Here is a 72,089-nt window from a genome sequence, read left to right on the forward strand (position 1 = left end):
GTAGAAACACAAAAAAGTATGAATAATACAATATGAACTTCGGTTACTTTTGTAGAAATGACCTTGTTTTCTGTATGCCCACATTTCTTATATTTTCTTAATAAAGAAAAGTTCTGAATTTTGTTCTTAGAACCTAGGCTAGGAATTATTTTTTTGATCTGCTCCATTTGCACGCTCTCCCATATTTGACAGTCCACTATAAACAACTGAGAAACTTCTGCATAAATTAAAGTTAGCCTTATAGTAATTATTGCTATCTTTACTGATCCATGCAAAATCATTTCTCCTCTCATCCTAGTAAGTACAAAGCATATCCTTTTTAGGGGGTTGTTGACCATATTTACAGTTTTTAGCAATACAGCAGTGCAAGCAGAAGTAAACCAGGCTCCTGAGAGGCTTAGTAAATTAGAAGTTTTGGTACTTAGCGTAAGCAAATGAATTATGGGTAAGATGACACATGTACATGTTTACCCAGAAACGGTAATTTTACTTTGCATTAATTGGGGAATGGACTATAAAGATATGGTTATCTGTTAGATTGGAATGTGTGCAAGCTAAGTCCCAGGGTTGTTTTGGTACTGGACATTTTGTTAAGGTACCCGCAAGGTTAGGTTATTATAATAATAAGAATATTAAATCATGTAATGAGGTTAATATAGAAGTAAAGCAAACAAATAAGTTATGGTTCACCGGCAGAACGTGAGGCACATGTGCAAGTTTAGCAAAAAGAATATGTAACAGAACGAATGTATATGATGGCATGTTTTAAAGATAATCTTTTTCATCTGCTTTCTGAAGACGGCATCTTTGGTTCCTGTTATTCCTCTTGTCCTCCCAAGCTGAGGATTTTATGATATCAGCCTGTTAAGAGGCTTTCCTTGCTCATGTGTTTCTTTTGATTTTAGCAATGAAAAAGTTAACTTAGGTCTTGTTTGGCTTCAGCTGTGCAGATCTACAAAAAGGGAGTAGTAACGTTTTTACAATAATGTCTTCAGAGGCATGACATGAATAAAGGAGCAAGTAGCCCTATCTTTATGAGACAGTTAGCAGGTTGTATCTTGATTTGTTGAACGAATGTTCCTTCACAATTGCTATCATGATCATAAACTGTGTTGGGCTGTAACGCAGCCAATTAGAAACATGTAAATAACGTTTAAATGCTACCTAAGACCGTGTTCACTGTCTGCTTTGTACCTATAATGGAGCAGGCCAGTAGACCCTTGATACCCATATAGTCCGTATTTAACCTATGATAAAAATGTGATAAAGTCATGTTTAGATACCAAATAGTTGACTGTCCAGGCTGCTAGCTGCAGTTCTGCAAAAATGTCTCCAAACCATCTTCTTGTATCTCTGGCAGATGACATCATATCTGTACAGTGTCTGTAAATACACCTTTTAGGATCTTCTGCATTTAAAAGTATTGGGTAGCTGTTGTTGCTTAAACTCACACAGAAAATCTGAAGCCTCTCATGCCTCATGCCTCTCATACGTGCCTCAGCTTCCCAGAACATCACCATCACACTACAGCTAAGGCTCTTCAAGGGATGGCTCACGGTCTAAAACTGTAAGACGTATAAGCCAGTGGCCTAATGAATGAATTGATAGGAGGTCTCTGTGGACACTTCTGAACCTTGTACCTGCTCCCTGCAGGTAGACTTTTGCTGACATGAGGAAGAAATTAGCAAGAACTGTAGACTAAGATCTGTGCTTTGTATTTCGGTTATTTAATTCCTCAGGACAGCTCAGAAAGGGAATTTTTGTTCTTGTTATGTTTTGATTTATTTTGTCAAAAATAAATCAAATAAAGGTTTTTTCATGTTTAATTATTTCACTGAAAGTAAGCAACTTCTGCAAAGTTTTGATTAACTTATTCAGCCTTTGTTTAATCCCTACCACAAATGAATGAATTAAGGAATATCTATTAAAATAAGTGATAGGTAACAACCAAGAGATAAATTACAGTGGCAAGGGATACTTGCTTAAAATAAGAGATAGATGATCATCCTAATTTCTCTTGTTCGTCATCCAAAAGTGATGAGCCTTTATGCTTGTCGTTCACCCAAGATTGATGTAGTTAGCCTTGAAAACCTGACCACTTAGTTCTGAATGCCTGCTTTTGCATTTCTGAGTGATGTATGTTATGAACCAAAGGAAACAATTGTGATGAGACTTCTAGGCATTGTTTTCAGTCTCTTTCGATTTCTATCCAATGGAAGAAAAGAGGGTATATTCACATTTCAGTGATGAGGGAACAATCACTATTATAATTTATTTATAAGGTAGTAATGTGTGCGTTAGTATAGTATGGACATAGTGAATATATTATGCACCTATGCAGTCAGGCTGTATGTAATCTACTAATTAAGGCTCTGATCCAAAGCTTACTTTTACTTGATGAGCGTGTTTATGTCCTGTTGAAGTCAATGGGTTATAAGCACTTTTTAAGCATAAGCATGTGCTTCACTGCTTTTGTAAGCAGGACTACAGGAGACAAATGGATTCAGACTTGAAGATTTCTTTCGTCAGGCCTGCATTTTTGACTATCCAACTTGAAAACCCTATTGTCTGATTTTCAAAGGGACCGAGCAACTTCACGCCAAAAAAGAATCTTGCAGTCCTAAAGGGTGCCTTGTTTTACAGCTTTACAAGTATGACACACCCTTGCCACTGAGGCATAAAAAGAATTAATTGTGCAATGTTTGTAATAAACTTCGGGGTACAAATATAAAAGGAACGTCATAAGAATGACGACTATTTTTACTGATGACAACTTGGAACTGAAATTTTGTGCATCCTTTATCTGCAAACCAGAAGCAATTTACAAAAGAATAGAAAACATATTCAAAGAGTAGTCAATCTGCTTAATAAGGAAAATTTTAGGGATATATATGGCCAAGCTATGAGAAATAGTTGAGTGTTTCATCTATTAGCATTTATAAAGGATAGAAAGAAATTGTTTAGTAAAATGCAAGAAGGTACAACTAAGTGTAATAGAGTGAGGATGAGCAGAGGAAAGTTTAAGCTGGACTTCAGAACAAGTGTGCTAATGATATTCATTAAATTGTTGGAAGGTTTCCCAAGGAAAATATTGGAAGTCTTGTTACAGACTATACAGAAGAATGCTCTGTATGAAATGTGGCAAAGGGTTATTTAGGTAACATAATGTTTTTTTCTAGTCCTATTTGTAGTTTCTTGCATGGAGAAAATATTAGTAAAAACCTTCGATTTGTCTGAGTTATATCTGCATAACAATGATGATGCTAAGAAGAGAATAAGGCGGGTATTGCATGTAGTTTTTGAAACTAATCTATTCAGCTCAGCTCACAGTTTGGGGCACTCTGTTTATCAGCTGTCCCAATCTTTGAATGCATTGCTCCAGCAAAAAGGATCATCTGGCACTTGGAGCGTTTCAGCCACATTTCTAATGGTGAAAGTGATGGAGATGACTGGGCCCAAAACATGTTAATGTCATTAAATCAGGATGAAGGATTAGATCTAACCTTGAAAATGCAGGTCCTTAAAATATTGGCATTAATTAGGAATTTATGAATTCTTACATCAGTGAAATAACCTGGATACATAAAGGACAGTTATCAGCCTGATATATGTGCAGCCTTCTGCTCATCTTGAAGTTAGGGAGATCTGGTTTGCAACAACTCTGAGAATCAAAGATCAGAAGAAAACTAGGCCATGTTCAACTTCCATTCAAGGCAGTGACTGCACTTGGACCGGAACCATATATTTTTTTCTTTTACTTTTCTGGGAACGTGTCACTAGACAAGGCCTTAAATCCCTCTGGCATCAATTACAGAATTTAAATAAATAATTGGCAACTAACTCCATGTATACTAGACAAAATCTACCTCTTCCCCCAAGAGTACAATAAATAGGAGTATGATGTAATTCCCATTATATGCAGCTCTGCATACACTCATTTCCCTCTCCCAATTTTGAAGAGCAGAGGTAACATAGGCAGCACACACTAAGAAGAGCTTGTGCTAAAAGTTCTAGCAGGTCCCTAAGGGAGCTGGTAAAATACTAGCATCAATTGTACTATACATCATCTAGGAAAACACTTAACTAATCTTGGGAATCCTACTTTAAAAAGTTACAAGGTCCAAAGAATATGCATTTTTCAAATATATAAATATCACAAGTACATCAACATTATTCCAGTGACAACATCAAAATTTACTGACGGCTAAATGGACCCCAAATAATTTTGTTTCACTTGCTGTGGAAGTGCTTAGCAACTGTCAAGATGCTTCCTGGCCAGAACCTAATTCATCTTGTAAAGTGAATTAAAAAATGTATTTAAAAGCTAAAAGTATAATATAAAGTGAAGCTTGTGCTCAAATATATATATATCTTTAAAAAAAAAAGAACCCTGGTTTGGTTGATCTCTCAAGTTTCAACAACCCAAGTCATTTAGTTTAGTTCTACCTAAACCCTTGGGACAGAATCAAGAATGTAAATGGACTATTTTACAAATATGAATAAAGCGGTAAAATATAGAGCTCTTAAGTAATACAATAATTAGATATGCAGCTATATACAACATACAACTAAGAAATGATTAATAATACATTTTCATTTATGTAGAATCTTCTATAGAAATTTGTTCTAAAACTCTATGCAGCTGTAATAATTTTGTTAAAGCTTTGTGTAGCACAGTTGTATCATTAATTAGCATGTGAACTTCCACCTTCAGCAACAAGAAAAATGCCAGTTAGATTAGTAGCACGTGCCCGTGTGTGATATATGTGATGCCGTCAGAGAATTTGGCAAGCAATACTTAGGAAACTGCATAATGGATTAATATACTTTAGCCTAAGTCTTCAAATACTGTAAACTGACCTTCCCTGTACAGAGCTTGGAGGATGAGACACCGCAGAGATTGACAGCTGCCAGGGCTCCCAGCACAAAGACGCCTTCAGTCAGCACATTCATTACACAGCTGGCTGGAGTAAGCTAATGGGAAATACTGAAAAAGGACAGCATGTCTCACCGAGGTGGCGCAGAGGCACCCTCATTCCTCCCTGAGGATTACTTTCCCTGTCCTTTCTTTGGAAGGAGGGGACTCAACCTCCATTCATGGTTGTACCCATCTCAGTGGATAGCCTGACTGCTCTCCTCAGGCTTTGAGAGATCCGTGGTCTCTTCCCTTTGCCTTCCTAAGAAGATTGCCACAATCACCATATGAAAGGCCTTTGGTGTACTCTCTTCTCAGCTCCTTTTACCAAATCTGTACTGCTCTGTAAAAAAACAAATGCTTCAGAATTGACTGGGGTAAGGAAGGCATTTGTGCAGAATAACATCCTCAGTTCCAGTCGCCCATCTTCAGCCTTTCAAAGACAACTCTTGCTGTGTGTACGCAGCCGTTTGCGTTCTCTCTGTGGTCATCAGAGAAAGGCAGGCGTAAGAGTGGTGGAGTCTGTCCAAGAACCGGTACAAACAGTTCCCTGGGGCGTCTGGCACCTCCGTATAGGGAACTGAGGCAACGAGGGTAGACCAACATATACCCTGGCAGTTAGTTGAAATGCTTTCTGCAATCAGCAACAGGGGCACTGAAATGGATTTTAGTTTCTATTCCTAGGATTACTGAAAGAAAATGCACCTCTTTTCTGGGCACTGACAGAAAGCACATATCCTTTTATTCACAGTAATAGCTAGTGTGACCTGGACATCATTCTCTGGCAAAAAGAACAGAACCTCACAGCTGAGCTACTAACTCATTCCCTCAGTAAAATCTTTAATTGTGACATATTAATTTCCTGAAATGCAACACTGCAGACATTTAAACAAATGTTTTTGCGTTTTGTTGCAGCACCTGGATGTGTGTATATAATGATCCGTTGCATGTGGTATTTGGTTATTTGCCATCTAATACCAAAACTATTGAAAGTGTCCCATTTTTGCACTCGTATGAGCACATAAGCTTTTCTCCACTAGTCTATGAGGTCTCCTTGCATTTTTGCACACATTCTAACATGGAGGAGAGATTTGATGCTATCTCCCCATTTTTCCTTTCCCCTTCTCTTTTCCTACTCACAGTGTGGTCAATAACCCACAGCAATATAAAGGAAATGAAGTAATTGAAGAAGAAGAATTTTCTACCTCTCATTCATTATGTTCATGTAGAGAGTATGCAACTGTAATACAGGAAGTTCAGGATGGCCAGTCCAAATTGTTCCAAAAATATAAGGCAACCCCAAACTTCATGAAATAGATGAAAAATAATAGACTTCAACCAAAACATATTTGTATACATACCTACATTTACTTTTTGGAAATAATTCTCTGTTTATATCTGTATACATATGAATATGTGTATTCAGGATTCCTTATATTTGTCTTTCAATTCTTGAATCTTTAGGTCACATTTACTGCTACTACACTATCTAAGACTTGTAGATCTAAAAATATGCTGTTGTGAACCATCAACAAAGTGTGGCGGCAGAACAATAGCTGCATAACGATGGAGGAAAGAGTCCTTTATGTGGAAGCAACTAGACTCCACAGATTTTCATGCTTTGGAGAGTTTAAGGTTTTTTTTTTTTTTCCCTATGTACAAAAAAATCACAGACAGAAAAGTTAGAAAATAACCCCTAAACTCAAGAAATACCTACTTTATTACTATTATTTGTTCAGCTCTGTTTGGTACTATGTTAGAATGAAAAAATATTTCTTTTCCTGAGAGAAAACCCACTAATATTTGTGAAAAGCTTGGATATTGTAATGAGAGGGATCCTGTTAGTAGTTAGACAGATGTATCTGGAACATCTGGCAGTAGATTTCACAGCCCAGTCAGAGGTCTGGCCTTGATGACTCTGTTTAATTATCTCTTGGCTAAGGAAGTTGTATGTGTTCCCCCCCTTACCTCTCATAAACCTACTGAGATCCTGTCTGGGATAAATATTGGGTAAGTGAAAACTTAGCTTAGGGATTTGATGAGGTGAGTCAAATCTCAAGCTGCCATATTCATGAATACTCAGAGTTTTAGCACATTTTTACAGGCTTTGGCAGGAGGGCATCATTAATGTTTCAGAAGTTCTCCTGGTCTCTCCTTATTGCTTTTTGGCCAGCGTCCCTGTAGTTTTCCAGTGTAAGATTCTTTTATTACTGGGAGGAAGACAATACTTCTTGCTAGTAGGACACTCTTTCTTCTGTAACGAGTTGCAAAATAAAGCAGAAAATAACTGTGTAAGTAGCCTTAAACTTGGACATCAAAGTAGCACAACAATCAATCCTAGCAGTCGTTCAACTCTCTTGAGCATTATCTTTATCATATTTCTAAATGTTCTGCTTTGCTAATAGAGCATTTGTTACTATTAACTGTAGGTAGAATATTATACCTTAGCTAAATTTATCAAAGAGTAACATTTAGGTTCTGACACATGAGAGTCCTGTAGAAAGTAAATTTCCATGACTCACTTCTTCCCAATTTCTACTGGTTTGATAATTCTCTTACAATGTTATTTTTTACAATTGAGCAAATATCTCTCAAGGAACTCTCACCTAATTCTACTAAAGTATTTGATTCCACTGAGAAGCAGCCAAACTATAGAAAGATATTCTACAAAATATAGTTATATTAGATAGAATATATTTTTAAAATATAGTTATATCAGATAGAATATATTTTTTAACCAAAGGGGATGTAAATCTTGACACTTAAGGTATATACTTGATCTAAGCAGTGTTTTATATAAAGATTTTTCTAGAGTGGGCACATTTGTCTTCTGGTGTCCTTTCTGATTTCTTGCAGTTTCCTTTGAGCATCTGCTATTAGTTTCCAGTCATGCAAAATTTCAAGGGGAAAGTGTTATTTTTTGCTGAAAACTGAACATTAAAATCAATCATTACTTTTGGCACATTCATGAGAAATGATCTGATCCAATGCGATTGGGTTGATCTTTGTTCTAAAGGTACTGGCTTGATGCATTTTTTGTAATACAATGCTGATGGCACAAAAATAATAATCCTTGCCTAATTTTATTGTTTTCCCGTGCAGCATTTAAATACATTCATCTGAAAAATTAGAGAAAGTCCTTTTGTCAAATATATTGTCTTTTAAACAAATAGGCTCAAATTTCCATAGCTAAACAAGGGATAGTCTGCTTTTGGTTTAATGAAGCAAGATGCAACCACCGTATATCATAACACCGATTATTCCTGAAGCAGACTGCATTTCTTTAAAGGAAAATAATGTCATGTCTATTCCTAAATGAGGACATGACCATTCCCTTGTATCTGAGGGCTAAAATACAAAGTTGCAAAAAATTAGTGTTAGTATTACTAAGAGACTGATCTGATTAAATCTGAATTTTGTAGATGTTTGAGACCAGTCACGCTATCCTTACCATTTAGAGTCCTCTCCTGGTTTTCAGTGGGCCATTGGCAGAAGATTTACCCACAAGTAAACTTCATTGAGAATTCAAGAAGAAGTTGAAAGCTACCTTCTTGTCTGGTATAAACCAAAACTCAGTCATTTTACATCCATTTACACCTGACAGCATTTTTAAAAATGTGTAGTGTTTTCAGAAACTGGTGAATGTTTAATTCAGGAAATAAAACCAGGTTTCTATTTATATAGATAAGATATCATCTTAACTCAAGATGGGCTGCTGTTTATGGTTTCATGCTGTACATACTGCACTGTATCAAAGGGCTTCTCCCTGTGCAGAGGATGCAGGCAGAACACTAGAAAAAATCAAGCCCTTAAACCTAATGCCTTTAGAGTGAAAGACTTGTAAATGATCTGCTAGATCAATGACCAGAGAAATGACATAATGGCTCTTTTACTATATGGATTCAGTGAAGGCACAGAAGATCATATACCATAGTAAATCAAGTCAGGAAATATTTAAATACTGTTTAGTTCATAGATCAATGATCTGGTAAACTGTAATGGAGTTTTTTGAGCCATTATGATCTAATGGAAAAAATGCAAGTAAGTTCTGTTCATCTATTAGAAAGCAAGAACCATAGGGGAGCTGCAATAGTCTACTGTGTCAAAGCCTGTGTGGAGCATTTTTAATTAACTATTCATCTGCTCATTAGTCAGGATTAATGCAGAAGGATCTATTAAGATCTACTGTGTCAAAGAGTATGTCATGCCAGAAGTCTGCAAAGCCTGAAGATTTATTACCTAGTCACAGTACCACATTATAGACTGACAGAAAAATTGAATCCTTAAAAATAAAACTGGCTCTGAGTAATGCTCGTGCAAGAAAATATCTTAAATATTTTTAAAATTGCTATTTTTTTCCAGTGCTGTAATTAATCAAAGAGCATAATCTAACATTTTTCCCCAAATATCCTAACGCAACCATGTTTATCAGTTTCAGCAACATCATTTAAAAAATCCCAGTTATACCATCCTGAAATAATACTTCATCGTATTTTGTCCTCCTAACCCTGAAAAGAAGAATTCTAAAATTCATTTATTAAGGGAGTGGAATTTCTTGTATGAATTTCTTGATACAGACACTAGGAACTTGGTATGTTCAGCCTTAAGAAGAGAAGGTGAAGGGGAGACCTTACCACTGTCTTGAGCTGCTTAAGGGATGCGGGACAGTGTAGAGTGGATGGAGCCAGACTCTTCTTGGACACACTCAGTGGCACAAGAGGCAACACATACAAGCTGCAAGAAGGGAAACCGCAATTAGATATGAAGCTTTTTTTCTTGCCATGAGGGTGGTCAAATACTGCAACAAATTGCCTAGAGAGCTTGAGGAATCTCCATCCCTGTAGGTGTTCAACACTCAGCTGGACATGGCTTTGAGCGAACCTATCTAGCTGGACTTGCTTTGAGCAGGGGTTGGGCTATGTGACCTCTGGAGGCCTCTTCCAACCACCATTATTCCATGATTCCATGATTCTATAATAACAAATCCAGAAAATCTCTGCACTGAAGTTTTCAAATTTCATACTCATGTAAAAAATGCCTAAAATCTTAAACAGACAATATAAAAATGTGGAAGTTAAAAATGCCATTTCTCTTCCTACATCTTAAAAGCTCTCTTTTGCAACTGACATTTCATTTTTGAAAATATTTCTTCCCTCAACTGCTGCCAAGATCCTATTTCTGTTTACCTCAACACTTTGCATATGAAGAGAGGCTGTAGGAACTGCCCTTAATTTGTGCACACGTTAGGCAGTGAACCTGCTTCAGGATTACTTATTGTATGCTTAACCTGTACAATAATCTTCAAAGAAACAGGGATCAGTTGCCACATATGAATGTATAAGTACTTTTATAAGTGTACCTCCCCCCCATGCCTCTCCAGAGACCTTAGACCCATTCTACTTTGTTTTATGGTCTTTGATATGTTCTATAAAATGTACACATAATAATTTTCTTCAGAGGAAGCCTATTCATGTGTTCAATCGGATGATCTTTCAAGGAAAAGGTGTGCCATGGAAAAAAAGGTGCTAGTGTGCTCTCTGCAATAATCTATGATGTACCTAAATACAGACTCTCTGAGAAGAAATTGAATATTTCATTCCGTATTTTCATGTATTTGTATTTTGGGACAAATTTTGAGAAGAAATTTATTTAGAGTTCTCCAAAGAAGGTTTGCATTCTAAGTCAGTAAGTGCTGGATGCACATTAGTGTGGCAAAGAAGCATAGCTGAGATTTTATCATTTTTACCAAAGGTAGAAAATTCATTTATTTATTACAGTAAGTAGGAGGAGAGAGAGAGAATCCATATTCAAAGGTGGAATTTCACTGCCTACAGTGCATTTTCAGTCAATTAATGATCAGGAGTAATTAGAGAACTTGATCTAAAACTGCTGGAGTGTTTTGGCTGATCGCAATAGACTTTGGATCAAGTCATTCTTTACTAGACTCATAATCAGGAAACATTTATTTATTCACTGTTCTTGAAGAAGGAAGAATTCTGAAATAGTACGTGTAGGCAGCAAGGAGAGAAAGTCTCTTCATTTCAGTATAACACCTGTGCAGATTTAACAACCTTTACTGATGGAGCTGCAAACTTTGTATACACTGCTCAACTTTTTGCTGAATCATGGAAAAGAATACCTATTGCATTAAAGGTATGTCCTTACATATTTACAAATGTTCTGGCTATATTTGGAAGTGATAGCTAGGTAAATAGCACTGGAAAGCATGTGATGAATTAAAGATGTGATAAGTTATCTTGCACCTTTGAACATAATAAACCATATTCTACTTTTCTCACAGTGCTAAATGCTCTGGCTTGCCATATTAGGAAGTAGAAAGTGCTTCTGTTTCCTTTTTTCCCCCAAAGGACACACAGCTTTCTCTTTCAGATCTGACTTTATAATTCTTCTTAATTCTAACATTTTCTCACATTTAAATAAGAAACCCCAAATCTGATATCTGATACTAGTTCAAAGTGAAGCAATCAGCTAAGAATAACTGAAAATAATTACTCAAAGAGCAAGAAACAAAATCAATAACATTAAAAATCAGATTGAAATTTCTTCTGAAAAGAGCAACTGATCAAACCTTGCAATCAATATTTTGATTTTTTTTTGCTTACGCTGCAAAAGTTTTTATAAAGCTTATGCTATAAGCGTGATACACCTGCAGTCTCAGACTCACTGAGGATCTCTGAGTACACATTGGTTCACATTTCTGTAGTACCACTGAAATAAATAGTTTTTCAGGAGGACAGCTAATAGATTGTGATGTAAGAAGTTTGTCTAACGCTTCCTATTTCTGTTGTCCCCTGAAGTGTATGACAAAAAGGAGGTCTTCAGACTTTTCCAAGGTTCAGAGTGGGTGCAAAAGCCAAATCCAACAAGATGTTCCCAGTGAGATGAGGCACGCTTTTTTCCTGCTGTGATTAATATCTACTGAGGTGGGTGGGAGAAAGCTGTAATCAGCATTTCAGAGGACATGCGTGTGCTTTTTCAAAGGCATTAACTACGCTAATCAAGATTTCACAGGACAAAAAGGTCCTTTTTTTAGCTAAACCTGTAGCATCTGGTAATTCATGTTAACTGAAGTATAGTATAATTTAGCATAGATCAGGTGAACTATAGTTGTAAGATCTTTTTAGCAAACAAGAAAAGCTCTAGCAATTGTAATACGGCAATGTGGTTGTGATCCCATCTTTGATCTTTAACCTTGTTTTTTTCTCAGATTTGCTGCCTGACCTTTGGTAAGTTTGTTTGTCCCACTGAGCCTCTCTCCTCTACCTTTAAACAGGAATGCTAGTAGTTCATTTTTCCAATTTATCTGTTTCATTTTCTTTTAAATCATACTCAAGCTGCCAGGAACTGCCTTTTGCCATGTGTTTATGTGACACTTAGCTTGCCAGCGTGTCTAGGACTTTCTGAAATGTTAATAAGATACAACTTCAGAAGCCTGTGCTGCAGTGTAAGAGCAGTTGACAGTGTGGAGACTAGATGGACTTGGACACCAAAACACTGTAATGACAGATACATGCAATTTATGAATTGCACGACTATCCTGCCCTGTGAAGGAGATGATGTGGTCTAGGAGAAATGTCGGGGCAGTCAGCATAGGGATTGCAGCCCCTCAGTGCATGGTCCTGGGGCCGGGCTAGGGTTCCCTTGCATGGAGGGACCCATGTGGCATCACCCTGAGCAACCCTGGAGACCGTGGGGTGCAGGACTGGGTAGAGCATACCTGATTTTTCATTGGCTTGTTCAAATTCCCATGGCACCAAATAGCTGGCTATCACCACAGCAGGCGCTCACCATCTGCCCCTCTTAGCAGCTCTTGACGGGGTCGCAGCTTTTGCAGTGCCTGACAGGCTGTTTGCACCTACGGTGCAACCTTGCTGCTCCCCTATCCTGTAGGGCTTACTGGACTTCCTATGCCAACACTAGGTTCAAATAGGCTGGCCTTAGGCTAACTGCTACAGACTGCTTCAAGATTAGTTCCATGATCTCATGGCATACTTTATGTACACCAGTTACAGAATTTGACCATCTTACCTATATCCTGCAGGAGCAGAGGGTAAATCTGGCTGCCTGGTATGAGGGCCTGAGGCAAGGGCAGGGAGTATTGGCCTCCGAGGCAAAGCGAACACTCAACGTCAGAGCAAACAGAAGGAAATAGAAATTTTCATTTTCTCTGATAAAAGATTGTAAAGCACTTATACAGCCTGGAGCTCAGTGAACATGAGCCAATATTCCAAAAGACAGGCAGGATGTTTCATACATAAAACAGTCTCACTACTAAGGAAATAAGAGGCGAGAGAATATTTTTGAAAGGAGAGGAGAAATCTAGACGTTTATTCTATTCATCAAAGGGAAGGAAGAAGCAAATGAATCAGAAATCAAAGATTGAATATCATTGGTCTTGCTGACAAAGCAATCAGCAATCCTCTCACAGCAAGTACAGGGGTTTGTTGGACAAAGCAAAGGAATTTAAAAGTCTTGAACAAAATAGGGTCTTTCCATTTATAAAATTAGACATAATTTTAGAATAGCGTTTTAGGAGCTGTAAAGAATTTCTGTATTAAAAATATATATATCCCAATTTTGTGATGTACAATTAATAATGACTTTGTCAAAACCCTCTCCAGCCTCCTTTCTAATTCTCTTAAGAAAGCATTAAATGAGGACATTTTCACTTTAGTTGAAAATCAATGACACTTCAATGAAGCATGCATTTCCAAAATATTATGTAACTGAGAGGCATGCAGTTCTGCAGCTAAGTGAAGGGGCTAGGACTTCCTAAGTAACACTGCTGACTTAATAGCAGAAATCTTGCAAAAAAAAAAAATCACAATCAACAGCTTCAAAATTATAGTTGCCATTGTTACTGCCCTGAAAGTCTCAGGGTAAACCCCTGGGGTTCCTTAAGTGGTAACTTCAAACTGAATAATGCAGTGTTCAGTCAATATGAAGTAAAATAGAATGGTATTTAAACTGTCTTTTTCTGGGATGCTTTGTGAAAATATAAATTCTTTTTCTCCAGTTGTTTTGTATGAATAGGAAGAATCACAGCAAGAGAAATGCAGAGAAGAAGCAAGAAACTAGACTTTTATTTCTGACTATGCCATTAGTGACTGTAGAACTACTGACTGGCACTTCCATCTATCACTAACATCCTGTCCCTATTTCTGTTTAGTCTATACAAACTGGAACCTCTCTGCCTCTCCAGGGCATTTCCGTACAGTCCTTAAGGCTAGCCGAAATCACTTTCAAGTGAGTTGTTACAAATGATCAGTAAGGGTGTACCTGCAGTGGGCAAAAAGAGGTCTGGAAGGTGAAGAAAAGGTAATACAAGTATCTGAGTTAGCAGTTGAGGAATACCTCACTTCCACCATAGGGCAGGAAATGAACAAAAACAGAAACTGTGAAAATAGAAACCAGAAAATCGTGTCCCATAACACCACAAAGTTGCTACTCAAATCAGTTGCTAACCAGTCCTTCCCTCTTACAGCTCTTCCTTGCTGCTCACCAACTCTGTATTATCAAAACATAAAAACTAATGTGGGTCTTCTATTCTTTGAATTTTGACTGTAGCTGTGAAAAGAAGAAAAAGTAGTCAGCTGAGATTGCTTCCACGGAGTGGCAAATTATCTAGTGGATAAAGCCAAGCTTCAGTTAAAACATCTCATGTTGTCTTAGGTACCAGTTATATAATCCATTATCAACAAAACTTTTTTTTGTGTGTACATGTATTTGTGTGTGTATGTATGTAACCATAAGGAACTAAAATAAGGCCTGAAAAGGCCGAAAAGGAATTTCTAATGAGAAAGGATGTGCCTGCTTTTGGAGAAATTAACTGCTCCAGTGAATTGAAAAGATAAAGTAGAAGAAATTATGCAATAATTTGTCTGTTGTAATTAGAGATGGGCCTGAGCTCCTACGTTCTCAGTCAGATCCAAATGATGGGGGCATCTGGAGCTGGGGTTATAGTTTTGGCTCACAGACTTCCAGTTAGGCTAATGTGAAGAGCAGATAAAAGCTAAGGGGTCTGGTCCCCTGCCACAACATACAAACAACTGCCACAGACTTTAATAGCAGTCACTCAAATCCTATGGCAGAAGATTAGAAGCCAATTACAGTAAGTTACTGCATCCTATTCAAGATATTTTCCCTTTGGTCATAACACTGAAAACTATCCTATGACATTGACACAGTGGTAATTAATTACTTGCCTACTGCAGTGGGAGAGTTGTGAGACTCACAGGTTTTCAAAACTAAATTTTAACACAGATGCCTGCAAAGCACCCATTTTTCAGTAAAATGAAGCTTTTGCTCCAAACCTTAAAACCTTAAAACTTTTCTTTACCTGTTGCTAATGGGGGGATGTATAGAGGAAGAGAGATAAGAGGTATTGTAACCACAGGCTGCCAGGACTCAAAGCTTTTGAGGAACCTTTCTAAACAGCCAGGCACAAATTTAGCAATCAAAGAACCAGACTTTAGGAAATTGCCGAAGACAAAGTAGAGCATGTAAGCATACCGATACCTTGCACAATGGAGACTGAATAGAAAGCTTTACTGGCTGTGCCTGTCATGGAGGTCCCAGTACAGAACATGCAGACCAACAGACATATGGGAACACACCACGCCTCCTCTTCTGGCTCACATGCTCCATTTCAGACGAAAGCAGCGCTCACAGAAATTTGCACCCAGGTTGAGGATGTAGCCAGGGGTAAACTACATTGTTGGCACAGCTGTGATTGAACTTGATCTTCTGTCTAACAGACTATAGAAGTTCATCAGTAGGTTCTGCTCAGTCACACCTGTGACTAGAGGAGACCAGATACAGCAGCCCAAATAACCTCCTCTTGGTGTTTGTCTTTAAAATTAAGGCAATAGGTGAAAGGTGCAAAAAACAAGAAGATTCTGCATACAGATAATCTCTTATGCAAGCAAAAAGTAGCAGCAGTAGAAATGATGGCTGAGATGAGTGCATGTGTGTTTGAGGAGGAGCCCAGGAAGCAGAAATCATCATCAGCATTTGGGCAGTGATTCAAAGGATGGGCTCAGGGAAACAGAGCCATTTGGATGAGAGGTTCCCCATTGCTCCAGCAGCAAAGAAAAAGTGATATTGAGAAAGATGCTGTGCAAGGGAGACAGTTATCAACAGGTGAGAAATTCCAGTCCAGCAGCGCCAACAAATTGATACTGACCTTCCACGAAAGCTGCTGCCATCATCAGAGCATCTGGTCTGTGCCGGTCCCACACAAACAACAGAAGGTATCGCTGATTCTGGTTACCACAAGTTCAGAAAGAGTGAATAAAGCACACTATAAACACGAACATATTCCTGCTAATTAAGTAAAAACCAAAACAAAAAACAAAACAATTATCAAGCAAATGAAGGAAGCTAAAATCAGCCCAAACCCTATAAAATCTGCAAAAAAAAGCAGCTGAAAACATGACTAAAGCAGACCTCAAAGCACAGCAGCCATCTGTGCCAGCTAGGATCTAGTAATAATGCAACTCCTAATAGCAACATGAATAATAAAAGTAAAACTCTCGTGAGCTGCTACAGTTTTTTGCAGCAACAATAACGAATTTTTCTCCGTGGTCTCTGATCTTTATGTATGGATCATTATAACTGTGCTTAAGGTTTACAGGGAGGCTCTTCCTTTTCAGAAGTAACTTAACTTAAGGGTATATTCGCATTCACTGGGATGCTATGGGAACACAACACTGTGCTCCAAGGATTTCCAGGAAGAATTCCTCTCCCAGCAGCTGTGCAGCCAAAACTCCCATTGTTGTGCCTTTTCTGTCAGGGATTCAGATCGCGGTTGTTTCTAAGCAGATATTAAGCTAAGAGACAACATGGGTATACATGGCTTCTCCACTCCTTCAAAGGAAGAACAGTTTTGCTTCCCTTTCTTTGCATTTCCAAATGCTTCAGATATCCTCTTGTTCTTCTTCACAGAAGTGAAAGTTCATGAAACAAGCAATTGCAATGGAAGCAGCAGGAAAGTTATTGCTTGACAGGGGAGTTTCAGTGGCTTCTGGACTTAACTAATAGCAGTTGGAGCAAGAGCAGCAAAATGGAAAGGCTGTCTCAGCTGCAGTCTTCTGAGAAGTTCTCATTTTCAAAAGGATGACAAAAATTGGGTGAGGATTCAGAAAGAGTACTACAGAAAATGCTTCCTAGTGTGACAAATACTAGATACTTAGAGAGAATTACAGTACTCATTTTATTCATCTTAGCAAAGAAAAAGCTAAGGGACAAGTTGATTAGCAATGCCTGGAGAAGATATCTGATACAGGAAAATCTTTTAAAAGCAGAGATAAAGGTACAAAAGGAACCAAATGTCAGGAGGGAGAAGTTGGTAGTAGTCAAGACATCTCTGTGCTGTGCATCTCTATGTTATGAAGCTCCTATAAATTTGTGAAAGCTGAGAGAGGAGATCCCATAGAAGAGCTGTGATGTTGGTAAAAGTTGCTGTAGAGATTTACACATGACCAAGTCCTACAGAGCCTAAATAGCACGTGTAAATACCCCAACTATGAACATAATTCAGTTAGAGCATTGTAAAACATGCATCATACTTATTCCAGGTCTTAATGAGATAAGCTAATCAGAAAGGTCTTTCCTATGATTTTCCTTTCCTCTCCATCCTTGGAAAGTGGTCTGTCATGGTACTGGTCTTTTATCTTCTCTATGAGAAGGAGGATGGATGACAGAAAACATCTGTTTCCAGGAAAGAAGAAATAGGGACATTCAGTAAGACTGCATACAGTGGAAGAGATGAAATAAAGTTTATAATAAAAGACATGACTATTCAGGAGAAAGGCATTTTGAAGTTTTCTTTTAGTAACAACATCCTCTGCTCTCTATGTATCAATGGGTAGAATCTCCATCAAACAAACCCTACGTTTGATATCTATGATGTTTTACCTTGTGTCTTTTGAGAATGTTTTGGGGTTTGTTTGGTGCGGCAGAGAGCTGCTCTTCTGCATGTAGTTTGTACCTATATTCCCCCATGAGAGAAGTACTGCTAATTTGAGGCAACAGCTTCCCAACAGAGATTGCCCAAGAATGAATTCCTTGTGCCCCCATTATGTCTGTTCCCAGCTGGAGTGTCTTTCAGCAGATATACTGAGCCTCCACAATTCTCTGCTAGGTGAATTTTCTGCCACCATGTTAAGCATTGTGCAATGTCCCCTGTGTAACATTGACTGAAATGTAGAAACAATCAAGTCATCTGAAAGGATATGAGGAGGTTTTAATTTCCTGAAATAGACCTGCTGTTCAGGCAGTATTGCCTTCTCTGTAATAGGAAGTTCAGGAATATCAATTTCTGAATTTGTCTATTCAAATTAGTCCATTATCATTAACGCCAGTTCCCTTGAAAAAGCATGAGTTAAGCCCCCCCAAAACCATGGGAGTTTAATGGTTTAGAAACACTGGGCCTTTTTCTTTGTCATCTGATTTTTTAAGCCATTTGGAGTCAGGTTTTCAAGTTCTTCTTCACAATGACAAGATTAGAAATTTTTTTTTTCTCTCTCTATGAGAAAAGATTGTTTTGTCACCATGTGAGTTCAGGAGCTGAACCAGTGTAAAACTGCAGGAGCTGACAACACTGATGTTTTTTTTTAGGTGCTTCTGTCGCCAGGAAACGCTGCATACCATCATGACCAAGATAATTGGACCTGTCCAAATGTCTGTGCAGAGATGCTTAAGGGCATGGTCATCATTTCATACAAAAATAGAGATGGAATGAACTTCATTTAATTCACCTCCTTGGTTAGAGATGAGATCAGCAAATCTGTGTTGTTCTTGTTTAGCCTATTCTTAAGATTTCCGATACTGGAAGTGCTCCGATACTGGAAGCATCTCCTCGGAGTCTCCGCTGTCTTAAATTTAAAAAACCATTCCTAAGTTGTAACTTGAATCTTCTATGTTGTAATTAGAGATCATCACTTCTCATCCTGTGAGCTAAGGACATGGAGAATTTACTGTTCCCTTCTGCTGTGCAACAGCCTCCTCAGGTCTCCTGACAGTTTTTCTCTTTCTTAAGCTAAATAACTGAGTCTTTCAATCTTATCTCTTAGACTGTGTTTTCTAGGCCTCTGCTTATTCTGGTTGCTCTGCTCTGGAAGTGTATCTCCAAGGGGTTCAATTCTTGCTGAAGTGCAGCACCTGAATCTGGATATATTATTGTAACTAAGCCTAACCAGGACTAAGTAGACAAGAAAGATTGTTCCACATATTTTGCACCTAAACTTCTGTTTATGTATCCTATTAAGGTATTAACTTTTTTTTGCATCATGCTGCTTGTGTTCAGGTTGTAGGCCGTTATGCCCTCCCAGATAATTTCTGATCAACTGCTCTGTTTCTTGTATTATGCAACTGCTCATTCCTATCTAAGTGTTAATACTTATTAAATAGCACTATACATTTCTTAGATTGTCTTCAATCTGTGAAGACCATTTTGTTTTCTAATTCTGTTCTTAACTATATGCACAGACTCTTCCAGCTTTGTGTCAGCTGTAAATTTAATAAGCATATTCTCTATTCCATTGTCTAAATAGTTAGTGATTGAATATAATGAGATCCAGAACAGGCTGTTGCAGAACCCCATCTGATACCTCTACTTTCTGAATAAAGTTCCCTAAGCAGTTTTCACCCATGGCATTATGGTTTCATCTAGACTGTGTCTCCTTAGCTTACTTAAGAGAGTATCAGGTGAAGTAACAACAAAAGCCTTTCTAAATCAAAACCTGCTGCTCCTATTTTTCCATACACACCAGGAGAAAGCATACTTTAAGATGAATGAACTAATCCCATTTTAAGAATGTAGGTCACTACCATATTCATCTTCAAAGTTTAATAAATATAATTACCTTCAGAAGATTCCTATGTATTTCCATAGAAAATGTCTTTGCTGCATCCCAAATACATGTGCCTAGCTATTACTGCTGCCACATGCTTCTCTGGCACCTATTTCTAAGCTAATCCTAGGAAACAATATCAACTATTTGAGTGTATCTGGGCTTTTTCCCTCTTTCTGGCTCTTACCAGAATCTCTGAAAGTAAGCTTTTGTACATTCACTTCAATATTTCAAACTCGTCTAAAAGACCTAAGGAAGTCTAAGCCTGGAACAGGTACAGTAGCACACGCTAGTCTGAATAGTCACAGATAAGCAACACGTTTCCAATAGCAAAGCAACAGCTAAACACCATCGCAGAAAATCCTGTCAAATAATTAGAAAAAAATATTATATTCAAGAGGCTCTTATTTCTTTACAGCACACTTCTGCTATGTAAAGTATTGTTCTTAAAAGTTTTGTTCAGATTTACTTGTAAAATTTTGCACAGAAGGTCTCACTTTTCTCAGGAGGTGATACAAATTGTTCCATGATTTCAGGTGCAGCCTCAGTACCCTGCAGGATCTAGGAGTCAGTAATATCATAAGGCTCCATGCAAGTATGAAGTCCTGGCTGGCCATTTTGTTTTAGCTTCAGGGATTCTGTTTATAACCCCTGGAACAATTTACTTGTGGATCTGATCAGGGGAATGATCTGTAGTCTATCACTTGGGCAAACTGTTCATTTTGTGGGAACCATATTGAAGCAGTGCAACAGAAAATTATGTTAAAGACATTCTGTAGTGAGGGCTTGTAATTTGTATACAAGTCTGGGGAAGAGCACTGAATCAAGAAAACTTAATTTTGACAGCCCTGATATATAGTCTATTTTGGTTAACCAAAAGGAACACATACATTTTCTACATTAGAGAAATTTCCATTATTTTTCTCTCAGCCATGAAAATCGATTTTGATGTGATTACACTCAGAAGCTGCTTGATGTGCTTCTGACAGTACAAAATGGATAGAAACGGTGGGTGGTGTTGAATTGAGGATACTGTGGTTAGCTGAACTCTGTCACAAACTGAAAATACTAAGATTAAAGCACACACCATTAAGGTATTGCACAGAAGAGTCAGTCTTAGGAAAAATGGTGATTACTATATTTTGATGTTGAAGATTGCAAATGATTCAGAGCTTTCATCATCTTCTGTTTACTATAAACACTGAAATTTGTAGAAGCAGAAGGAAGTCACCAAAACTCATCAGATAAAAGCAGCCCTTAATAGCAAACAATGGGGTAATGCCTATACCTAGGTGGACATATGTAAAAAGAGAAATCACGGTGTTTGGAAGTGCAGAATGCATTGAAGGTTATACTCTATTCACATCCATTACATCAGGCTAATGAACCCCTCCACAGACACAGCCTCACTTTCTGAGACCAGAATTTGACCCTATATTTCCATATTTCAGATAAGATGTCATTTATCAGGAAATGCTTGCTGTTAGCCTGCCATTTGGTAGACCTCTTCTGCCTGGAGAGTATTCATTGTTTCAAAAATGGCAACTCAGAACAAATATTAGGAAGAAATGAGAAATAGGTGAATGTTAGAAAATCTGAATTTTCAAATTATTTAGACATCCAGAAGTGTGGCTAATCTTCTGAAAATGTTTGGTTTTGGGGAGATGAGGACTTGCTAGCTGGCTATTTAAGCACAGTGGTTGCTAGCAACTCTGACCATGTTTGCCTCTAGCATGACTAAGGGTATATTGTTCTTCTATCAGCTCTTCTAACCTATGCATATTTTCTTATAGATAAGTTAAAATAGAAGAAATATATGTAATACATTTTAAACAAGGTTATAAAAAGCAAGTTTCTATTATAGCTGTCTAGGTGACTCCTACCTTCTGAAAAATGGTGTTAGTAAGTTTCTATTCTGTGTCTTTGGAACAGAGAATTTGGAAGAGGAAATTCATGACATTTCCTTGTCTTTTTGCTATGTCAAAAGTAGCATGATGACTGTCTTCCATTGCTCCTTCTGTCCCAGGTAACAACAGGTAGCAATAGGCCTGTTAGAAAGTGTATTTTTAATTATTTATCTCTTATTTTACAAGCCTCAAAAAAGTTCTATCTTGGTGTGGATTTTAAATGTAAGAGTGAGTTCGTGCTTAATTCATTTGTTCTCAATAGCATTCTAATGGAGTTAAATAAAGATGCAATCAATACAGTTATATACATAATAAATCAGGTCCTATGGAAATGCTATAAAATGTACACAATTAAATAGCAATTTATATCCACCTTAGTTTTTAACTACGTAGAAGAATTGAAAAGAGAATTATGGTCTAGATTGCGCAAAACTCCAAGCACGTGTCAAGCTTACAGTTCTCATTGACATTAAAGTCTAGCACTTCCATGAATGCTTTTCTGACTCCAGTTTCTAATCTCTCTGGAGCTTAGTTTTCTCCATACAAATAATAGCATACAGTCTGGACCTCAGAATAATGCTGTGAAGATACACTTGTTCATTTTGCAGAGACATTCAGATATAATAGTTAGGCCATATATGCACATGCAAATATTCCTCCCTCTGTTAGTGGCAGACACCTTACTCCAAACTTCCCTCTGCAGCAAAACAATTTTATCTGACCTACCTTTCCTCACTTGCCTGCTCCAGTTCTTTATACTTATTTTTGAAATATTCAAGAAACATACACCTGAAACTACAGTCCCACTATATGTAGTTCTCATTGCCTTCAAAGGGAAATGATTAGTCCTTCTTATAACTCAGGGTAATGGGACTAGGTTGTACTCTTTCTTTAGTCACATATCTGGACAGTATCACTGGTGAAAATAAATGTGCTAATATTTTTCTATTAACATAAAACAACAAAAAGTCGTGTCCTGTTTTCTCTCCATAGCAAGCTCCAAAGCAAGTCCTTATTCTCACTTAATAGTTTTAATAATAGCAGGTATTATATCATCTAAAATGACTAGAAGACTTAAGAGAGCAAACGTCCCATCTGAAGGTGCTTAAGGGCCAAACATACTTAAAGTATTGAAATAATTGGCAATTCAGAGATTTTGAAAATTACACTATGAGGTGAGGTTCGTCTAACTTAAGTTCAGCTATGTAAAGGTTAGTCATCTGGTCTGAGATGGTCGTCTACACGACTTCAGTGTTAATAAAGAGAAATAAATATCTCCAGAGGCTGACACAACCCACCTACTCTAGACTCCTCTTTTAGGATGGATGAATTATTTGTTGGAGGTATCCTATTGCTCTCTGTTGACCACAGAAACCTAGACAGAAACCTAGACAGCTATTTTAGGTTAGATTAAACAATGAGATTAAATTGTCCTTTGAAAAGGTAAAATTAGGAGAGATGAATGCCACTCCTACACTCTTAAAAACAAATCCAGCTCTGAGTGTCTTAGTTGCTTCTGAAAATGGAACTTCATTACTTTTGAAATTGCTGTTCTCTCTATGCTTCTACAGTGTGAATGATGGAAAAGTATAAGACAGCAGTTATATCTTAATAAAAAGTGCTTAACAAGCAAGAAGTGTTTATACAGTATCCTATTAATCTAAATTAAACTCAGTTAAGTCATTTTGGGTACTTACATGGTATATTCTATCCTTAATGTGTTCATGTCTCTCCCTTCACTATTAGACTGAAGTATGTGGATGTGTCAAGACAAAATGACTTCCATGGGGTTTCATTTTAAAATTGGACATGCAAATTCTATTATTAGGTCAAATCATGATGTCCTTACCAAGTGTCTTCTCAGTGATCACTCAGTCAAGATTTCCATAGACTACTGTAAAGGGTTTGATCTACGGTTACTTTGAGCTTCACATCTAATTTTCCTTGTATGCAAATGTATCTCTTAATATAAAGTTTTATTTGCAGTGCAATTTAGACTGCTTAGGGGTATTTTATTTTTATTTTGTTTTGGTTACGCTCTATCTTTCTGAAGATACAAATATACTGACTTACTGTGCAATTTTTCCCTCTGGCTTTGTAGTAACTGTAATCCACCAACTTTTGTGATCTGTAAAGATGAGATGAAGCAATTTGTGAGTTCAGGTAATTCTTCACCTTGGGAATTGGACAGAGAGATCCGTGTGATATTATAATATCTTTACATAATCTCCTCTTACATGTCTCCCTAGCAGGTCACACACACTGCATGTCCTGAGAAGACATGGATAAGTTCAGTGCAGCTATGATTCTTTTCAAAGATCCCCTTCAAATTTTCTCCTGCTTTAGCTTGTTCCTCAGTAAGGAGTAAGAGAAGAGAGAACGCCGTTGCCTAATTCTTATCCTTAGCTACAGCCTCTAGCTCACTGGAGCTTTGCCCTGGTTACTGCTCTTTTGCAAAGGGAGCAGGAAGGGATGTGGAGGTTATGAGGCTCCTTCTCAGATCTTTCCACTTTTTATATGTGCTCCCTCTACCTGTCTCACAGCACCTGCCTCTTGTTCTTTCATATTGTAATGGAGTTGACACAGTCAAGCTGTAATTAATGTGAGCTTTTCTCTCTCTCCTCCACCCTCTCTCCAGTGACCCTATAGCTGAGAAGTGGAAAAAGGTTTTGTGTGAAAAATGGGGAGTTCAGCTCGATCTCTGCTATGTTTAAATTGCTGGCAGCACATTCAAGAAGAGTTTATCAGAGAGGTATTCTCCTCACTGTTTTTTCTAAAGGTGTCAGCTAAGCATACCCTTTTCTTCACTTCCAAATGCTATGTTTTGTCTCATGCCACCTTACTGCTCACTGCCTTTGTTCCTGGCATGACTGCAATGCAAATATATAATAAAGAAATTCAAGCTATTGACCTGAACACCCAAAGTCCCTGACAATCTTGCCTTGTCCACATCTACATTTTTACATTCCATGTATCTTTTCCTTCTCCCTATCATTCACTTAATATTTTCACTTTAATGCTCTCTTTGTCTCCTTTACCTCTCTGATTACCTCTGTCATGTTTTATTCATTTGCTCTCTTGGTGTTTCTTCAAATCCCTCTTTTAAAATACACTTCTGTGAACAATCCTTCCTGGCTTTTCCTACATAGTTACTAATTCCCAAAGCAGTGATCAAGTATCCCTGACACAGCAAGATTTGATGTGGTGAAAAGCCAACACAGGAGCCACTAGCCTTCCCCTTGCCTCACTTAGTGAGCCCGTGACATGTCCTTCAATGTCACAGTGTGGAGGGAGAATGAGTACTACTACTCTGATGCAGATTAGCCCATTGGCTGTACTTCATTTGTACTATGGAGAAACCCAGGAGAAGAAAGATTAAAGCTCGCACTAAAATTATAAGGGCCTGAATGCTCAACTTCCATCCAACTCCCCTGCAGTCTCACTGGAGACCACACTTGACCCAAGCAGAAACAGAATAGGTAAAACTCATGCAACAAAACAGAGAACCCAGTCTGTGTATGTGATGAAAGATGTCCTTGGGATAACACGTTTTATTTAATGTTTTAAAACTTTGCATACATTTGTGGTTCTGTTTATAAATGTATTTTCTTACTTTCTAAAATTCCATTAAAAATATATATATATTATTTTGGGCCAAATTCCAGAGTCTTGACTTGAAGTCAATGAAAGGTTAACTTGAGTAAAGTTAACTAAAAATTGAGAAGTTGCTTGTCTTTTGGCACAGTGATAGCCCTTTGCCTGGAATTCTGACCTTGTAATGTCTAAGATATACAGCCCTGAAATAGCATCCAAGAGGAGATTTGGTTAGGACACAACTGAAAGCAGATGGCGTATGTAACAGAGATCATTGAAAACTAAAGGCCCTGCTGAGAGCGATATATGACATTCTGAAGAAAATCTGCCTTTGACACACTGTATTATCATTTTAAAAATTTAAGATCTCTTTTATGAATTGGTAAAAACTGCACTCCAGGTCCTGCTGGTCTCTAAGTGAGAACTGCATTTGCATTGCAAAGTGAAGCACGAGCCATGCAGCCAGCTCCCGTCAGTAACATGCCTCACCTTGCCTCCATCACTTTACGTTAAGGCTGCAGCAAGGGGTAATAGCAGTTCCTTTTGCTGTCCCTTCCCAAGCTAGGAGACTGCTGTTTGGAAAAGAGGATCCACTGAGAAAAGACATGTGAGGAGGAAGCAGCAAAAGGATGTGGTGTCCAAGAGGTGTGTTTATGGCTCTGTTGCCTGCTAGGAAGGCTTAGAGGAACTGCAGAGCCTGATGGGTGGTCTAGCCAACAGAACACTGTCTGCCATATTTCCTCCACAGGTAGAAGATTTTCACTTTCCCAGCAGTGTAAGTGCTAAATATTACTCACCCTTGACTAGCCCTACAAAGTAAATACAGGAATAAGAAAAGTGTCCTTACCTTCAACAAGCCTAAACAAAGTCACTCACTGTTTTTTCACCTGGAAATGGAAATTTATATAGTCACGCAAAATGGTATTTTAATCTTGATTTGGTAATTACAGCTGAAACCTATGTAAACTAACATATTTAAGTGATGTATGGTATGTGATGATGTTATTTGTACGGTGTATATTATATTTATGGATGCAGTTCTGTAAGCCAAAAAAAGGCAAAGAGCAAAATGTTTGAGTAAAATGTTATTTACTCGCATGTATATATTAAACCACGATATCTGCATGAAGCTAATCAACCCAAGCAGTCTGTTAAAGCCCACATGACAGGCTAGCTCATCTTCGACAGCCTAATTGACACTGTTAATCTCATGAGGAGAGTAACTTTCACAATAACATACAGTACATACGGATGCAAAGAATTTACATATACCAATCTATCCTTCACTGAGATATTTCTGAAATAATGTTTCGCCTGTGTAACAATGTTTTTCATAGTCTTAAATTATATGAGGAACCAGCCATGATGAATACTACTGCCTCCTGAAAGCAGTAGTCATGGGGAAAAGAAGAGATCTTGAACTAACTAAAATTTGTATCATAACGCATGTACCCAAGACAGTTGAGTTAAGGCTGCAGCCTTAAATGTGACATTTCCTAACTTTGGAAGGTCTGGCTTTGCAACCTTAATACTATTCTTTCCCCTTTGCCAGAAAGGCAAAACTGAGGAGTGAGGGGTAACTGAAGAAGCCTCAACTTAAGATTGGCTTACGTTGCCATGGAGCTGCACCTTGACTTGTTAAGAAAGGGAGAACAGCTTTTTATTTTCAGCAGAAAAGGTCTTTCTGGTGCCCCAGAAGAAGCACCAAATATGAATCCTTTCCCTCTATTGGCTTGAGCAAAATGCCAAGTTTAGTACTGGCTTGAGCAAAATGCCAAGTGTAGGGGGGTTTTGGGGGGGGGAGAGGGGAAGTTTACCTGTTGTTCTAAATCTCTTTTTCCAGCTGCAGTACTTGTCCTGGTAAAAAATTATCCTTGCTTTTGAAGAGGTTGCTTCTGCATCACTAGTGATCACTAGGACTTTCCATGCATGTGGAACAAAAATTCCCAGGGTGGCCCTGCCCACCAGGCTGCCAGCTGGTGCTGTTATTCACCAGGGACTAGGGCGCAGAGACTGCAGCCTCACCAAAAAGATGACTACATGAAGGGTGTTTCCCCTCGTCTCTTCCCATACCCCCAGAAAAAGAAACTCACACAAACCTGTTACTTGTAAGAGAGCTGCTGGAATACTACAGAAGGACTCAAGTTATAAACTTGATCTTCCTAATTTAAAGATTTTACACAATTTATAGAACTTTCAGCAAGTATGGAATGCATAGAAACTTCTCTTCTAAGAGGGCATGCTGCCATTATATTTCACCCTCTCTTCCTCTCTCATACTTAAAATATTTCCATTTCTATTTTGATTTACTCTCTCCTTCTCTTCCCATTTCTTCTGCCACCTCTCAAAAATATGGCACTATCATCCAATCTTTAATGGTGTCTTAGACCACTCAAATAGACTCTACAAAGTTAGGAATATAACCTAACATCACATTCATTTTAATTAGCAGCCACAGAAATATTCTTTTCACACAAGAACTTTGTCTTATCAAAAATAAATGAAGAAATTCTTAATTTCAAACAGAAGTGTGTATATACGGAGTTAGTTTTGATGTTAGCTATCAATATTATTTTTATCAAACATCACATATTTCATTGTTATGTATTAACTCCTGTATTCCTGAGGTGATTTTAAGTTTTGATGATATTATGTATACATACAGTAGAAAGATATATCTCTGTTGATTTCAGTTGGGCCTTTTTTTCCTTTTGCATGCTTACACAACGTACGTGGCAATGGTATTTTTTTCTTCATTACCAAACACCTGTGTTTGCCTTCATTTGGTTGCAAAGATGTTTACTTTTGAAATTACTTTATTAATTGAAAAACTTGTAAATATTAGGAATGTCTCCTCTTACTGCAATTGCCACCACATTTTTATCCACGTTCCCTTTACATTTGTTGCATACCAAGTCTGTTCAACTACTTCAATAAGAGGGAATAAGATCCGATAAAATAGTATTAGTTGTATTCATACACCCCTGGATCTCAAATATTGATAGAAATATTAATAAACTGATCTTCTAACAATGTTTTCACATAGGACTGCTTTACCGTGACAGGGACACTTAGATATAGCAAAGTTAGGGGAGTTGTGTTATGATTCTGAGGCAGTTTTCATCTGACAAGTCCAGTGTGGGTGCTATCGCTGTGACAGAACCAAAATAAAATACAAGACATTTGTTTCCTAACCACATTCTTTAATTTTTTAATCTGTAGACTGTATTTTCCACTCTGATTTTGAGACTCTTTTTTTTCTCTCTCCTTACAAAAAAAAGAGGTGGTCCTGAGGTGAAAGGCATTTCTTTTTTCTTTAGTAGAAGAAGCCCATTTGATATCCTGAATAAAGTATAGCCCCCTTTCTGCATGCCCTCACTTCTTTCTGCAAGCTCTGTTTGGAGGGCTTGCTGGATGGGTTCACAGAATTACGTGAGGAAGATAAGAAGGAATAAAAAGAGGAGAAAAAGAGAGAGAGATTGAAAGGGATGTTGTGGAGACAGAGCTACATTAAACCAGACTATGCTTTCTATTTTCAGTAGTCTAAGCGAAGTTCAGCTCTGACTTCGGAACAAGGATTCAAAAGAAAACATGCAGCTAGGATTAGTGTTTGCTAGCACTCTTTGCCATTAAATTCAGTTAACGTGCTGTTTCAAAAGTCAGCTCAGAGAGAACTTTCTGGAATGAAAGTATACGCGTTGTTTCTTCCTCTCTCCTTTTCTTTCCCACAAATAAACACAGACACATTGATAGAGCTCAATAAACTTCACCCCCACTAGAAGAAACAGCGTTACCTTTTGGTCAGCGTAATGAGTCTGTTTTCTCTTAAACATTACTAGGCTGACTAGTAACCTGTTAAAAACTGATCTTCTTCCTAAGGCAGGGAAAGAAAAAAAAAACAAACAGTCTTTATAAATAAATTAAAATTCTAACTAAAAAGCTAATTATAAGGGTATTTGTTTTGTTTGAGGTAAGGCACATCTATTATCATAAAGATAATTAACTCAGTCTGACAGATCTAATAAAAGGACAAGTTTAGCATTGGCTTAGCCAGAAGCCCAAGGCAAGCAATTTTTATAATTACTAGTTATTGTAACTGGGCTCAGAGAAAATGGTCTGTGATATTTAAATAGTAATGTTAATTTGCATTTAGACCCCCCCCCCTTTTTTCCTTTTCAGGCAAGATCTATTTAACCGGAATGAGTAAAAGAAACTTGAATAAGTTAAAAAATCAGAATTGCTCTCTCCTTACGGAAAAACTTGGTCTCTTTATGTCTAGATAATTGATATCCTCACAAGGTAAGTGCTCTGGTAATCACCAAACAATTAAACAGCTTAACACAGTTTTAACACAAGGAAAATGTTGAATTTTCAGCTTGAAATGAGGTCTGTAGACAGCATTAATTTGGGGCAAGTGTATTTACTAATCGACAGATCTGCTACACATACCTCCGCTGCCCCTGCCCTCAACGTGTTCCTGCTGTTGAGCAGATGAAGAAGGGGCTTGGGGAGGAGGGAGGAAAGCACTTCGACTTCTATAAGGAAGTGGTTCCCATTCACAAAGAGAAAGGGAACAAAATAATGTTCAGGAATATATGCATAAGCAGTAAATTGCTCTTGCTGGCATGGTGGAGTAGCCCTTTAACTAACGCTTACCTCAACATTTCACAGCACATTCTCTGCAAGAAAAACAAATCAACATTTTAAAAGGAGAAAGTTATTTTTTAACTGCTTCTGTAATGACGGTTTTAGAAATAAGTAATAGCTAGAGTCAGAAAATGCATTGGTGATATAGTATGAAAAAGCACTTGGCATTCAAGTATGAATTTTATTATGTACTACCTGCAGATAATGCTAACCCATTGCGTTTTGCTAAGGTAGGGCCAAATCTGGGGAATGCTTTAAGGCCATATATAGGGTTGAGCCCCATATTTTCTAAATGCTGGGGGGGCTGATACTGAGATGCTGTGAATTGCCCTAAATCTTTTGAAGTCAGCTAGAGATCTACAGCACTGCATGAGTGTCTCATGAAAAAGACAGCAAAGGGGGCTTTATTTGCAAGATGGTGGATGGCAGATCTGAGGCACTCATGAATTAAATGGACCAAACCAATGTGTGCCCCAGCCTAAAAGCAATAGTTTTAGCCTAGCTGCACACTCAGGCTGGACTATTAGTGTGCATTTGTCTGCTCATTAACTCACAGGCTTTTTCATGGCAAGATATTTTTAATCTAGTTCCTCAGTTTTGGGAAAGAGTTATCATTTTTCCATTCCATATTATATCAAAGATTTTGTTTTGTCATCAGTTCTGCTAAATTCACTGGTTAGATTTTTTTTTCTTTTTTCCCTTCGTTTTTTTTTTTTTTTTAATTGCAGTGGGTGGCATTGGCAATTGACTATTCCTACCGCACGTTATCCATGTAATAGTATGGATGAAGGTATTGCTTGCTAGCCCTTCTGCTGCCTGGTTGTCTGAAACTGAGGACCCTGCCCTAGGTTTTTGTGCTTCACTCTTAATGGGTTTGACGTGTTTTTAAACAGCTTGACCAAGATTTTTTTTAATGGGAGACTAAATTTAGGATTATAAATGCCTATTTGAACTTTGAAATTAGCATATACTCTATCTTATGTTGGCTATTGGCTGCATATTAATAATTCAGGTTTTGTCTTCAATAAAATGCACTTTTTCACTAGATAAGAAAAATGAGATTTTTATCTATTTTGACTGAAGATTCTGAAGATTTTTTAAAAAAAATTAATTTTTCAGCCTTCTCTTGCTGTGAGGATTTATGAATTTATTTATTTATTTCTAAAGGCTCCCCAGCTCATTCAAATCCCAATGTGACTTTGTGTAGCCTTACTGAACTCATCAAGATTACTCACCAGCTGAGTAGCTATACTTTTACTTTGCTGGAGGACAGCTCAAGGGTCTGATTTCTAGAGATGTGAAGGACTGTCTTGTCTGCTGACTGCAAGGAATTGTCCCTTTTCAGAACCATGACCCAAGAAGACCAGCAAAACATTGATCTTCAACTAAAGTGGAAGAGGGAAGGTTCAAGGCTGATTTTCTTAAGTGTAACCTAAGAAGTAACCTTTAAGCTTCTGAATGCTTATGGACATCATGGTTATCTCATCAGTTCTAGAGAAATGTTGCCATCTCTATGAGACAGAAATAAACAAATGAAACTTCTCATCTTGCCAGGTCAGAAGATAGGCTGAACTTTTTCTGAGACCTAATTTGGGCTGGGAAAAAAGTGTTTCTTCTTCTCAGTTGTCATACTCAAAAAAAGTAGCAGCAGGACACCTTGCAGTTCCCACCTACCGAGAGGTTGGAGATTTTTAAACTGTTTTCTCTAGAACCCTAAGATTGAATTCAGAGTACAGAACTGCTGCACTTTTACCAAATTTTCTGGGAGTTCCTCACTGTGATACTCAGTTTTCTGTGTGGAGGAAATCGCTGGTAGCAATTCTACAGCTTTGATTTTTTCTTTAAGTTTTGAAAAATTGTTGGAGCGTTTCTCATCATATTTTATAAATTTAAAGTGGGTCAACTTTTGGCCTAAATAGATTGATGGAGCCCTTTAAATATACTGTAGCTATAGCATGTTATTAATCACAGTGGCAGACATAAAATACATTGTTTCCTTGCTGAGAATAGCATGTTTTCCTTCACTTATGAATTGATCCCTAAAAGGTTCCCCATAGGAATATGTCTATTTCTTTCTTTCTTTCTTTCTTTCTTTCTTTTTCTTTCTTTCTTTCCTTCCTTCCTTCCTTTCTTCTTTCTTCTTCTTTTTCTTTCTTTCTTTCTTTCTTTCTTTCTTTCCATCTAACGCAAAGTGGCTTTAAACTACAGATGTGCTAATCTGTAGGAGAGTCCAGAACTCATTGATCTGTGGGCAGTGCAGGTATTAATCTACCTGGGTTGAGAGACTAAAAGAATGAACGATTAATTAAATAGCCTTGAGGTTATTTTTCAAACCAGCAATGTAAGCAGTGATGAGCAAACCTCAAAAGCTTTGTATACTGGGTTCAGTTCAGATCAGCTCCCTAAGTTTCATAGACTGATCTGATCACTGGAGGCGCACATAAGAGGGAAAAGTAATTTGAGGTAATATTTTAAGTTAGACCTATCAGTCCAGTGGGAACAAGGAGAATATGTTTAAAAAATGCATTTTAAACTGTGGCCTGAAAGTCAATACACACTCTAAATACATTTAAATGCAGCTATAAGGGAAAGCATGGGTGTTTAGGCAGTTTTCAGAATCTTTATTTAGGGGCAAATGCAGACTTTATTATCATATTTCATGGTTTCCAAAATGACTTAATATTTTGTAAAATTAGTAGTGACAATTTCAACCATTTATACTTCTGTACGTTTCTGACACCTTTTCTTTCTTTTTGCTCCCACCGAATGAAAAGATCTTCCTAAACTGAGGATATGTGTTGTTACTGCCAAATCACTCAAGATCATTTATTCCATGACACCAATAAAATGAAAGGTGGTGAGATGTCTTGAGTACAGGTTTTGTGTATCAGCCTCCATGATGCTATATAAATTGATCCATAAATTGACCCACTGAGTTCCCCTTACACTCTTTTTTTTTGCTTATGGTAAGTTCTGTCAGCACAGTAAACAGCTAGCTGATACAAACTTATTCTACCAGGCTTTCAAGTGACCAAGAGCCATGTAACCATGCTACAGCATGGAGCTGCATTTAATTTGCCTCTAACTGAGGCTTGGCACTGTGTTAACAGTAGCTATGCCTACGTATTCCATTGCTTTTTATGAGCTCAGAGGGCAGGAAAGACCGGATTTTCTTAAGAGTAGGCACAAAAACTTGTCTTTCCCCAGTGCATGATGGAGATAAAAACTCAAATTTGAAGCTCATGGGGGCTGCGTAACATTTTAATGTGGAGCAATGGAGCTCCTTGCTAGGTAGTGCCCCTGGACGTGATGGCACGAGAAATAATATGACATCACTTGCATAAATGGGTGCATGAAACAATTGCAGTGATTTCTATTGGGGTTTTTAAAGAGAGCCTATATGCACTGCTATCATGCAATTTCTGCTGCAGTTTCTAACATTAATAGATCCTTCTTAGATCTAACAGCCAGATGGTCAGCAGTTGTGAACTACTTACTGAACTGCTCTTGAAGCTATGCCAAGATATCTGTATATGCATATTCCTTCTGCAAGCCAGCGCTGTAAGGTCACAGGAAGAGCAAGGTCAGAAGTGATGTCTCATGTTTTTAGGGGTGTTTGCTGCCTTGACTGGCCCTGCACAGTTGCTGAGCTGCAAATAGCAGAGACAGAGACAATAATTTGTAACAAGCCAGTTATTCACTGAAGTTTTTAATCTTCTTACATTTGCAAGTTGACTATGAACAGACCCTGATTTTTCTGAATGCATTTGTTACTCAGTTATTTGCTGACACAGGAAACAGAAGCTGCAGAAATGCTAGCCGGGGCTTACCCTTCCTTCTTAAAGGCTGAGTGGAACAGCCCTCAGCTAGGCACCTGCCGAGTGGCCTGGTGAAAGAAAAACAGAGCAGAAGTCCAAAATATGGGAAGCTGAGAGACAGAGATAACCATCATAAGGGGGTTTGCAGCCTCTTGACCCCAGCAAAGTTAGCAGATACATGCCATAGCTTGATCTTTGGCTTTGGACCCTCTGCTGACTAGGTGTTTGCTTTGTTGCCATCTTCCTGGCTGTTTTTTTCCCTAGCTGCCTTAACCCTTGGGTTGCTGGCTTTGCTCCTCTTGCCTCACTTTTTCATCTCTTCTTCCTGACACATCCTTCCAATTCCTAAGATCACTGGTGGTTAAAAAAAAACCCTGAGACAATACCTGCAGCTCCTTTCCAGACTTTTTATGCGTAATCTGAACGTAAGAATACATTCATGGTTTTATTTGTTCAACCACTTTTGTCAGTTATTTTCATCACACACTACAAGTTTTGCCAGCCTTTGCTGTTTTTATCTAGACGTGTGCATATGTAGAGACATGCCCTGAAGCACTAAGAGTCTAAAAAGACAAAAGAAGATGGAAGACAACAGGAACACAACTTCTGTCCTTCCTTCCCTCCTTCCTTTTAGGCATGCCTTTAGTTCATACTGGAATTTCAAGCCTTTATCTAACTCTACTCTTGACTGGAACATACTGGATGTCCTTAGATGATGTTTGGGGCCAGTTTGCTAAATGCATGCAAGGATGCCCCTGCTTCAGCATTATGCATAAGATAGGGCTACTCCGGCAGGCTCTACCTATTAGGGACTTGCCATTGCCACAGTTACAAATTGAAACTCACTTTCAGTTTTTATTTCCCACTCTTTCTTCTTCATAACTGTGAACACGCTCAAACTTTTCCACTCCCCTTTCCCTCTTTTTTATGTTGAAATAGAAATCGTTTTGAGCAGCTCCCTTTTCAGAATATATTCCTGGCCTAGCGTAAAACTAATGAATAGCCCTTTGTGAGAAGAATAGGCAGAAGGAATGTGATTGCAGGCAAATTTGACTAGGAATCGAAACAAACGTTCACAGAGTATTTTGCAGTGTTCAGTTACAATGACTAGCCATTAATTGATGGCACTAAATATCTCTAGTTAAAAGCAACGTCTAACTAACTGAACTGTACAATACATATTGTGGTTTTGCGCTTATTATCTTGCTTCCACATGTGTGCAGTGGGGCTACATGAAAAGTAGCTTTACAGGTGCAATGCAGCAACGGCTCAATAGAGGTGAGAGCTTCTAAAAACTCCTAGCCATCTTCTCCTTCCCCTCTCCACCAAAAACCCTTAAAAAGGAGATATTTGGTTTGGGAAAGCACACAATTGTAGCAAATAATTCAATTCCTGGTTTCACTATTTGACAGTGTGTGGGCTTTTAATTTGTAATTCACTTACTCAAGCCCAGCAATGTGGGTTACAGATCCTTTCTGTCAATGGTTGGGTGGTATCTTCTCTAGATATATAGAAAGAATGCTGTCCAAGGTAAATCGGTTGTATCCTGTTCAGCAAGGAGAAAAAACGCTAGGAGATCTGTTCAATGCATTTCTTGCCATATTCATTTGGACTGAGGGAAACAGTCTTGACTCCGCTTGCAGATAATTTGGAAACAATTTTTCTTCCTGCTCCTTTGACCACAAGATGAGTTGTAAGACTCCTGGACATATGTTGCTATATGATGCTTGATCCTAACTGACACAAAGCTTTTTTCCTTTCCTTTCACCTGACAACGATTCTACCATGATGAAGAAATCTGAAAAAACCCACTGAGGCAAAGGAAATGAGTTCCCATGCTCAGGGGAGCACGTGGTAGTAACTATAGGCTACACTATAGTATAGTTCCTATAGGTAGTAACTATACTGTAATGATCTGTCTTTGCTTCCTTAGTGCTTTTGAAACAGACCTAGGCTCATCCTCATGCCAGCTACTAATGTTCTCTGAAGGCAGAGCTAGTGGAGTGAGACAGGCTGCTCCTATGCCTCAAGTTATCTTATCAGCTTCCACTCCTGATCCCTAGGATGCAAGGGAATTTCTAGCACAAACCTTAAGCACTCCCACAAGCCACCGAGTCAGCTTAAATGCAGGAATTGTTAAGCTTCTTAATTTAGTCATTTTATTTCTTAAGCCTGAATCTCTTTCCAGAATGTAGGAGAGAAAAGTCAAACATTTATTAGAATAGTCACTTATCTGACAGAGTCCAGCTTCTCTGTAAATAACTTTTCTCTTTTCTCATGATGTTTCCCACTCTCCAGTTTCTTCATCTTTGGAAAACTTTCCTGGAATGAGAAACTTTAGGAAAGATAAATAAAATAAGAATGTGGGCAAATGAAGAATGTCTGGCTTTCCCGTAAAATATATATCTTTCATGAACTCAGGCAGGATGATCCTAGGATCAATTTACCTTCCAAAATTTCCATGTCTTCTCCTTGGCTCATGAAGTGCAATGTTAGGCTATTCTATAGCCCTTCAGCTTGCTGGATAAAACACAATGTGTGAAAAACTTGGAGCTATGTCAAGAGCTATGGAATTAGTAAGCCTGATTTCTTTGTCCATTCTATGAATTCTGCAAAAACAGTGTGATGACCTTTGTATCAGATCGTGATCTGAGAGTGGTGTAGGTGTCATCAAACCATGAACATTAAAACATAGTATTTTTAATTAACTACATTTAAAATCCCTCTGTCACCTTCTGGAATCTTTTCCTTGAGTTTACATTCACATACAAAGTACCACAAACTAAGCTTCCAGCACCTCATTCACATATTTTACTGCTTAGGCCCAGTACAACAATTTGTGTTTGCCTTGCTCTTTCACCTTATCTTCCACTGATTCCTTTCTTTCTTATTTGTTACAGTTGTTCTTCATTTAATCCTAACCTGCTTAGATAGACTCTGACCTAGTTTTATGATATGGATTAAAGTAAATCCTATAATGTAAACATGCTTGCTTTTCTATATTCTGGCTCATCATCTGTATTTTTTCTGGGATTGTGGTTCCTGGAGCTGAAATTTGGTTAAGGGAGCCTCTATATCTCTGCGACTTGCTCCTAAGTGATTCAGATCATGCTGTTAGCAGCTTTGTTCACTAGTGTTCTTGGTTACCCATTATTTCATTGCTTCAAAAGAGCACTGATTTTTCAACTTCTAAAGCTAACTTTGTCTTTAATTATTACCTCAGAAACTCCTACTGAGGTAAATAAGGGAGAAAAATGTCCCTGCATATTTTAAATCAGAAACATCTGTTTTATAGACAGTTTCTTGGTTTTGCAATGTCAGCTCACTCTGCGTAAATAAGTATTTTGGATGGGCAAGTAGCAATTTCTTCACATTGTTGTGTTAAAAAGTCAGCAGAGATACGTTCTAGTATTGTATCTGTTATTCTGGTCTCTGCCAGTTTAGTAAGATTGCCTGTATGCAAAAGCATTAATAAATAAAAGAAAATATGAACATCAAGGAAAAAAAGAATTGATCCTTCCTTCCTTCTTCCACTCTATGCTGATTCCTCCAAATTAGAGCTGAAGGAAATCGACAGAAAGGCTCCATCTGACTTCAATCAAGAGTTGTGTTAACGTACTACTTGTTTAAAAAAACATAGCCCTACAAAAGGTGTTAGACTATAGGATGTTTGGGATCCAGCCCTCTATTTGTGCTTTTCTTTGTTTAAAGAGCTCATAGCTTACTTTTGCTTAATCAAGTACTACATATGATGTTGGCTACGCAGTGCTATGGCTGATTTTCATGCCCTGTCTTGCCCCAAGATTTGTTCAATGATCCATACATTCCTATGTAGGAATGCACCTGGAATTCATCTCTCATTTTCACACTTGCATAGTTTTTCCTTTTGGATGATAATGACTGTTATAATTGCTATGTGACATACAGTCTGGGAGGTCTATCCCAATGTGAAAGCTTGCATACATTGCATTTTCAGGTATGAGTTTCTATTTCTGTTACCCAAGGACAGTAATGAGGCATAACTACTATTACTGTAGAATTTAAATAAAACTTGTGGAAACCAGCGAGTAGGTATGTTGTTCTTCATTTAAAATAAATGTGAAAAACTAGCCACAATTTATAGAACTAGCTGGCTGAAACTACAGCAACTTCTGCCCAGAGTACAAAGGTGAACCATGCAGATAAAGAGATTTTTTTGACATCTCTAATTAACAATCCAAAAGGTTGAGGAATTGAGAAGACACACCACTGTATTTGTCTGTATATGCAAAGTAATCAGCGAAACCAAGGACTGTTCACATGTAGCTGGCAGCTATATGGCATCTTGATGCAGGCAATGGCTAAAAGGAAAGAGCCGCTGGATCAAGTCTTGGCTGAAAGTAGAACCGTAACCAAATAAACTACTTGTGATTGCTTAATTTCTATCGTATCCAGAGAAATAGGACTTTTTACATTCTCTGTATCTAGGATCATATGCAAAAAGACCCAATAGCATCATGCTTCTTCAACTGTTTCTTCTCTAGTGGAAATAATATGCTGCTAAATGTCCCAAATTTGATAGCTACCTGAGTCAATAACAGGAAACTCTATAAATGCTTCATGTACTTAACATATGCATTATGATCAGTCTTCACAAAATTGTTACAAGAGTTCAAGATTGTAGGCCTTTTTTAAAGTCACGCCTCTTAGAAACATGACAATCCCAGCTTCTGCTACCAAATTTGATATGTTTCTGACCTTCACAATTTAGAAATGATTCTGGAAAGCAATGATCTAAGGTAGTTTAAAAATCTGAGATGCAGAAACCACAGAAAAGAGAGTACCCAGCATTTTTTTTCTCCGTCAAGAATTTCAAAGTTTGGGATTAGTAATTCTGCCTGTTTGCGGAACTGCATAGTAACTTCAATATTACTTGTTGCTTCTTTAATTCGGGATTCAATACCTGTCTATTTATAGTTTAATTGTTGTGTGTAACACTTAGGGGGACATTTGCAGTACAGCATACAGGTATTTGACTTTGGGAATCCTACTAAAGTGAATGAAGGTTGTACTTCTCACATAGATTGCGTTGGAAATTTGTCCCCAAATGTCCTTTGTGTGCATATCCTTTCCTCTTAAACTCCCCCAAATTGCATGGTGCGTGCCTGCCTGAATTCAGATCACCCTGAATGCTGCACTGCTGCTTTGTGCTGTTGTGGCACTGGCTGCCATCCAGAAACTGCTTTAGTGCTGTGGTGGTGCTTTTAATTGTCAGTCTCCTGGTGCTTGTGAATACAGTATATATACAGAGGCACCGCCACAGTCAATGCAGCTCTAACAGACAAAGTGTGCTATTGTAATACAGGACAGGTGGCAGGTACAAAACCTGAATATAGGATTTCTGCTCTGTACACTTCCACACACAGAAAAAGAGAGAGACTGGGCAGTACGTTTTCCCCCAACAACTCTGTGAAGATAAAAAAACATAGCTTCTATCCAGGGGTCATAATTTTACCCAGCTACACAGGAGCAAAACAAACAGTGTGTGCCTGATCAGTTCTAGTGCAAACAGTACAAACGGACAGGATGTGTGTCTTTGAAGAATAAACGTGCAAGAACCAGGCCAGGTCTGCCGTGCTTTAGTCTGAACCCTGGAGCTGAAGTGCTACGTGGCGGTAAGCAAACGCCCGTGGGATGAATTGTGCCTGCTCCCTTGCCTGCGGGGCCCGGAGCTGCCAGCGGGTGCGAGGGCAGGGAACGGAGGACAGCAGCAGGCGGCGGTGCCATCTCTCATCTGCAGGCGAGGGCGGTCTGCTGCCTGCGGGTCAGAGTCCCCAGGGCTTCTAGTCTTTATAGAACTAATAAAGGACTGCTGTACCAGCCTTATTGCTTATACACCTTTTATTTCTGCATATATTTTTTGATGCTCTGAATTAAAATTAATCTCATGAATAATATGCCTACGGTACTTTGAAATAGTTACATAACCTATCCTGTCTCTGTGTTGTCCTACTATCTAAGAATACTCAGATGCTTTATTACCCCCAGAATTTTATTTCAGGGGATACCAGGAAATCTTAGCTTTGTAGTTAAAGAAAGCCTTTCCGTGGGAAGCCTGAGTGCCCTCAGAGGTCTTGAATTTTCAGTATTTTCAAGTTACAGTATTCCTGCCTAAAATTTACTATTTCAAACCACTTTTACTAAAAATTAATATGTGCAGTGGTCTCAATATTATTGCAATCAGCTTTTTTCATTTCAGAAAGAATATTTTAATTTATATTTGAAGAATTTTATTGATACCTTAACAGTTCTACCAACCCTTGTAGGGTCCCTGACCAAAAATCCATGTCTAACTACTCATACAATTTTTGCTTAAGCAAATATTTTTTTCACAGTCAAGCAATGCTTAATCTAACCAACATTTACTCAGATCAATATATTTTAATTGAAACTAATGGCAGATAGCTTAAACCAACAGATTTTTCACTGAACTAAGTACGTTAAATCAATACATTGCTAAAAATTGCTATACCTTGTATAAAAGGTATATTTTTTATTCATAGCTAAATTCATTTTATTGAAACACATGCATATTAACAGTAATCAAAATACTGATATTTAGACACTGCACTGATGACATGAGTACAATTAGAAAATTACAGTCAAGCTTACACAAACAAGCTGTATAACACAAAGGGCTAATTTACTGAAAGGAAAGTTAAAGAAAAAGGGGCCTCTGAGTTGATTTCTTCTCTCTGCTACAAACTATTCATTGAATCTTGGGCAACGCACTTAGACGAGTAATTTTGGCCTGGATTCCTTGCAGCTAACACTACGAATGTAACTGAGGCACCTCTCTGTTCAGTCTTGCTCTCTATACAATAGCCTGTTAGAGGTGATTCTCTTTACATTGATTATTCAGGGAGCTTACAACAACTAATGTGGCTATTTCAATGAAATATCTAGAATTAGGCGAAAGCTATCAGTAGTGGCTGCTCCCGAAAAGTCCGTGGATGTAGGAGAGAATTAGGAGCCTAGTTATCTGTTGAATCAGCACACCTCTACCTATTCATAGCTCAGGTTCTCTCAGGTGGAATGAGGACAATGGTACTTGTACAACTCTTGTCCTCTTTGACTGTAAGCTTTTGGGCCAGGGACTGTCTGTGATCATGTGCTGGGACAACACATCACCACAGGGCCTCAGTCACCTCTATTATAATAGGAAGCTGATTGCAAAGATACAACTGGAAGAAGTGGTGGCTTAGTGACCAATTAGCAGCGCTTACACTTCTGGTACTTCCATATTTTCAGCAGGAGATACACAAGAGCAAAGATACCATTGTGTATGTAAGTTAAAGCACAAAGACAACTGGGTAGGGCGGAGGCTGGCACATGGTCATCTAGTTCTGTGTTCAGTTACAATTACAGCATATTTAGGCTACTAATTGCATGCCCAAGTTTAGTGGATTAATTTGTATGTGCAATTATGATTTATTGAAATGCACTGTGTTTCCAGTGTTTGACTCTGTGTTTCCATCTGACAGAGAAATTTTCTTTCTCACTCCCCTTGTGTTAACATCACATGCAAAATGTAAAAGATGACCATCACTAGTACAAGCAAGTATATCAAATAGAGCATTGCAAAAATAGTGGCTAAACTGTAACCATCTATCCTGCAATGAGAGCTAAGAGAGTCCCTGGGCTGAGGTGGAATCCTGATGACCTCAGGTAAAACCCAGGCAGTCCCAAGCGCCACCCTTAGTTGCAGAATCACATTGTGGGAGGCAGATCTTTTGCTAAGATATCACTTGATGGAAATGATACTTGCCTTTGAAAAAGTAACCTCCATTTTCTAATCCAGCATTTTCCAGGAGTTAAAGGATCCTCTGCAACTGTCCCAAATACTGTGCAAAACTATTCCCTGATCCTTTCACATGAAGAGAAAACACAGGCCGCTGAGCTAATGTCATTTCTTGAACAGGAGTAACATCATGCCTACACACCACAGAGAGAACGTTTCTTCCCTTGCTTCCCCTTGGTTCCCTAGTATCCAGCTGAGAGACTTGAGCTAAGCACTGAGGAGAGGATTTATCCTTTAAGAAGAATCTCAGAGGATGCTTTAGACAATATAAAGCTTTGTTTTTCCTTCTAAAAGCAAGCTCTTTCAACTGCTGAACTGGTTGCCAGGACTCCCTATCCCATGAGAAGGTAAGGTGGCAGCCACATGACATATGGGCAGGATTTTATGAATCCTGCAAAGAGGTTAGAGAGTCTGTCTCACTTGCAAAGAGATGTCACTGTATTTATAAGATGCCCTGCACCAAGGGAGAATCGAACTGCAACATGCAACCCTTATATTCTGTAATAGTTTGCTTTAATTAAAAGTAGAGATGTTCCTAAATAGAACTCCACATCAGGACATTCTCTCTTCAGACTTTCAGGAAAATCAGATAATGCAATGATTTTGGTTTATCATCTTCCTTTTTTTTCATAATGTGACTGGACCAAAGCTTGGAGCTGACAACTACGGAGCTATAGATCCAAAATCCATTGAAAACTAAGTAGATGGACCATGCTATTTCATTTTCTTTGTACCTTGTCCACGTAATTTAGGATTCCCACAGACCAAGATCTAAAAATTCAGGCCATATTGCTGAAGTCATGAGTAGAGGAAGTAAACAACACTGACATTTCAGACCAAGCCCCTATCAGGCTCAGTTGTCCTCATTGTTAAGGAAGCTACTGATGTAAAGGGAAACTTTTGGAATGGAAGAATAAACAAAAAATGTGCACTAGCTGAGAGAAGAGCATGATGCTGTTGATTCGTTTGAGAAATATGTTTGAAATCTCAGCTCTGTTCCAGGCCTGGTAGAGGTCATGTAAACTGAAATGGGCTCCTTCTTAATCTGAAACCTGACTATCTGGAGAAAGAAAAACAAAAAAAATTCCCAGAATTCTGAGGATATTAGCTTATCACATATCAATGTGTCTTCTCATCCAAATACCCTGCAAAGCAGACAGAAGTGTCTGACCCAAGAGAAAGGGCAGTCTTTTGTGATCCAGCCTTTCCTGATACACTGTTCAGATTTCTGCACACTTCAGAGTCCTCATTATGTAGCAGGACCTTAGACTGTATCCTTTAAACAAGTAGCAATATCCATTTAACAAACAGGTTTCTTCTCAACTCAACAGTCAAGTACCATTACCTGTTTAACGAGAAAGTTAATTGAGAGGTTGCACACAGCACATTCCTTTTGTATGTTCAATTAATTCCTTGCAACCGGCCCAGACTTGCTATCCTTCAAATAATTGTGTGGAGATCTAGAACGGGTAGTATATTTACCCATAAGATGAAAGGGAGGGAGAGATGACCAGCCTCTTTCTTGTTAGTCTTTCTAAAATGCTTTTCATACAGGACAGTTTTATACATTACATTGTATAACATATCTTGTCTGTCTGAGCATGTGGGTATCTCATCCACCCACATGCAATTTGCAACTACTTGTCAATTGTAAGAATTAGCTACAGCTGTAGCATGTGGGTGTTTGTACAAAGCCTTGGGATATAAAATATAATAGAGTTTATTAATTATTACTAATAGACAGGACTGCTTTGGCTGACTTGATATTGCGGGATTGTATGGCATCTTTTATGTTTAAGGCAGTCGATAAGATACAAACTTACAACCCCACATATAACTTTGGCTTATTGGCTGGATCCAAACAAGGGTTGAAAAGGAAATAGTCTTGCTAGCACAGAACATCAGCACTTTTTAATTACACTGTTATGTGGTATAACTTGGGCTGGTGAGATGACCTACAGGAGGAAGTCAGCACTTTTTGAGTGAGTACCTGCATATTTTTACATGTGCTTCCTTCAGCCTTCTATTCTCTTTCAAATGGATCAAGTTCCCCTTCTCTGAATCTTCAGCTTTGGTCCATTAGTACATCCCCAAAGACTATTTTGTCAAACAAAGCAAAACACTTTAAAGACGATTTTTAGTTCTTTTGAGAGTTAAAGCCAATGCTTTGTTTATGCATAGTGATTATTTACTGAGTTAGCACTCCCAAAAGGCAAATCTGGGTAGATATCAGAAAAACGCTTTAGATAATTGCTACTTGGTTTGATCTCCTGGTATTTTGTGGTATTTTATGCAGTCTTAACGGCATCCACCTGAGATTCTCTGGGTACAAAAATGTTTGAAACCATGGTCCCCAATAAACTGTAAGGGAGTGATTTTCAAATCCCCACAATAAGGAGCTCTGCTGAAAATATTCTTATGTCCAGGCTGCATTTATTGATAACATAATAAGAAATGGCTGTACAAAACTTACAGCCATAGGAAAGATCAGGCAAAGAGATCATGATCACTGTAAGCCTAAATCCTACAATGAACAAATGTTTCCATTTAGTCCCTTTTCTACTTACTGTATTTGAAAATTAATAGATTGCTTGCTATGTGATGCTTATCAATATTTTCTGAGTTTATGTGCTCAGATTTTACTACGAACTGCTTCTCTCTCTAAATATTGTTACCTTTAAAAACCATTAAAAGATCAGCTTGGTTAACCTTCTTTAATGCCTCTATTTCAAGGACACCTTTAAAAAGGTATTTGTTGGTAGATCTCCTTTTTTTCTCTCTCTCTCCCTCAGATAAAAAATGTTGTTGAGGATAAAACTACATCTAAAAACTCAAAGGTCCAATAAGAAGTAACTCTCTTTTATTTTGAACAGATAAATATCAACCAAGAAAACGTCAACAGCCACAACTCCAATAATTAAAAAGTATATAATTTTCATCTGTTTTTCTGTCCAAGTCATTAAAATATTGTTAGCTCCTGAAAGATTCATAAAAACTGCAAGGTCACCTGTATTCTGAGATCTGATGGACAGGGAAGACTAACTACACTTCTGAGATGTTTTTAATAAGAACAATGCTGGGATAGTGCATTAGACTATTCTGACACCAAACTGATGCTATCAATGATTTTTCATTACTCCACACTCTACACGTCTCTTTCTGAACCAGTGCTGACCACACAGCTTGGTATAATTGAGAAGATGAACTCTATTTTCATTTGATATTTTCCTTGCCATTTCAATGCTAATATTCACGTATCAGAGACTGAGATAATAATACAAAAACTATATTACTCTCTAAAATATCCTTTGCTATCTAAATCCATTCTACTGCTTGGGAGTAGTTCGTTAACTGTTACAACAACATCTAAAAACAATCAACCTCCAGAAAATCAGCAGGCCAAATTCTCTTCTCAGTCATCCCTACACAGACCCACAATGTATTCCAGTGTGTGAGGGTGGGTTGTAGAAAATGATATCAAATTATTGCTTTTCAATAATGGATAATTCATGTGCAGGTTGTAGGAAACAGCCTAACTGCTTTACAGATAGCCATTGCCTTCCTTACCCTCTCTTTATCTTGTCCTTTACCTGCCAGCTACAAGCACAGTATTTGTTATAGGAAGACCTAGGTATCCTTGCAAGATCTCTTTCATCTCTCATTGTAGATAGGATCTGGCAAAGAAAGAGTAACACATTATTTTTACACAAAGACAACTGTCACATTATTTCCCCAGTGGCCAATCACCCTGCAGGGGACAGCTTCATCTATATTGTACCTGCTTAACATACTTCATTAACTCTGTCAATTACTAGCTACCTCAGCACCTTTGGTGTTGGCATTACACAATTTATTCTTTCCATGTCCCAAACAGCACCATTCCAAGAGCCCCCTTCGTAATGCAGGTAGGGGGGTATTAATCTTAAAAATGCATATTAGGGACAATTGAAATAGATTTTCAAGGTGGTTTATGGCTTATTTTTCAATGGTGCTCAGCATCTACTACTATCATTGAATCTAGAATATATGGGAAAGCCAGTCTAAAAAACAGGCATATGTCTATTAGAGGTGACTATATTTTTCTTTTACAGAGACTTTCTGGAGAAGCTTTCACTGCCAAAGCATAGCAGCTAACTTTTCTAATTTAACATTTTCTTTTAAGCTAAACTTGAAAGCTGAAGAAACAGGTCCTTAACTTTAGTTATTTTATTGAGGCTTCTAGGTTAGGAGCAGAGAGGTATATTTACTCTGGGGTCCTTCTACAGGCAGGGGGGAAAGATGTGCCCTTCCAAAGTGAAATGCAGCTGGCCTAAGCGCTGAGCAGAAGTTGCGTAGATCCGCTGACTGTGAGACACACTACATCTATCTGCAGAGCCTCAATTAAGTGCCTTTTCATTAAGTGCCGCACTTAGAAAATTCTTATCAGAAGCGGGACTTTTGGCTTTATGGAAAGAGCTAGAGCATGGCTGCAGGTGGCCAACAGGTAGTTTCCGGTGGCTGCAATGGCCAAGAGAAAGGTGGGTTTGAGTGAGGAGCTGAAACTTGGGGCTAGAAGTAAGGTGATGTTAGGGCTGGGACTCTAAACTCAGGAGCAGGTGCTGGGTGGGGAAAGAGGACTTGGGAGCACTAGGGCAGCAAAGAGGCAAGGGGGTTATGGAGAGAGAAGGGGTAAAACCAGGAAGGGCATTTGGTTGTGCTAGCATATATCAGTGCAAGTAATTCTCTGCTTTAGTATTAATCTCTGTTTATGCAATTGGCATCTGTGAATGAGCGTGGTTCACAGGAGGAAGGAACGTGGCGGTAAAAAGCCCTCCCTCACAACAAGGCAATTGCGGGGAAAGAGTAGATTTACAGGACTGCTGCCTATCTCCCTACCTGATCCGCTTTTTTTGCTGCCTGGAATATGATAGGCTTCTTCAAAGGATACTTTTGCAACTGAGAAACCCTCTATTTTCACAGAAAAAAAATCAAACAGCAAATGACCTAATGCCTGTTACAAAGACACCTGATTAAAGCAAATTCAACATACAGTTTAGAGCAGACTAGCATCAAACATTCTGAAAGGGAATAGATGAACCAAGAAAATTGAAAGTCAATGAAAATCATAAATACCTCCTGATTACGTGGAGTTTTCCCAGGCACTTTTCAAAAGGGGCCAGGAGCATGTGATCTCTCTGCCTCTGCTCTAACTAGGCTGAAAGGCAAATCCTTCAAAAGAGGGAAGTGTTGCTTGCAGTTACCCTTCGAGTTGTGGAGTCTGTTACTAAGTTGCAGGATTTTGCATACTTCAACTTCCCAAATAAATGCTGCTTACAATTGATTATTATATTGCTTCTGCTTTTCTCTTCATGAGTATGTGGCTTTTTTTTTTTCTTGGTCCTACCCACACAGTGTTTTTTCTTTGACTGTAGATGCTGCATCCTTCTACAGGTATTGATCAGGGTAGTTTCTCTGTGCAGTTTAAGAGCAAATGGCATTACCTGTAATCTTTCCCCATGCTATGGCATTGTAGAATATGATGTTTCTGTACATCAATTAGCTTTACAATACCATAATCTCATATTAAGAAACAGCAGATACCTATTGCCATATGCTACATTTGTAACTTTACTACCATTCAATACACCCCAGGGGGCTTTATGGCATTCCAAGCACAGTTAAAATGCGAATATAGCCTAAACACATGAGGAAAAAGGGTCTACATAGATGGGATCATCTCTGCAATAACTGTACATTCCTGAACACATCCTTACCTGATAATACTGCTAAGATTTTTTTTTAGTATTAGCAGGACAATCATTTAAAGAGAGCTCTCTAATTGCAATAAAAATAAAAGCTTATAATTCTCTGATGTGCCCGTAACTTGAATTTTTGAATTAGTCTTGGGGGGGGCTTTGGGAATTGCAATACCCTGTGAACTAGTTCCACTTCTGAAAAAGCTGTTTGTTCATAGCCAGGTGTAGTACAATTTTTTTCCCTTAAATAAAAATGAACACTATGCAAACACCGGCTGACTCCTTTTTAATCTGTCAGCACATTCTTTACATCTGTGCATAAACATTATTATCACAAACTCAGAGTGTTACTGCAAAAATTATCAGAGTCCTCAAAATGTACTCTCTGCAGCTTCCGTTGGAATACAACTTTAATGCATTAAAGTGAAAACAAGCAAGCTTTGGGAAGAAAGAATAGTCTTTTCATTTTCACAGAAGATTAGCCAAGGTTTCCTTCTTATGTATGCACTGGGTAAATATTTTGTTATTTTAGTACAATTTTGTCTTCTGACATATAGTTGGCCTTGACAACATTTTCCATTGTATTCACTTAAAATATTAACTGTTGATGAAAAGACACAGTCTGATGGAGAAGGATACAGGATATGGCATTTCTTCAAAGATTTTTAAAGATTAGCTTGTAAGAATGGAACCTCTAGTTGAGTATTTGTGTGTTTGTTTGTAGGAAGAAATACAGTCATCTTTTTCATGTTTATAGAGATGACCTTTTATGTTATAGTACAATGCTTGGAAGCAGTTATTTTTAATTGTTTTATATGCCTACTGAGACCGTTCTGCATGTCAGTTTGTTATGTATCACACTGAGTCACATACGTTTGGTCAGTGAATCTTTTGGTGACTTGGTATTTATGTTAAAGTCTGAACAGGAGTTGTGGAAGCATTGTATTCTGGGTTTTGCTGGTTTCTTTTTTGCTTTTCTTTCTTTCTTTTTTTTTTTTTTTACTGTCAGTCTAGCTGTACCTAATGAAGTGACAGAAAGAATTAAAAATGACAGATTGTTTTGGCTGCAGTGGGGCCATCTGAGATATATTTTTCTGTAACACAGCTCAATATATTTTTCTGCTCACCCAGCTTGTGGAAAGCCCTCTCTCTGCATGTGATTCATTGCTGCAGCAAGGGTACTCATGGAGGTTTAAAGAAGAGATGGTGGTGGGCTAGGCAGCAGGGAGCAGGCACCACTGTCAGGCTGCTGCACTGTGTGACTGCGTGCCAGCACTGCTCCAGGAGTGCCCAGGGTGGCCCCACCAGAAAGCCCCACTCCCTAAAATACCTGATTAGAAGTTGCATGTGTTGGCTAACCACGTGTCTTTCTGGACAAACACCTTGTAAAACTGTAGCTTCCCATCCTCAATGCTCGTGGAAGTGTGGCAGCACCCTCTCCAAGCCTGGAGGCAGGGAGATGTGGAGGCGTGAAACAGTCGTCGCAGGGACTGGCATTAGGCTCTGCGTCTGCAGTAATAAATGTCTCAACATCCACGTGCCTCTTTGCTGCTGCGTTTCTGGTGCAACAATAAAACGTATCAGAAGAGATTCCTCAGGACAGAATGGTTAACTACAGGTGTTAGACTGATAGCTGGTATAATTAAGAAAAAAGATCTGTCATTTCACAGACCGTGCAGAATGAATTCCAGATATCTGTGCGTAATCTTTCAAAGTACCTTTATCTCCAGAGCCGGTGAGGGTGACCACAGAATACCCTGAACTCAATTATGTACTTTCTGATTATCATATTTTTATTTCTCAAGACACAGGGCTAATAAGAAAGATCAAAAAATGTTTGAACCAGAGTAATTTCAAATGTCAAGAACCGGTTATTCTTACAACAAGCTCCCATGTCTTGACAATGTAAGCTGTTCTCTGTTTGGTTTGATTCCTCTTGGGGAGTAGAAATGAGGGACTGGGGGATTTAAAGTGACTTTGTACTGTGGAATCAACATATGCTTTTGAGACCTGCATTTGACACTGGCTTTGAGCTGGTTTGTTACGTTTCTTTCTTTTTTTTTTTTTTTTGAGTGTGGAGTCTTTCCCCTCCCCACCTTTTTTTTCCAGAGAGTAACCTGCAGAGGCATTACAGTCTATTATTACTGAGTTTCTATTCAGTCCTTTAGATCAGAAGAATTTAAACAGGTGAGAGTCTGCAGGAAGGAAGAATCCATAAGACAGAATTCACATTAGAAATTTACTTCAGAAGGAAAAGTAATTTTGCCAATAACATGAATCATGAGTAATAAAAAGGGGTGGAAAAATAAGTGGATTCTTCTGCAACAGAAAATAAAAAATAAACTTCCATTTTCCAAAGTGATTCTTTGAAAAAGGATTCAGAGGTGCCTGTTTTTGTTCTCTTTACATTTCTTCATGTTCAGGGAGCAGTACATGTATGGATGTTGAAGAAAAAACTGTGCTTCTTCACGGATGTTGTTCTGCATGCATAATTTCCTACAGGGGAGGAAACAGCTTGAGCCTGATGGTCTCTAGGTTTTTAACTATAAGGCATAAGGCTGCCGTTGTGGTCTGCTTTTTTGAGATGCTGAGATGCTAAATACAGTTGAAGTCGGGGGAGCCACATGTACTAAACACTAGCAAAAATCAGATGCTACATCTGAGGTGAGATTAGGGCTGTGATTCAGTTCCTTACTCTCCTGCTGGCTAATCAAGGGAAGAAGTGCAAAGAAGCTGAGTGCTCCACCTTCCCAGCCAGGGCAAAGTACTGCAGCAGTCACTAAGAGGAAGGAGCTAATTAAAAGTCAAAACTTTGTAATGAGAAAGGTAGCCTTGTTCCCATTAGGACTTTGGTGGAAAAGAGAAAGTGAAAATAATTTCTTTTGGATCTTACCCCAAGGCTGGTAATTCAACTTGCTAGTTATTTGAGTCTTGGACAAACCCGCCAGTTCTAAAAAGTAAAAAAGAAGACAGAAAAATACTGCAAGTAATCAGGCAAAATAAAATTCTGAGAATAGCTTCAAGAGAACAAAACAAAACTGTTTTCACTAAGATCAATCATGTTAGTTTTCTGTGTGTTTTTTTTTAGTCCTAATTATCAGTGCCAAGCAGGAATCACAGATTAGACACTATTGAAGCTATTTTTAAGTTTAGCTTATTGAAACCTGTTCTTTTCAATGAAGCTGTTCAGAAGAGACCTAACTTTTAGCTTCTCCAGTATATTGCGCATCGTATCCTAAAAGGAATGAAGCAGATGCGGATAATTCCTCCTGGGACCAAGACCATTGCAAGGAATTTAGATACTCACATGCACACGTTAAATTCGCCAAACATTTGAAGGTGGGATGGAAGGGCTCTGTTTCTTGATTATGGAAAAAGTTGCTGTTCGGGATTTTTTTCCCAAAACTCTTTTCGGATTTGAGAGTCCTTTTCTCATTCTGAGAATGTCATTTGAATGCCTAATGTCACTTGAAAATGGCTATGGTTTCAGGCAATTACAACCCTGGGTATTTAGTTTAAACTTTCAGCAAGAAAGGCAAAGGCTGCACTGAGGCAGGCAGGGATTCTGGGCTGTGCCTCCCAGGAGGGTGGCATCCCAGGAAAAAAATTGTTGTGACGGGTGACCATAGTCTATCTCGCAGTTTGTATGGGATGGAGGGGTGGAAGGATCATAAAAAAGAGGGGAAGTTGTTTTAATCTAAGTCTAGCCTACTCTAGGTTTAATAAGAAGGGCCTAGGAAAGAAAAGAAGTTAGAAGGGGAGAAGAAAAAGACAGGCAGAGAGAAAAATATGCTGAGACATGTTGGAAAAAAGAAGAAGATATGAGGATGGCAACTAGACCTGATCCAAAAAAGAAAGCAAGCATAGCAAGTTGTGAAGTGCTACAAAATAGGATAAAAGGAGGGCAGACAGAAAAAATCTGAATTATCAGAATTTTTACATGATTTGATGTGCACCGATGCATGTGTATATGTGTAATCTCTTCACATACATAAAATGCCTACATTTAGTTCAAAAATGCAAATACACATCTTCAAGAAGGTACAGTAAACTGAATGCTAATCTCATCTGTGCTTGTGCTGTGAGAGAGTAATGCTTAGTCTACATTGGCAATTACAACAGACAAAACAGACAAAGACTGGATCTGTAGAGTGAACCAGTAGGCATTTGAGAGCCATTGACAGCAGTATACACATTTCAGGCAGTTTGGTTTGGGAAAAGTGCTAGAGTCCAGCCCTGTGGACTGAATGCCCATTAGGAGCTGGAGCCCGTGAGGTGTGCTTATCGGGTGCATCTTCCTCTGTTGTTTATTACGAAGGAGGCCGGTTTGCACGTTCCAAGTCCCCTCCCTGTTGTAAACCGAGGCACAGTGAGTGGGAGTGACAGGAAGACGCGAATGCTAACGCAGACTTTCTGCAAGAAGTCAAACAAACATTCTGCCTCCCTTCCCTGGTGCAGCCTGTGTAGCTGTCAGTAAAACCAAGATCTGATGATTTTGTACGGAGCTGTTTTATATACAAACAGGGGACATTCTGCAGCCTATTCAGGATCCTACGTTATGCTTGTATAGCAAACCAAGAGTCCAAAAGGTTTGTGCATTATTAATGACATAGTGGAAGTGCTCTAGAATCAGCTTTCATCTAAATAAAGGTGGTGATGTTTATCTGTACCCTATGCATTCTTTGTTGTCTTGAGTGCACAGTGCTTTCTGTTGTATGTATGTTATTGATTTGCTGACTAATCTTTTTATCTGATCATTATAGATTGTAACTCTCAGCCCATAACCTTTAGACATAGTGATATTTTGGCTAAATAAAACCCAGATGCAAAATGATTAACAAGTTACTGATATTTCCTTTCTGCAACAGTTTAAACAAATCTCATATTTGACAACTAGAAGCAGTATTTTTAGAGAAAAGTGTAAATAGAAGATGAATATACAATCTTTAGTTTCTTAATATGAATTACTCAAGAAGAAATAGTAAGTTGCCTTGGGGAAATCAACAGCTTCTTCAATTGGATTGCTTCTGTCACTGCATGGACACAGTCTTGTTTGATGTCCTCCTACCATTTGTCTTGTGTGGAGTCTTTTATCTAAATCCAAAGCAATGCAGTCATCACTGCTGCAATTCAATAATGGCTCCACAGGAGCTGTCATCCACAGTTTGCTATTCATCTTGTAAAGCCTTTGAGTTTTCAAAGTACCCACTAAGGTTGGTATTTCAATGCTGTGGACAGATCACTTAAGGTTCTTTTGTATTTTCAAAATAGGTCTAAACTGAGGATGAGCAGATATTGAAATGCCCTGCTTATTGTGCCTGGGTGCCAAATGAGGCCATGGAGGTGTCAAAAGGTAATTAGAGAGTCAGACCCACCTCCCAGCTGAAAATATGTAACTTTGTGGGCTTGAATCACACTTTGGCTCAATCCTGGCATTGCCTGTGGGAATGAGCCCCCTGAAACAAACGGAAAATAGACAAAGGGATGGAAAAAAAATGGAATTTTCCACAAGCAGCCCCAGGAAGTGAAAAATTGCTATGTGATAACAATATGAAGTCTAAAGCATAGGGAGAACTTATATCATTTCTACTCAAATCTAAGATGCCCTTTGTTCCGTTTGATATAGATTTAGAAAGCAGGGGTCATTTTGGATTTGTAGGTTAGTAGCAATCCTGAAGGAGTTCACATTTATCATTAGTCAGGAGTGTGGATATAGCCAATTGCTTAACAAGGTGCTGAGATTTTCTTCTCTTTTTTTGAGGTAGATCTCTATGCACATTCTTACTAAGTCATTTTACCTTGCCCAGCCTGAACATGTGTTTTAGTTGCTTGCTTTTATTTATTTAATTTATTTTTTCAAGCAAAAGTGTAGCCATCTTTGGGCACCTACCTGTGATAACTTAGACAGAACAGGAGATGGAGGTGAAGTATATTCTTTGAAAGTGAAAGCTAGCCTGGGTAGGGAAGCAATATTCTTACTTGAGCTCAACATTGGCCAGGATGCTTGATTTATATATATAATTTTCTTACGGGATGTACCATGCTTTTCTCAGTCTATCCCACACAGTCTGCAGCGCTACCCGAAAAAAACAGCCTCTGTGGAGATGCTTCGTGTTGGTATGTTGCAATCTTTGCTACCTCTGTCAGAACCAATGCAACATCAAATCCATTCTATCAAAAAACAAACAAAGATGCTTTATTTTTTTAACTTTCTTAAATTCAGTGCTGCGAATTGATGAGGCTGCCTTAGATTCAGGGTTCTTTGGCGCAACGACTCTTTGCGTTATACCATGCTGCCTTTTTAGGGACAAGTAACATAAATCACTTACTCCATGGTTTCTTAGAAACCTGGCATTAAATGATCTGCGTGGGTAGTGCTGGCATTAGGTGATCTGCATGGGTACAGGAACATGTTCGTATAGAAGACTCACATTGTCCATACTCTTTGGTACAGAAGAGATGCACAGATGGACGGCTCAGAGGTAGCATTGTGAGCTATTGAACAGATCTGACCTTTACAGTCCTGTACAAAAGGCTTCAGCAGCTTCGTGCTGCCACAGAAATCTTCACACTCTTGTCAGAGTCCTGTATTGATCTGGACAGATCCTGTGTGGCTCTGTAGGTGTTGCTGAGAGTAGGGAGGTTTTCTTAACACAATGGAAATACAGCCTGGCTCTGCCTCTGTATTTTGTTGTCCTCCCTTCCTGAGCTAAATTGTACCAATTTCCCTGCTCAGAGCTCATTGCAGTGGCAGAGCTATGACTCACATAGTAGTTTCTAAGACATTCAGGCATTCCCCTCTAAATCTCTTCGTCCCCTTCAGCCTATTTTTAAATGCTTGGCCTCTGTTCTTAAGTGCTAGTATTGAACAAAATGTAAATATAGTGCAACCTCTGGTTTTAACCTTGGCCCTTTCTTATTCTAGTTAAAAGTAATAAAAAGAAAGGTAACATAAAGATGTATATTCTTTTTTTTTAAGATGTTTATAATTCTTTAAAATACATGAGTCAGCTGAGCATTTGAAAGTAAAATATAGATATAAAATTATTCAGACAGGGTGATATAATATAGAATTTAAACTGAGCATATTTTAGCAGCACTGGGAAACCTTACCCCAGAGCTAATAATGTAATAGATCTATCTCACCAACAACTTGGAAGTTGCAACAGAGTTTTATCCACAAAGGAGAGTTCTCTGGCCTACTTTATTAAATACCTTAGAGGACTTTGCCTGTAAGACTACATTTGAACAATGCAATTTGTTAAAATCTCTGTTCTTATTTCTCATGCTTAAATTCTAGCCATTTTCTAAGAAAAAACATACAAACAAATCCAATAGGATAAATAAACAGCATTCAACAAACATGTCATGAAACAGGCATATAGGGAAAATATCCTATAGTTTATTTTCAACGTCTCTTGTGTAGTCATATGTATGCATCTCTCTCTCTTGCTTTAGTGCTTCAGACAAGTTGCGTTCTTGATTAAGAGGTTTTTCAAGTCTGAAGTAGAGCTAAGAAAATAGTTGAAAATGACCCATTAAATACATTAAATAAAAAAAGACTGAAGTAAATAGAAAACCTCTTGTTATTTCTTTATAAATGAAATTCATTTCAACTTTAACAAATCTTAATGCACTGAGTGCAGATTACAAATCATAGCAAAAAGATATAGACAAAGCTTGAAGCTACATCATCTCGCAATTCACTTGGGATGGACACTTCCATATTTTGGTGACTGTTATTTAACAGTACTTTACAGTAACATACCATTTTTGTATGTGCAAGTATTTAAAAATATCCACTGAACAGAATTTTCCATGATGTAAAAACAGCAGAACTGAATATAATGATAATATTAATTAACAGTTATATCTGGAGTTTCTGCTTAGATTCAGTTATGTATTCGAGGGTTTAACTTGGAGTTTTAATGTAATTCTTTTTGATCTGAGAAGTTTAAGTTCATTCTGTTCAGTGGGAGCTATTAGATATCCAACAACAATTATTATTATTATTATTACTTTTAAGCCAGGGCCATTTATGTAAGTACGAGCGTGTAGAGTGAGAAACTAACTGTAGGCAGCCGTTTTTGCAAAGGAGTGTTAAGAATATCACAAAAACATTTTATTTACAGACTTATGCCCTTCCCAGGTGCTGCCTACCTGCAAAGTTCAAAGAATGCAAATTGGCACATGCAAAAAATGTAACAGGTTAATCGTGGGGAATGAGAGGAGGGAATTCATACCATCGATTAGGCTATGCCAAAATCCGGGCGCAGACAACTAAATTGTCACAACAAAAATAACTAATTAACCTGTAGCTCATTCCCAGTATATGGATAGGTGCTAATATGATAAACGACTCTACCATGAAAAAGAAATGAAACAGATGAAATTTCCATGAGCCTATTGTCATAGGCAATCCAATTTAGAAAAAGAGAGAAAGGTATTTTATCTGACATTAATAACATTCATTTACCAATAGCTGATGGAAAAAAAACAGACCAGAACAAATCCTCCACTAACTCAGGACATGAAGGAATGATTGAAGGTAAGGTGTGTGCATGCCTATGTAGTGTTGGGGGGAGGGGGTCAGACGGGTAGGATTAATTATTAAGCAGGAAGACATGTAGTGGAAAAGTGAGTGCTGCTTAAAACCCCACATAAATGATTATCTCATAGGAAACCAGCGCAGACTACTTGACTTGAGAAACAATTAAAAATACTGGAATTTCTTGTAAGCGTCAGATGATAAACATTATTTTAAAGAAATAACGTTACAAAACTGGGTAGAAAAATATCGAATGAGAAACTATTGTGGAGGGGGAGAATTAAGGACAAAATATAGGGACTTTTGACTTTGATTGGGGGAAACTTTTCCTAGTCTGGACAGGTAAAAAGAAAGTCAATAGGGATAGGCAAGAGGTGTGCATACGTGTTTTTCAGAAACTAAAACCTTGATGACAGCTGCTCATGTGACTCCTCCACAGATAACAATTACCAGCAACTTGTCTACATGTGGAACCTGCCAGTGCCCAGGGGCCTCGTGGGGTGGGAGACTGCTGAAGAGATGCTGCGGGCGCTGATTCCCTGAACGCAGCTGGCTGAGGAATGAATGCAACTAGGTAGTCTGAAGGCTTTGAAAAGAAAAATGTGAATTTCCTCAGAGGTAATTTAGAATATTTCACAGTTATAATGTTGTAACAAAAGGAAGGAGTTTATGATATAGAAGATAACTTGGAGACCTTACATGAAGTTTGCAATGCATGTGACTTTTGCAGAGGCAACGCTTAAGCAATACTCGAGCACTACATAGTTTCAGCGTGTTTTAGTGCAGATTATGATCTTTTGTAAAATTTCTTAAATACAAAACAAATGTCCAAAACTAGAATACGTGGTGTTTTTCTTTAAGAATCTCTAATGCATATTTTTACATTAACAGGTTTGAAATTGATCCTGCATTTTACTGCAGACTGCTTTGCACTGGAACAATCCCTGTTTGGATGCTGTTCTGATCTGCAGGACTAATCGGTTTGGGGAACTCTTTGGGGGACAGTCAAAGAAACGAAGCCCAGAGCAGAAAGGGCAAGGAGTCAAAGCAGGAGGTAATGAGCCATGGTGGCAGCTCTGAAGCCAGATGCAGTGTCTCATATGTCTTCTCCTATGCGGTAATGGAAAAACCCCGCACAAGCAGGAGGGAAAGGATCAGTAACAACGTCCCCCTCCACAATACTATATTGGCAGATCTTGGGCTAGCTGACTAAATATGTTTCCTCCCCACGTTTCCCCTTTCCTCAACTAATGCTTTCCTTTTCTTTTTATTCTTAGCAGTTGGTAGAGTTGCGTTATACGATCTAAAACTGGAGCAAGGCTGTTTTATAATAGTACTCTAGCGTAATGGAATGGAATGGTTTAATAGCCTACATTTACACAGAAATATGTGCACAAACTGACACGTATGTACTGTGAAATGATACAATCACAAATATTTTGTAACTACATATTTGTTCTCTCTCTCCTGCCTGTGTTTTCAGTGTCTCAACATCAGAATCAGGGGCTTCCTTGCATCCTTCAGAAACAGAGCTGTTCCTTATTTATAACTCAGGTTTCAGATTCTTGTAGGTCCTAAAACTAGCATATGCTTTTCACTTTTGGCGCTAGCTGTGTGCACATGGACACCTTGAAATAGCAGAGATTTCTGAACTCAACAGAATCATCAGCTCCAAGGGTGACTCCTTTGGTTGCTCCATTCTCTATATGTAATGTGCTGTCAGTATGACATCATCCTCTCTCACACTCTGTGCCAAGTGTAAAAGGTCAGATACACTTAATATGTTCAGTCTTGGAGCAGCAGCGTTGTGTCACTGCACTGCACTTTGGAAAAGTCTCTCTTAACTGGGGTTGAGGCTGAAAGGAGTCCCATTACCAAGCAAATTCCTCCACTTCAGTTTTTTGCAGCCTGACTTCTTGTTCCTGAGCTCATCCTCACTGCAAGACCTAGAGCTTCCTGCAAGGAGGAGGACTGATCTTGAAAGCAGGTTGCAAGACTTTGCTATTCCTTTCTGAAACCACACAGAAGCCAAGGAAAATATTCACAAAATAGTAATCAATTTTATTATTTGGATATATTGCATTAATCTCATTGTCTGACACTGGAAAATAGACATGAAAAAAAGAGAACTTGACTGGGATGGCTAATGTCCGCATGTTATGTCTCTAAATGCTGCTAAGACATGGGAGGATAAAAAATATCACATTTATGAACAAGCACTTGATTCATAAAAATTAAGTACAAGCTAGAGTATCTGCGAGGCACAACACTGCAGAAGCAGAAAAGTTCAGGGGTAAAAGTTATGTGATGAATGCCGTTTAGACAGGATTGTGGTTTGTTCCTTTATCCCCTAAACTAGCTGTGATAGCACTTGCCGCATTAGCAGTTTCCCATTGCCCTTCCAAGGGTGCCTCTGCGCGTACGACTGCATACGTAGAGGCTGACTCTTAGGTTTGTCATTTCACACTATATACACACACATATTCTCTCTCAGCCCCAGCTGTAATATTTACACAACAGATTGGATTAGAACATTTGCGGGGAGCCTGTTATGAATACCCCTTCAGATAATTTTTGTGGAAAAACCTTTGTTTGCTGATTAGCTAGATATTAGCCTTCAGTATAATAATTTTGGCTGAGGTTATCTGGAGGCTGAAAGGCAGGAACAGGAGTGTGGAAATTCAGATACTTGTAAGATTATGTCTACATGGTGGAATATTTCTTCTACTCTCTGAACTGCAGAGGCAGAAGAAGCCAGCTCCAGGGCAGAAGCTACGTAACTGTGCTAGTGCGGTGCTGAGCATGAGACAAAAGGTCCTGCTAAGGATATTGTAGGATAATGAATACATTCTGTATCATTTTGGATTTAAAACATAGCTTTTAAATAATGCAAGCCAAAGGAGAAAGTAAAAATGATAGACCTGCCCTTCAGTAGTGTTGTAACTTTTATACACGATTGAACTTGGGATGTTCCTTGCAGTTCCTCGTGTTTCCTGCCAGTGTGTTTCTCACCTCTTACAGGTCTGCTCCCAGTCTCATGTCGCACATTTAATTGTTTGTAATTATAAGTAGAATATAACATCCTTGCCTTCCTGCGTGTTCATGAAGCCAGGAACACCTCTGACCACAGTGAACTCCTACAAAAAGATAATTACCTTTTTAGGAAATGGATAAAGAAGAAAACCTACCTCCAGGTTGAAACCTTGTGCAGTCCTGAGTAAATGACAAATTGGGGGAAAACATCTCAGACTTTAATAAGACTGGTGAAGCACAAATAGTCTAATTCAGGAAGACTAAGTTCAACAAAAAGCTTGATTTCTGTGAGACAATGGTCCTGATTTACTGCCAGGGTGAAGCTCACCTCTGTGCAGAGGGTCTACCCAAAGCCTCTACAAATCCTATCTAAATCTTATTTTTAAAGGCTTAAGCAAGATTCAAGCGGCGCCCAGCCTTTATGATATCCTTATGCACGTGTATGGATTTCACCTCAGTGAGAGAACTGTGGAGGCTTGCTACTGGCTTTGGTGGCAGCAGAACAGTGACATTTCTTAAACTTTTTTTTTCCTGCAAAAATCTCTCTGTAAGTTCTAGGAATTGGTTCAAACCATTTCTCTTTTTCTCTCCTCATGCAGATTTTGTGGGGGAACTGTACTGAGAATCACGTTTCCCGCACACAGAAAATTTAAAAAAATGCTTGAGGTGCTCTCTAGGAATTTTGTTTAGGTATCAGGCAGCTTTAGGTTATTTGTTCCATTACACGAGAATTCTGTGAATGTGAAAATTTAAACAAATGTTTTTGTCACCAGAGACGAATACCTCCAGTAATAAAAGGCATGTCTAATGCATGCATGTGACTCTTTTGCTGTATGATCTATTTTTCTGTGACAGATCCACATAGTCAGAAGGGCTGGGTATCCTTTCTTCAGATTTCCTGCTTGCTGCATTGTGTAAAACAGTGCCATGCCAAGTTTGTCGGAAGTGAAGATATGGTATGATGAACTCTGGTGCTGCAAAAAGATTCCTTAGGAAATGGTGCTCTGTGAACTCAACAAATATTTAAAGCAGCCTGTAGCAAAAACAGAGCGCTGAGTTTTTGTTCCTTCCCCAACAAAGTGGCTAATGTGAACTGCTTGAGTGTTAATTTTGATTTCTTTTCTTCTCTTTCATCAACTGAATGTCAAGATGATGTCTATATTTCATGCACATAAAGCAAATGTGGAAAGTTTCTCTGTGGATACCTCTTCTGCTTTTTAATAAATTCTTTCTTTTGCCTGAAGAGAATTAGAAGCTGGCTTTTGACCTCCATTAATTTTTTTAATTTAATAGTTCTCTGCATGCATTAATAAATATTATTAACCATACTCTGTACTGCAGCATTTCCATTTCCTCTTCCTCCAGTGCTTTCTCATCTGCTGCAGCTGGTACCCAGTTGGAGAACAGGTTAGGAAAAGCAGAGGGAAGAAATAGGAAATTCAAGCCCATATTCCACCTCTTCCTCAGAAACGAACATGGGGGCATTAGCAAGTCTCTGCCGACCCGGGCTGTTTTATAACTAACTGCTTCTCAAAGCAAAGGTAAAGACATAATTATAAACTAACAGCTATTTAACAGCTTTCTAGTGGCAAATAATGCAATTTAAAATCCCATAAGTTAAAAATGGTGAGAAGTGTTTTCAGAGTGTATCTTGACTGGCTTTTGTTTTTGGCCAGCCGGTGCTCGCTTCATTCACTTCAAGCAGTCAGGTTGATTTCTGTGGGGCTGCTCCTAGCGCCAGGCAAATCCCATGCAGAGTAGCAGCCTCCAGATCTTGCCCTTAATATCCCAGTTCTTTCAGCAGGTATTCCAGATCTACCCAGGGATAAATAATTCAGGTCCAAAGCAAGAAGAGACTGCAAGCATATATCCTGAAGTCAAGCTGAAGTTTCCACCTCTGAATGGCAGTATAAACCATAAGATTTGAAATATTCCTGTAAGTTTTGTGAAGCAAGTGTGGCAAAAAAGCTCAGTAGCTGTCTGTTCATTTTCTAGTAAGGCAAATAATTTTTTGTTTGTTAGAGACTGGAAAAAAAGAGTGTCAACTAAGAGGTACTACTAAGAGGCTAGCCACTTCCCAGTCTTATGGCTAGGCATTTGACATACAGGAACAATTGACCCCTCTAGTGGAATCAACAATGAACTGCAATTGTGTTTATGGTTACTTAAAATTAGCAATGTAAATAGAGCCACAGGTTTCAGGAAGATCCATAACACGGTGAATCGCTTGCACAGTGCCAAAACATGAAGTGATCTTTTTGAAAACTTCCTATTGTGAATCCTTAACATGAAGGCTTACTCTTTTGATGATGTCCAGAAAAGATGAAAAGAGGAGAAAAATGTCAGCCCTCCTACTTATGACTTCCTTTGTGCCTCTCAAGGCACAAAGGTCTATTTTGCAACTGTCTCCTTTTCAATGCATATTCTTTTCTCTGAAGCCTGTATGAATATTGTACAATGCTTGGCACTTCAAGGAACCTGAGATAATAAAAAAAAGGATATGCCCCTAACCATGCAAAAGGACTAATTATTTTTCTGGTTCACTTACATTAATGATTTTCATCTTTTTTCAACAGGCAGATCCCTAGATGTTTTCAAGTGGACATTGCTGTATGACAAATTCAAACCCTTTGGCAACATGCTTGTGTGTCTTACCTTTTCTGAGTCCCTTAGAAGCAGTCTGTGGGCTGAAAATCCCTTATTAACATTTTACAACATAGCTTGTTTGGATTCAGATTGTTAATGACTGGGAAATAATTAAAAAGTATTTAATGGAATTTAACAATAATAAAGGGTAATTTTGCACCAAAGTTTTTACAAAGGTTATTGTCTGAAGCAGTGGTTCAGGGTACTTTTCCATAAAAGAAATGGAAAATGTAGAAATGAATAGAATGAAGTAAGGAAGGGCAAATCATACGCACAGCGCACACACCCCCTCTCCTATTTCAAAAAGCTCTTTCATTCAGCTCCTTCCTGGAACTCTTCCTTTGTTTATCTGTCACCACTTTCTTTGCCCACATCCTTCTGCATTTGAACTGGTGCCCCATGTTTTCCACTCCGCCTTCTTGCAACATCTCCTTTGGTATTTTGCAAAGCTAGACACACTAACAGCACTATCTAAAAAGGTAAAAGGTAAAAAAGAGAAGATAACTTTATTTACTCCAGAGAAACTTGCATGAACACAAACACACAGACACACACACAGACACACACACACACACACATATCCTTCTCCAAAATACAAAGCCTTGTTTTAGCTGACCATTAAAATAGTCCAAGGTTTCTAAGGCACTTTTTGTTGGCGCATCTTGGTCAGGCAGCCAAATTTTATTGGTCCTATCTGTGCTCCTTAAGACTGTAACATTTCTGGAGGAATATGATGTATGTCAAAAAAGGGCTGTGACACCCTTGCCCTTATGTGAAGCACTTGCCTTATGATTAAGCTGAGGTATAACATCAATTATTGCTGAAGAGTCAGTATTAAAACCAGTTTAGTGCCCCAGAAAGCACAAAATGAAATCAGGCAGTGCTCATTAACGTGGTTGCATCAGTCTGGCACTGTGGAGGTTGTGAACAGACTTCTGTGTTTCCCTTTGCTGACCTCAGAGAAGGACGTAGTGAAGCTAGTGGCACCAGAAGCCACAGAATTAGCCCACAGGATGGCTAATTTTTATAGACTTTTGCAAACATAAATTGATCAATAAATTAATTATTCACCTGTCTAAGATATAAATGTCCGCAGTCCTCTTAGGAGGCCTGCTACCTGGGCGCTTCTTCAAGAACAATAGCACATAGTATTATACTTAACTTTAACCACAGTCGCCTTCACAAGGGGAAAAGCTGGAAAAAAGAGTACTAAAGCTGAAGTCACTTGTTAAATTGTCCTTAGAAAAGTCTCAGACTGAACGGATGTGGAATGAGAATAAAGAGAATTTACAAGTTACTTGAATGCAGAAAGAGTTGTGGCTTGATGAGCAGTTGATTAAACATCTTGACAGGGGAATGGAAGAAGCCCAGTGATTCACTAGGTCTGGTTCGTTTGAGACTTCTGTGATCCATTTCACCGAATCTATCCCAGTTGTTCAAGAACATACATGCATATTAAAGAGTCCTCATATGGCCTTTATTCAGAAAGGTGTTATAAAAAATTTCAATTCTGAATGCAGGCTTATATCTTGGTCAGTTTAGCTGACCATTTATTTTTTCCCCATCTTATTTTGTCCTTAAGTTTTGTTTCTGCCTGAGCACATATACATGAAAGGTCTGTGATTTTCCCATTGACACTAAGGTCATTATGAACTCAATAGAAATGTCTGTCGCTTACTATTTTTCTACAAATCACAACATGATAGACTATAATGATGCCTTTTAAGATGTCAAATATGAGACGTTAACGAGTATTTTGGGAGATCTAAATGGCAGTGTCATTGGCAGAATGCTCCACAACAGCACCCCTATACTATTAGAGAGGATCGTGTCAATTCTTTTTCCTTTTCTTTTTCTTTTTCTTTTTCTTTTTTCTTTTTTCTTTTTGTCTTTCTTTTTCTTTTTTCTTCCTTTTCTTTTTTCTTTTTTCCCTTTCTTTTTACTTTTTTCTTTCTTTCTTTCCTTCTTTCTTTCCTTTTAGCTTTCCTTTTCTCTCTTTCCTCCTTTCTTTCTTTCCTTCTTTCCTTCCTTTTCTTCCTTCCTTCCTTTCCTTTCCTTTTCTCTTTTTCCTTTTCTTTCTTTCCTTTTTACTTCCTTCCTTCCTTCTTTTCAGTAAATCATAAAGCTTTGGGTTGCAGTTATTCTCATATTGGCTTTCTTCCTGCAGTAACACCTGCCAAGGTAGAGTATTAATACTCATGTAAAATTCCAGTGCAGGTAAGTCCCAGTACAGGTGCAGGTCTCTGATAGGGATCCCTTTAAACAAAGATCTGTAAGTATGTGGCAAACCATGTTATTTGAAAAAAAAAAACAGAAACACATAGAAAAAAGAGAAGGTTTAAAATATGTTTGTCTGATACTGGCTACATTGTGGATTCCAGCCAGACGACTCATTGTCTCCATTTTTGCTTCTGTAATTCCCACAATAACTGCACCAAACATCCAAACACTACTGCATTCTGGTTTTATGCACATAAAAGGGATTGCCTCTCTAAGGAATGCTTTTTGTTTCAAGAAATCACACTAAAGGTAAATATTAGTAGTTTTTGAAACACTCCTGAGTCCAGTCAAAGCACAGAGCTAAAGAATTCAATGTCTTATCTTTAAGAGATAGCTCTGAACTGTAACGACTGCATATATATTCTACAGCTGTCAAGAAAAGATCCGACATCAGTCCAAGATCAAATTAGAGATAACACCAAATCTGTAGCAGGAAATAAAAGAAATACAAATCCTTGAAAGGCAGGTGTAAATTGGATAAGCCCAAATCCTATAAGACTAAGAGAATGTGAGAGATGTTCAAAGGCAAGAGATAAAATTTAGGATTTTATATACCAGAAAAGTATTATATATATTATAACCACGTGTAAGACAACATTTAAGTAGAAAGATTTGACTTCAGCGTGTATTCAAAGAGCTGATGTATTTAAAAAAAAAGAAAAGCAAGAAGAAATTCAAGCATAATGCTAAATCAAACTTACATGAGTAGAAACATAGAAATTATAGGTAAAGGTACTACTATAAATCATATTTATGGAAATAAAACTAGGAAATCCATCTATTTTGGACAAATCAGAGCCAACGTTTGACATCACATGTAGCTGTAAATTTTTGACATATGCGTCTACAGTAGTGTTACCTGTGTGTTTAGAAGCAGAAAATTCATCTATAAATTGGAACAGAAAGCTAGAGAAGCCAGGAAGATAGAAGCCTGAAACTCAGAATAAAAATAAATCAGTTTTGTTAGCCTCTAACAGATTGAAATCCTGGCAGGGTAGGAGAAACGCAAGGGCCCTGCTGTGAGACTGAGGCAGGCACCATAGTTTTCTCATGAAGGTAAATGCTAGTATACTAATGAACCATTTGTGCCTGAAGGACTGATGTTGGAAAAGTTAAAGTTGTTTATTATGTTTAGCGGAACTCTACAAAGCCTGTGAGGGTTCTGCTAGCACAAGAAGTGGAGCTCAGCATCTTTACTCCATTCATAAATCCATGACTGAAACAAAACAAATTAAATAGCTGAAAAAGACTTTATGAGACTGTTTTCCCACTGGATGGGAGGATCACTGGTCTCTATCTGTGATTCTGGACAGGTGTTAGTCTAATCTGTCCACAAGAATTTACAGGGTTGGCCACTCCACAACTTGATCCTGCCACCTACTCCAATGTTTCACTACTTTTACCTTTTAAAAACCTTTTTTCCAATGCTCACTTGGGGATCTTTCTAGCTGAATTAGCTTTCTGTCATATCTACCATGGATATTGAAATAGATTGTTCCCTTACTCCACGCAAGGACACATATCTGAAGACTGGTGTCACAACCCTGCACTGTCTTTCAGTCTTTCCCCAAGATCTTGTTTTCCTCTGGACTTTGTGCAATTGCTCCATATCTTTCTTGGAGCAGGGATCCAATACTGAAGTCTACCTTTTTGAAATCCATTGGTTTTATTTTGTCATTCTTCTGGTATCCCATCCTAAGCAGCTTAAACTGTACCACTCCACGGTAATGATCATGTGCTAATTCTCAAACAGTTTCTCTTGTTGATTAGAGACATTTTCAGAAAAGACACTCATCCCATTGCTTTCCTATCCTTCTATATAAAAAATTATCTCACCACTGCATTCATGAACTTGCTTGACATACTACTTTTGCAATAGATATTTGGGTAGTTAAATGACCTGCAGTTTGCATATTATAGCATAGAACAGAGCTCTTCCGTCTATGTGGCTGGATGAGATATTTACAGAGAAACAGCAATCCTTGTATCTTGGTAGAATATGCAGTCATTCAGAAGGAAAATAAAGGAAAGTTAGTTCTGATAGATGCTAGTAGAGAAAAATCAATAAATGTTTGCCTTTTACAATAAATATAGTCTAATAATATCTATGTCAAATCTGGCTTGAATTTCTTAGTTTTGTAACACAGGCTTAAAAATGATTCCTGTTATCTTCTGTATTCTTGGATACTGACTAAGCTTGCAAGCAAGAGGAACCTAAATTCTAACAACCTTTACCATTTATTAAAAGCCAAGTATATTACTGAAGTCCTAACTTTTGTGAGTCTTCAGTCCTTAAATTGCTAAAAATCACTCTAATAAGAATCATGACTTAAACCGGCATTATAATTATTAGTGCTCATTTTCTGCTGTTAACAAAGGATATGGACCAAATTAAACTCTGCAATCAGTTAAACGCTCTCTCTCCTTCTCTAAAGACAAATGTGAACCACCGTGTAATGTAACTCAAAAAGAGTACCTCTTAAAAGGTAATTTTAACTGGATGACTGTTTCAGAGCTGGAAAAATTGGAGTAGATCCACGGATTCAGCTGAACCTGCTAAAGCAGTTGCCTTGAACAAAAGTTAATAGCTATAGGTAGTAAGGCATTTTGCAACCTTTTCCTCCTTTACTCAGGCCACAGTGCACACTGGGAGAAGACAGGAACCGATGTTATTTCTGGGAAAAAATACATCAAGTAAAATAAATGGAAGAAAGCCTTCACTTTTTTGACTCGATCCACAGTTTCTGAAGTTACCATTGAAAAAATTATTTTGTATAACACTGATCATCAAGAACTCCTCCACATGCAGGAGTTAGTGTAGTTTTTGACAAGTACTTGTACAAGTCTCATGTAGTACCAAGGGATGATGTCTTCAAAGCCTTGGATATCCCTTTGCCCCAAAACACTTAGATCAGTTGATAGTGTTTGACAGAACAGGTTACTGTTACACATTGATCTATGACAACACAATGCTTAAGGTATTTGCTGGACCTGATAGGAGTCACTGAGACTCGTTTTCACTGTCTGTACTCCTGAAGGCTAGATCGCGGTCCATTTTGCTAGAAGGTACTGACAGAAGCTTAATGCTTAGTGTGCTTTTTTTCAAAAGCAAAAGAATACAAAGAAAAGACCCAGTGTATCTCCTCAAAGGAAAGCATCTTTTTTAATCCTTCACACTTCCTCTTACGTGATTCTTAAGGAAGCCGATCACTCTGAAGAAGAAACTGCCTATCTATAGGCACTTAAGATCTATCTTTCAATTCTTTCGTAGGCAGGTAAATGCCATGGTGATATGCTCACTAGTAGCAGAATGCATTACACTCATGCAATACTTCCGCTGATCGGTTAACCGCTAATTTGCTATTTGGTTATTTCACAATCATTTTTCACGTCAGAGGTTCTGCACTAATACTTATAGTAACAAGTTTACAGGTTTCTTTGTACGATGAGCATGTGCAGAATTTTTTTATTAGCTTTTCCCAGTGCAGTTCATATTATTAATTTGTTAATACCTTTAAACAAAAACCAGAACGAAGACTATCAATTGATTTGTGCTACCTATTTTGCACCATTAGCAGCAATGAACTATTTAACTATAACTTTGATAAGAGCTTCTGCTGAAAGTGTATTTCAATCTGCCTTTAAACTGTTAATGCAAGAATACATACATTCCCTTTTTGCGACAGCATGAGAAATGGAATATATAAATCTACTTTTAGTAGAAAATTTGCCACAAGGTTCTTAAGCTTTCATTGGCTGTTTTGCAAATAAGTTCAAGCAGTTTGTGAACAGTGTCAGAAAAACCCCTTCAGAACTATTTTGCTAACTCCAACCCAATTGTTTAATGTCAAGAGCAGTTCTAAAAAAACCCTCACTTTTACTCCTTTTTTCATACCTGAAATCCAAAGAAAATGAGAATAACAGTAGAAAGGATTCATTATATACATATTAGTGTTCTGAAGTCAGGAAACAGGATTAATCATACCCAAATACCCAGAAGAAAGTGTGTTTATAATCCCTGTACATTCTCATTAGCCACTTCAAATCAGTCTATGGAAATCTCTAATTGGGGAAGAAATTCTATACAAAATCTTTGCCCCAGAATTGACTGAATCAGGGCTCTTGGGGAAAAGCGGCATGATTAGCTTTGGCAGCTAGACTCAGCTGAAAGTCTGAATAAGAAAATAGATGCCCTTAAAGTATAGTGCTGCTGTTGGCCTAACTCAGAGCACGCTTCTAATTGTGCTATAGATGTGTTTACCAAAATCAGTGAATCTTTTGCAGTGTATTTTAGAGACCCAGAGAAAATGCTCAGAGGTTATATTTTGCTCTTGTGTTCTTATGAAGGTTACAGTAGTTACAGTCATCTCTTAACTTATTTCTTGATATTTTAGCATTGCCTGTACATAAGGCAGACTTCAGTTGAGAGGATATTATCTATACCCTGTCTTTTATCTGAATTATTTTTTTGGAAGGAACCTTTCCCTGTTAAGTGCTGACTTTTTTTCTCTTCTTTTAATGTGCTAGTGCTACTGGTTGCTGCTCTTCAACCAATGTCTTCAGCCAGCCAGACTGTCAGTAGGAATTTTAAGAGATGAAGACCGCACCGAGTCCATTTAACCACCATCCCTTGGAATGCTCTGTCTTCGTTCTCCAACATCTCTCTGATAGGTTCTGCTGTTTTTATGGTTTACTCAATAAATCTGGGATGGTAGCTGAATATCAGCATGCACACCATCTATGATAGCTGCTTTAGCCCAAGAGAAAACAGAGATCTTGCTGAAATTAAATGGCACCAACCTAAAGATCCAGTGCAGTAAGTGTAGCACCATTTGCTTCATCCTGCTCTTCTCTTCCACTTCCACAGTAGAAGTAAAACACTTGAGAATACCTAAGCTGTGGTGGCAGAATGGCACAGGACATCTAGGACGGAGAAGAGGAAAGGTGAGGGAGTTTGGCACAAACTCACTGTGGAAATGCTTCAACAGCTTAATAATGGAGAAGTGAGGCATTTGTAAAGAATCCTGATTGGATGAGAAAGTTGTGTAGAGTGGATAGAGTCAAAGTAAGGCCAAAAAATGAAAGAGCATCAACTCTAAATATGGTTGAGCAAAAGCAAAGCTGGAACGCAGGGACAACTTGGAAATTTTGTGAGTAAAACAGATGCCTAGAGGGAAAAACGAGGAAAGGAACAGAGAACACTTCCATTAGCCCTCTTATGACGTGGAAATGTGAACTGCTGTATTTTCTGTCCAGGCATCTGTATGCAAATATATGCAAATTTTATGTAGATAGGATCTTCAGCTTTTTTGATGCCCAATGTAGTCAGGTCTATAATGTACTTATCCAGAAGGAATCAGTGAATTCTTGCTGGCGAGGCAGAAGCATTTGGCTATGGATGGAGATCAGGTAGTTTTTCTTCCAGTTCTACTTTAATGACTGAAGCAGAGTGAATAACTTTCTGAATTAGGCCATGTGCTAGACTGGAAGTCATCTGTAAAGAGGATCAGAGGAGCCGTGTATCTATCTATATCTATTTCTATGCATTGAAATAAAGGGATATATGTCTTCTGCTGGGAATTCCAAATTATGAGACAATTATCATAAATTGCACTTCAATTTTTGTGATTCATATAAGGAGTCACTAGAGATGCATTGTAGGGAAAAGCCATCCAGAGTTTAAATATCTATAGCCTGTAAAAGTTAGTTAAATGTTATTTTAAGCTCCTTTAAAATATTTGTTTATAAGCAATAGGTACGTACAGTGCAATTTAGATTATGATTCTCTAACTCTGTTTTGGATGGGACTGGGCACTAGGAAACCTAAATGTAAAGTTTCTATTTAAATATTATAACCTGAAGTTTCACTTTGGGTATAGTTCTTTGATAAGTTCGAAAAGGAAAACTGAATGCTAATATCTGTCCTTCAGCTGACAAAGAGGCTCAAAGACAGGAGAGGGAAGAAGAAAACAGTGACTACCGTTTGGTGGAACACTCTCAAACATTTTTTGCAAATAGTTGCTCAAATGAATGAGCTGTAATTAACTATTCACATCCTCTTTGTATTTGCTTTCCACAAATATTCCAGCATATCAGTTTATTGGCAGGAATGATCAATGCAGCAATGACTTGGCATTTGTAATTATTATTATTTTTACTAGCAGGCAGATTCTGAGAGATATCCTCAACCAATTAGAAAATAAACATGTGATTGATATGTCCAATCAAAAGAGTCCCTTTTGAATTTCTAATATCAGATACTTTGATTAAACTGCTTGCCAGTAACCTGCATACCAAAGATATTTATGGAAATTATTCAACAAAAAACCATCAAATAATTGCATGTGCAAGTGACAAACAGAAAATGAAGCAAAAAGCCCCTCGTCACAAAGGAATTGTCATTTATCCAGCTCTATTGCTGGTATATGACTTTCCCTAGTATTTCAGCTACATAATCAAGTGTTTTAGAAACCTTAACTGCCCAGTAAATGGGTGACTCAAGATAATTCAATGACTGTATTTCATCACTATGTTCAGAAAGTAAAGTGCAACCAACAGTCAAGTTCACCTCTGATGCTATCAGAGAGCCTGAGTTAAGCTGTAACATGCTATTTCACCTTGGCTGAATCTTCTTCATCTTATCTTTATCCAACAGGTCCACCACCAACTGACAGAAGAAGTTGAGAGGCTGGAATGAGAAGCAGTGGCTCCATGTGTGAAAAAAGCTTTGCATTGCTGAATTTAGGAAAAAAATGCAGTGCCCCATTTGGGACGTCCGTCTTCCTAGCTAACATTTGCACATTGTAGATTCCTTCTTGATCCCAGGGGAGAGCTGCCTGTGCTAATCCCATTTCAGACTCCATTCGTCACCATATGTGAAATAAGTCTCAGCTAAACTCTGCAAGTACTGGATTTTTTCTAAGTTTTGGTTCACCCTCTCTTATTATCAAGTCTGTAGCCCTCTCAGGCAGTTTTGTCACGTCCACCTTCTCTTTATTATGGAAAAGCAGTATTCTCCCTATTGTTAAGGTTGCAACCAGCTTTTAAAGTCCTATTTTTGCCCTTCTTTAACTTTGGCTTGGAAATTGGTTTGGCCTGAAAATTTCCATACTTTGAAGGAAAAGGAGGATAATTAATTTTCTTCAAACAGTGTATAATCAAACTATTTTTGATTTAGAGGTCATTTAAAAATTACCCTGATTGGAAATTTACTTATTTAATGTTTCGCTACCTCTAACTCATAAGCTGCTTATTATAACCTCCTCAAACTTTTCCTGTGCTTAGATCCATTCGATAATTCTTGGCCATTTTAACCACAGAAAAAATGATTGCAGTTTAAAAGGAGCAAGAGATTTTTTCTGCCGTATCCTTGTCCCTTTATTTCTGTAGATGCCTTTGTTTTCTGTTGGTTTAAATAGAAAAAGTAGAGTTAGGGTAGATAGGGTAGTTTAGGGTTATTTGGCAACTGACCGTCATGCAGCTCCTGGAAAAATCTAGATCAAGTAGGCTTTTAGTCATTAAAACGTGAACCTACATTAATATATTAGTTCAGATAAGTAACGTGTTCCTGAAGTAAATCTCTTAACTGTTCCGTTTCGCTAGACATGTGCCGGGAGTGTGCCTGCTAAAGAGCACTCAGTCCACAAGCCCTGGCTGGAGCTAGTCCTAAGGAAAGACCCCCGAGAAATACAGTGCAAACGCTGGATGCTCAGGGCCCACCGCTTCCCTTTACAGATCTGCTCCGATCACATCACTCCACTTGTTACTGTTGATGCAGCCAGAAGACTACAGAAATATTTGTGAATGAAACAGAGAAATAAAAAATATGACAAAGGAAAGTAGGAAAGCATTTCCTTACCTGCCTCTAATTCTAATGTGGCACTGCATTTGAGAGGGGAGTCAGAGGCCCTGATTCCATCAGTGCAATGTATAATCATTACCAAAGTCACCCCTGCATAAGAAAACATCCTGGAAGTTGAAAGCAGCTGTAATAAGAACGGTAATATACACAGAAGTAAGGGAGCACAGAGAAGCCCACCCTGGTAAGCCCAAGCCAGCAGTCAGAAAAAGTAGACAATTAACAATGAAAGCTAAAAGGCATATATGAAGAAGTTCTGACTGGTAGGGTTGAGAAGGAAAGTTTTAACTAATCAGAAACAGATGAAATTCTAGAAATGGCATAGGTCCAGTACTTGACCAGGATTGTAAAATTGTCAATCACTATGCAGGAAAAACAGAAGTATTCATCAT

General features: G+C 38.2%; 1 long non-coding RNA gene across 2 annotated transcripts; it reads right to left on the bottom strand.

Annotated features, from left to right (window-relative positions):
- Nucleotides 1-3,676: 3,676 nt before the first annotated feature.
- LOC104143045 (uncharacterized) lies at nt 3,677-36,092 on the bottom strand. Of its 2 annotated transcripts, XR_011141083.1 has the most exons (8): nt 33,437-34,717; nt 29,949-29,971; nt 29,087-29,166; nt 26,140-26,179; nt 23,772-23,826; nt 16,122-16,200; nt 9,550-9,649; nt 3,677-7,169 (listed from the first exon to the last, which is right to left on the bottom strand). It is a non-coding gene; the product is annotated as an uncharacterized lncRNA (long non-coding RNA). The 2 variants fall into 2 exon arrangements; XR_011141084.1 differs by lacking the exon at nt 23,772-23,826 and having other exon boundaries at nt 5,641-7,169; nt 33,437-36,092.
- Nucleotides 36,093-72,089: the final 35,997 nt, after the last annotated feature.

The sequence above is a fragment of the Struthio camelus genome, chromosome 4 (assembly GCF_040807025.1).
Source record: "Struthio camelus isolate bStrCam1 chromosome 4, bStrCam1.hap1, whole genome shotgun sequence".
NCBI lineage: Eukaryota > Metazoa > Chordata > Aves > Struthioniformes > Struthionidae > Struthio > Struthio camelus.